This window comes from Alexandromys fortis, unplaced genomic scaffold (assembly GCF_014885135.2).
Source record: "Alexandromys fortis isolate MF-2015 unplaced genomic scaffold, M_Fortis_MF-2015_v1.1 scaffold_261, whole genome shotgun sequence".
Taxonomy (NCBI): Eukaryota; Metazoa; Chordata; class Mammalia; order Rodentia; family Cricetidae; genus Alexandromys; species Alexandromys fortis.
The window spans coordinates 148,854-205,235 of NW_026068144.1; the positions used below are offsets into that span (position 1 = coordinate 148,854).

Consider the following 56,382-nt stretch of genomic DNA (forward strand, 5'->3'; position numbering starts at 1 on the left):
CATCTTACACCTGTCAGAATGGCTAAAATCAAAAACACCAATGATAGCCTTTGCTGGAGAGGTTGTGGAGGAAGGGGTACACTCATCCATTGCTGGTGAGAATGCAAACTTGTGCAACCACTTTTGAAATCAGTGTGGCGGTTTCTCAGGAAATTCGGGATCAACCTACCCCAAGACCCAGTAATACCACTCTTGGGAATATACCCAAGAGATGCCCTACTATATGACAAAAGCATTTGTTCAACTATGTTTATGGCAGCATTATTTGTAATAGCCAGAACCTGGAAACAACCTAGATGCCCTTCAATGGAAGAATGGATGAAGAAAGTATGGAATATATACATATTAGAGTACTACTCAGCGGTAAAAAGCAATGACATCGTGAATTTTGCATGCAAATGGATGGAAATAGAAAACACTATCCCAGACCCAAAAACATGAACATGGGATGTACTCACTCATAATTGGTTTCTAGCCATAAATAAAGGACATTGAGCCTATAATTTGTGATCCTAGAGAAGCTAAATAAGAAGGTGAACCCAAAGAAAAACATATAGCCGTCCGCCTGGATATGGGAAGTAGACAAAATTGCCGGGCAAAAATTGGGAACTTGGGGGTGAGGTGGGATGGGGGTAAGGGGAAATAGGGTGAGAAAAGTGAGAAGGGGAGGATGGGGGGAGCTTGGGGGAATGGGATGGTTGTGATAAAGGAAGGGTGGATATGGGAGCAGGGAAGTATATATCCTAATTAAGGGAGCCATCTTAGGGTTGGCAAGACACTTGACTCTAGAGGGGCTTACAGGTGTCCAGGGAGATGTCCCCAGCTAGTACCTTGGGAAACTGAGGAGAGGGAACCTGAAATGACCCTATCCTATCACCATACTGATGAATATCTTGCATATCACCTTAGAACCTCCATCTGGCGATGGATGGAGATAGAGACAGAGACCCACACTGGAGCACTGGACTGAGCTCCCAAGGTCCAAATGAGGAGTAGAAGGAGGGAGAACATGAGCAAGGAAGTCAGGTCCACGAGGGGTGCACCCACCCGCTGTGACAGTGGGGCTGACCTATTGGGAGCTCACCAAGGCCAGCTGGACTGGGACTGAATAAGCATGGGATGAAACCGGACTCTCTGAACATGGCGGACAAGGAAGGCTGATGAGAAGCCAAGGACAATGGTACTAGGTTTCCATCATACTGCATGAACTGGCTTTGTGGGAGCCTAGCCTGTTTGGATGCTTACCTTCCTGGACCTGGATGGAGGAGGGAGGACCTTGGACCTCCCACAGGGCAGGGAATTGGAACTGCTCTTCAGACTTGAGAGGGAGGGGAATGGGGTTGGGGGAGGGGGAGAGGAGTGGGAGAGAAATGAGAGGTGGGGAGGAGGCAGAAATATTTTTCAACAAAATAAATAAATAAAATATTAAGAATATAATTATGCTCCTTCCCATATTACCTTCCCTCCTACCAAACCCTAGACTCCAAGTCCTCAATATGATACTTTCCAACAGTATACAGACATTCATCAAAAAGACTATCTGCCATGACCAAGAAGACATTAAGTAGCATTTATCCCTAAAGTGCAGGGATGATTCAATTTAAGCAAGCCTTAAGTTAAACCACATAATTGAACTAAAAGACAAAAAAAATCACATGTTCATTTCAATAGGTGAAGGATAAGCCTTTAAGAATATCCAGCATGGCTTAATGATATATGTACTAGGCAATGTACAGATAGAGAAAAAACATACCTCAACATACTAAAGGTCTATTTGAAAATGCAGCCAACAGCTTCCTAAACAAAGAGAATCTTGAAGAAATCCAGCAGAAGTCAGAAATAAGACATGATACCCTTTATACCCACTAATTTATAATGTTCTAAGCTCTAAATACTAGCTGGAGGAATAAGAAAGAGAAGGAAATTAAAGCAATATGAGTAGAGAAATAATTCAAACTATCCCCATTTGCAGATAACACGGGGTATCCCAAAAGTTCCACAGAAAACTTCTTGCACGAACAATAGCTTTTCCACACATAAACAACATACAAAAAAAGCGATGATGAACAAAATCCCATTTACAATAGCCTCAAAGAAATCTAAGTAGCAAGAGAGAACCTAATCAAGGATGTGAAGGACAGCAGCAGTATGAGAGAGTCACTAGAGAACGGAACAGTACCCGACCCTCACACACTGGTAGATTTATAACGTGAAAATGAGCCGGGCGGTGGTGGCGCACGCCTTTAATCCCAGCACTTGGGAGGCAGAGGCAGGCGGATCTCCGTGAGTTCTAGACCAGCCTGGTCTACAAGAGCTAGTTCCAGGACAGGCTCCAACACTACTGAGAAACCCTGTCTTGAAAAACCAAAAATAAAATAAAATAATAAAAAATAAAATAAAATGACCATTGTACATAAAGCTATTAGTACAATCTGATGGTGGCCTTGGAGTCCACCTCTGCCAGGCCACCTCCAGGGTTCACGTCAGAAGCTATAGAGAAGCGAAAGGAATTTAGGATATTTCTAATCTGAGAGGTATGAAATAACACACGCAGGCTGTTTGGGTCATGCTCTTTATTATTCTGCTTCAGCTTTTTCTTCATAGCTTGTATACACAGTTCACAGCAACTTTAGGCAGAAAAGAAAGGTTATAGAAAATTCATTCTTATCAGGGTCAGAAAGCATTCCTCGTTTCCACCTCGTTTCCACAATAAGAGACACAGGCGGCGTAAGCTTGCCAGCTCCTGATAGCGGGCGGTGGCCCCTATGGTTGTAAAAAGAGGTGGGTGTTTGACTGTACACGACCTTTCTAAGGAGATTAGCCTAAGGGCTTACAAGGGGAGGAGGCTGAACTATTGAGAGATCTAAAGATACAGTAAGGAAATCGTGTACTACTCTACATTTCTTAAGTATATTTAATTTATAGGCTAACATTAGGTTGCAAAGCTCTCTTGTCTCTTCTGCGCTTCTAGGAGAGAACAGCTGCTGCTGAGCCCTAAGCAAACAACCAATAGGTGGAGTGGCGTCTATGGGTAACCATGGTGACCCGGGAAAGGGAACAGCATTGAATTGCAACAGCACTTTCGCCAAACAGCAAAAAAAAAAAAAAAAAAAAAAAAAAAAAGGGGAGGGGAGGGGGGGGGAGGGGGGGGGGGGGGGGGGGGGGGGGGGGGNGGAGGAGGAGGAGGAGGAGGAGGAGGAGGAGGAGGAGGAGGAGGAGGAGGAGGAGGAGAAGGAGAAGGAGAAGGAGAAGGAGAAGGAGAAGAAGAAGAAGAAGAAGAAGACGACTGAGACCTAAAAATACATTTTCTGTCTTGTAGCGAAGGACCCTTGTAACTTTTTTGTTCAAGGCTAGGAAGATAGGCGTCTCCCTGTAGTTCTGGCCATCTGTGTGGCATTTCTCACTGCAACTAGGCAAACAAACAAACAAACAAACAAAAAACCCACAGTCATTTCTAGACTAGGTTAGATTGGTTAGCTGGTTAATTGTTATTCACATAAAATCCAGTACTCATAGATATTGGTTAGCAAACTGAACATAAAATCTAGAACCATAAACTAAGGTCTGAATGTTTGTACAGGTGTTGATTATTATAGGATCAGAGCTAGTGGATGCTGGGTCCCTTTATCAGTTCCATCATGGGAAGCACAGGGTATATTAGGTAGCCCTATTATCTGAAGGACTTTAATTCAACAAAGCTTCATAATTTCGTCCTTGAGTTTAATCTATGAGTCCCACATGTGCTCTAACCGCAGAGACACTTTCTGTCCTTGTATGCCCTACGAGCTTAGTTAATTATGGAGAACAGGCTTCTAAGTCTCTCACCATAATGTGGAAAAATGGATGAACTACGAGAGATTGTTTTATTTACCAGAATATCACAATATGAGGCGAATTCATCCTTCTTTCAGTACACAAGAAGGACAGGGCCCAAAGAATGAGAAATACCCTGACAAGTTCCACATCTATTGTAGAGATTCCTCTCTACATCACACGAGAAAATCACAGACTGAAACAGTCAGAATTTACAGGCAATATTCTTCATAGACCCTTTCTATGAGTTTCCTCCATCATATAGGTTGGACATCTGGTGGGTTGGCCTTATAAATGTTAGCTCTATCTACTACATCTCCTTGAAGATCCACCCCATCAGCAATCCCAATGAAAATTTCCTTATAATTCTTCACAGAAATAGAAACATCTATTCTAAAATCTATACAGAACCACAAAAGGTGCCAGGAAGGCAAAAAAAAAAATTCCTGAATAAAATGAGCAGTTCTGGAGAGATTAACATTCTGTACCTCAACTTATATTACAAACAAACATTGAGAAAAACAATATGGCACTGGCAGAAAAACATTCATGAAAACCAATGGAAGTAAAGTGAACACCAAAACATGAGTACATGAAGCTACAGTTATTTAACATCTGATAAAAACACCAAAAGCATAACCTGGGGAAAAGTATCTTTAACAAATGATCCTGGAAAAGCTGGATGTCCACATTTGAGAGACTAAACACGTTTTTAAATATTAATGTAAAAATGCTTAATAGAAGAGGATATTATAAATATTAAATGTCTTGTGTGTGTAGCTAAAGCAACCTATTTATCTATCTGGTAGAGATGTAATAAAGAAAGATATTCATTAATTAATTGTACATCTCATAACCTAGCTTGATGTGCTATGGATGCATATATTATTTGATGCTTTGTATATTCGTGATCCATTTTTTCATCCATTTAACACTTCATCTTGAAGTATTATATCCTAGAGATGCCTCATAATATAAGGACAATGAGATCTATTTTTAAAGGAACAATTCTGCTCTGTGTGTGTGTGTGTGTGCGCGCGTGCGCACGCGCGAGCGCGTGCAATGTAATTATGGCTGTATAGGCCATGACAGATATGTGGAGATAAGAATCAAACTTTGGGCGATTGTTGTGGCCCATTTTATATGGTGATCAATATCATCTTTCCAGGCTTGAACACCAGAGACATATTTTTCCCAGTGAGACATCTCACTACTGCTCAAAGATTGGTTGAAACATTACATTGGTAAAATATTGTCTCCTATTCAGATTGCAAAACCTAAGGAAGGAGGAACACAGGACAATTTTAATAATAAATTTTACTTAAAATAAAAACAATTTTCATAATGCTATTTAATTATTTATGAATATGTTTATTCTGAGGATCAAGCACTTGTTCATAACACTTTCTTTTGTGTGTTTTAAGATGCCTGGCATGGTGAAGGCCTTGTTTAAAAAGGCACTTTTTAAGATTTATTATTTTCTTTGACTGATGTATCTATTTTTCTATCAAATCTTATTACCTGAGTTTCTCTCTTCTATCTCTTGAATTCTGTTAATGATACTTCTATCTGTAGTTCCTGTTCACTTACCTAGACTTTTCATTTCAAGAATTTCTTCTGTGTGTGTTTTCTTTGATGATTCTATTTTCACTTTCTGGTCTTAAACTGTTTCATCCTTTTCCTTCTACTGTTTGCTTGTTTTTTTTTCTTGGCTTTCTTGGATTTTTTTTTTCCCTTAAGGAGTCTATTCATTTCCTTTTCAAGACCCTTTATTATCTTCATAAAATTGGGTTGGGGGTTATTTTCTTATGCTTCGGCTGTGTTAGAATATTCAGGGTTTGCTATAGTAGTGTAGCTGGACTATTTTAGTGATATTTCCTTGACTCTTGTTGATTATGTTCTTATGCTGAGTTTAGGCATCTGGTTTGGACTAATGACAGGTCTGGGTTTTGATTTCTGAATTTGATTTTGTTGGGTGAGTGTTTTGTTCCTCTGTTCCTTTGTTTCTGTTTCCTCTCTGGTCTCCTGACTATTGTGGCCTATGGTCTATCTGAGTTAGGGGTTAGGGCACAGCAGTGAAAGGGGTGGGAGGTTGAGGGTAGGATGGGGGAGAACCAAGAATGTGAGGGGAATCCCTGGGCGGGCTGACCCTCTGGAGTTCTGGTGACCTGTGGTAGAGGAGGGTGCCTCTGATGGAGTTTGAGGTAAGGACACAATGACAAGAAGGAGTGGGTGATTGAGGATAGGGTGGAGAGCAGGCACTGACAGACTGGGGAAGGTCTCCTACTTGAAGTTCTGGTGACTGATGTTGTTTCTATTTTTTGAGGCTGGTACCTAGACTCATTTTTTTTTCAAAGTCAAGATGAATGTTTCAAATTTGATCAGTGTAGAGCTCCTTGGCTTACTAGAAAGACCTTTCTATTCACAAACAAGTCAAAGAAAGTGGACAGAGACTACTGAACTCAGTACTTAAACTACAGATGATTTATTCCTGCGAGCTACACGATATGGATATGGAGGGTGATCACAATCTCTATTATCATACTATCTTCATGTTCATCCATGACACCCATGGATAGACTAACATTGTTATGAAATTAATGTAAAGTTTGCAATAGAGATTTCCCCACTTTGACGTAGCACACACATATAATGCTTATGATTATATAATATATTTTAAATACTCTTATTCAAACATAATATCCTTGTTCTGTTAGTATAGATAAAATTATTAAGTTATTATATAGGAACATGAAGTTTGTGTTAATTTAATATGTGTTATAAGACCCTGGACACAATTAATAGGTTCTATACGATTGGTTGTCAAACTGTAGGTTAGGTTCCCCTTGTGGTTCTAATGACCCTTGTACAAGGATGCCATATCAAATATCCTGCATATCAAATATTTCAATTATGATTCATAACAGTAGCAAAATTACAGTTATAAAGTAGCAACAAAATAATTTTATGGTATGGGTCAACATAATATTAGGAACTGTATTAAAGGGTCAAAGCAGAAAGAAAGTTGAAAACTGCTGGTCTATAACTAACTGTTCCATGTTGAATGTGAAATATCCTCCCCAAATTTGATGTTTGGAATGGTGGATCCCAAGCTGCTAATGCTCCTTTGCAGGTTGTAGTAGCTTCAGGAAATGAAACCTCCTTGGAGGAAATTAATTTCTGTATAATACTCAAGATTTTATAACTGTTAGAAATTTCTATTTGCTCTGATTACTGATCTCAGACCTAATTTTCTATGCTCCCAACACTGCTACCATGTCTTTCCCTCTATAATGGAATCTTTTCCCTAGAGTATAACATAGAATATACCTTTCATTTCTTATATCGTATGTTGTCAGGGGTTTATTTGCTCCAAAGAGGCAGTAGCTTTTAAACAACTTCCGCATGTTCTCCTTGGGAATAGAAGTATATTTTTGTATAACTAATTTTCTTTTTACTTTTACTTTTCTTTTTTTTTAAACAATCTTTTTATTTTACACACCGATACCAGTTCCCTCTCCCTTCCCTCCTCCCACCTCCCTCACCTTCCTCCAACCCCACTCCCATCCATTTCTCAGAGGGTGAGGCCTCCCATGGGGAATCAACAAAGTCTGTGTATGACTAATTTTTAAATCTAATTGTCAATGTCAAGATTCATAGAAAAGAGTCTCATAAGTGCAAGTCAGAGCCAGATATTAGCTTATGCCCAGCTATTTAGCCTTGTGGTTTTTGTGGAACTGCAGTTACAGATAGTTGTAAACTCTCCTGTAGATGTTGGGATCCAAATAGGTGTCCTCTTGATGCGGTAACAGTGCTGTTAACCACTAAATAATCTTTCCAACCTCTCTTTTAATAAAGCAAAATACAATACAGGAGATTGGAGAAAGGAGGACCATGACCATTCTTTGAGAAAGGAGTAGGCTTGTACTAGAGCTAGCCTAAAGGAGATCATATGTGCCACAGAGGAGATGGAGGGGTGGGAATACCTAAGTTCTCTGCACTCCAGTCAATTTCACCGTGAGCTGAAGATATACATAGAATTGGCAGATTTGATGTTTGGTCTGTTGGATTTTGGTCATGCTTTGTGTCTGTCTTTTACTTTCTGTGCTCTGATTCTTTCATTGTGGAATGGAAATGTTTATTTTGTGGCAATAAATGTTGAAAACATCAGTCTCACTTAAGGATATGGTAGAGTTTGTTTAGATAAAAAGTAGGTGTAACTAAGAAGAAATGTATGTTGATTGGAATGAAAATGATTCTCATATACTCATACAGTTGAATACTTGCTTACCATTTGGTGGAGTATTTAGAAAGCATTAGAGCTATTGCCGTTTTTAAGGTGTGTTACAGGAGTGGGTTTTGAACCTTTAAATCCTCCTACCACCCCAAGTATGCTCCCTGTCAGTTTGGGAGGTGAATTCTCAGCTGTTCTTGCTGCCATTACCTTACTCAATCTTCATAAACTAACCCTCTCGAACCATTTAATGTTTTCTTTTAAAAGTTGCCTTGATTACGGTGTTTTATCAGAGCAATAGAACAGTAACAAATATAGAAATATTCTGTGGGAGATTTCTTCCAACTACATTTCTTCAAACTACAGAAACCAAGGAGTAGTTTTCTCTGACGTTAGCTCTACACCAGATAACATAAGCTCTATGTCTTTTAGACTAGGCATGAACTCAAGATTCACAAATCTATATTGCCTTGAAGGAGCAACAGTATTAAGAACATTTTCCTTTACTTCTACCAGGACCAACATCAAATTGCTTGGAAATTGTTCTATAGAAGATTGTCATGCTAGTAATCATGGGCCAAAGGCACAAAATTAAATATATATCAGTATTTATTTTCAGATACTCACTATATATTATACATTATAGTGAACACATGAAGCAAGGTAAGCTGCAGTTTTCAATGAGACCATATCTCAAACAAAGGAAAACTGTGGTGATTTGAATAAGATAGTCCACCTTATGCTCATATATTTGAATGCTTAGGAAATTGGTACATTTGAAAGGGTTGTTGGTGTGGCTTTATTGGAGGAAATATTACTGGTGGTGATGGCCGTATCAGAGGTGCAGCAGATGACGATTGAAATTCAGGTGTCCACCAAGAGGAGAATCTCCGATAAATCAATCTCATTTTAAGGCAAGGCTATCAGACTCCAGACTCTAGAATGTATTTTGCTTCTGTTGCGTCCTTGCATGCTTACTGCTACTATGTACTTGGTATGGGAGTCTCCCACTGCCTATATTTTAATGTGTTCATCTCATAAGTATATTCCATCTATTAGGCACATTTACATCTGTGGATTGTCAGGAAGATGATTTCTTCTTAATCTGTGTAATTTCGATGAAAAATATTTTCATAAAAAAGATACATTTTTATAACTAGGCCTATTGTTCCATGAGGACTGTGAGATATGTAGGGCCTGTTTTATATTATAGCTTAAACTGGCATTGGAAAATTATTGTATCCACCCCAGCTCTAAGACAACTGTATACCAGAAGTTGAATTACTGCTTCAAAGTAACTTTAGATTAAGACCAGGTGCCTTGCTAGTGGTATTTTAAGATAAGAATTACCTATCTTAGTTAACAAGGACATACTGACATAACTGGTTAGGTTATAGATACAAAAGCCCAATCATTGCTAGATGGAAAGTGATTTAGTCTTTGCACCCATTCCTGACCTTAATTTGTGAAAATATATTCTTACTAGTCAAGATTATATAAAATAACTTGACTCTGAGGCCACCAATGGGGGCTGCAGATGTTTTTAGATAATTAGAAGTTACACACAGAGCAGGAAAAATGTATTTCAAGATTTTAAATAGTTTAAATGTCACTGTGCCTTGGAACATGACAAGTTATATTAGGAGATTTACGATACAGCTGAATTCCAACCAAAGCATTTATGACAGAGAGTCTGCAAAAGCCCGGCATTCCTGTTAATTACAAAATGTTAGTTAAAAGTGTTTATTAAACTCAGAAATAAAGAATATAATACACAATTTCCTTAATTTTCTTAGACTCCTCAGTAGTTTAGTTTTATTTTTTATTTTATTTATTTATTTATTTATTTATTTATTTATTTATTTATTTATTTTTGGATTTTCGAGACAGGGTTTCTCTGTAGCTTTTTTTTTGTTTGTTTGTTTCCTGTCCTGGAACTAGCTCTTCTAGACCAGGCTGGCCTCGAACTCACAGAGATCCGCCTGCCTCTGCCTCCCGAGTGCTGGGATTAAAGGCGTGCGCCACTACCGCCCAGCAGTAGTTTAGTTTTATAAAGCTATCTTTCTAAATAGATAGCAATGACTGGTTCTTTCTTTGAAGCTACAGCTGTGAGCTTACAGCCCACCAATTAGGAAGCTAAGATTTATTGCATATAAATTGTCAGGATGACTCTTTTTCCTATCAAATAAAATGTGACCTTAAATGTAGCTCCTATATTCAACATGAAAGTTCCATAGCTATAAGAACAAAGAGAAACAGAGGAACCAATGTGAGAAAATAAAGACAAGTAACCACCTAGAGTAATGTGTGAGTTTTTTCCCTATCCCCTAAATTCCCTAAGATATAAAAAAGTCTTAGTTTCATAACACCATGGACTCCTGCAAGCCCTGTGTGCAGCATTGGGGATGGTTCTCTAAGATTGCAGTAAAATACATCACAGGGAGTAAGATTACAGGTTTTGGAAATCTAGACAATGTCCAGAGTCTCCTTTTTTTTTTTCTAACACCTATGTGAAGCCATAATCCCTGCTGTGATAATATTGGAATTAACCTCTGAAACAATAAGCAAGCCTCAATTAAACGCTTTCTTTAGAAAAGTTTCTGTAGTCAAGGTATGTCTTCAAACAATAGAACACTGACTAAGACAAAAGTTTTTACCAGGGCCTAGGGTATTGCTATGATCGGCTTTACTAAGGTTTGGTTTCGAGGAATATGAACCACTTTGAGACTTTGGACTAGAAAAGATAATAGACACTTTAAGGTGGCCATAAAGGTCATCCTAGAGGGATGGAGGCGGGTGGTCCTTGGACTTCCCACAGGTCAGGGAACCCTGATTGCTCTTCGGGCTGATGAGGGAGGGGGACTTGATAGGGGAGGGGGAGGGAAATGGGAGGCGGTGGCGGGGAGGAGGCAGAAATCTTTAATAAATAAATAAATAAATATAAAAAAAGAAAAAAAACATCAAAGCCAAAGCAAAAAAAAAAAAAAAAAGGTCATCCTGGAGGAAGCATGGAAGCCAGTGGTGCTGAGAGTGATCTGAACTGGGGAGAACAGCTCAAGAAGCTTCAGAGGGGAAGAATATTAGTATATATACTAGAGTCCATTCTGATATTTTGGCAAAAAATGTGACTGCATTTTGTCTTTGTCTGAGAAATCTATCTAAGCCTAAAGTGAAAGGTTTTGGATTAATGTCATTGATACATAAGATTTTAAAATGGCCCAGTATTGACTATATTGCATGGCTGCTATTAGCAAGTCTTATACATAGCTGTAAGGAATGAACCTGTGTTCAAGGATATAAACAGATGAAAGAAAACCCTGATGCTAAATGGATTAAAGGGAGTGAAGACCTCAGGGCAAGAAGCTTCCAATTTGTGAAAGGAGTTAAAGTTTGAGCAGGGAAGGAAATTACCAAAAATATAAAGCTGATGTAGTTGCTATTGAACAAGGAGGGTCATGTTCCAGCCCTATTGAGAACTTGGCAGCTTTGGCCATGTAGTTCTGTCTTTAGGGTCAAGGATTCAACAAAACAGTTATGGAATTTTTCTCCACAGTTAAGGAAGTCACTGAGTCCAGGTGTGTGTCAAGGTTATCACCACACAGAGGTCCAGAGAGGCCTTTGAAGCTATAAAAGGTGAAGCCTGCATTGCCTGGGAGACTACAAGATGCTTGAAATTCCAGAGTGATATGGGACTCCCCTTTGTATGCTGTGAATATGTTTTATTGCTATTCGTTAATAAAGAAGTTTCTTTGACCTATGGCAGGGAAGAATATAGCCAAGTGGGAAATCTGAACAGAGATAGAAAGAAAGAGTAGGAGGAGTCAAGGACACATCATGTAGCTGCCAAAGGAGAAAGATGCTGGAAATTTACTGGTAGGCTACAGCCATGTGGTGATACATTGATGAATAGAAATGGGTTAATTTAAGATCTAAGAGCTAGCTAGAAATATGCCTGAGTCATCAGCCAAACAGTGTTGTAATTAATATAGCTTTTGTATGATTATTTGGGTCTGGGGTGGCCGGGAAATGAACAAGTAGTCTCCACTTATAAAATAGCACCCAGTGTTTGGCAATGCCTAAGGAAGCTTAAAAAGGAGCATCTAGACCACAAAAACAGGAGTCAATTGGAGCTTTTTGGTAGCCACATGTTTTCAGATAGGCTGTTTGCTGGAGGTGAGCAGAGGCACAGCTCCTTTAAGAGATGGCTTCCTGGTTCATGCTGGTGGCAGGAACAGCTCTAGCTCTTTGAGGAAGTCCTGCTACAGAGCACTGGGTTTGTGAGCAGCATGCAGAAAGTTGCTTAATGGCTAATGGCAGTGGCATAGACCCACTGCATCCCCGGAGCTATGGCGGTGCACATGGCTCACAGAACTGGCGTAAACATATCTCTGCCATATTGAAAGGCTGAGAGATGTGGATCTGGCATCCAGGGTTGCTGTGACCACACCACTTATCTTTAAAAAGAACACTCCTTGTCAGAAGTTGATTACAGATACACAAGACAGATTCAGATAAAAAAGATGTCTGAATGGGTCACAGTGTTGGATAAATGTACATGGGCTTAAGAGAGAGAGAGAGAGAGAGAGAGAGAGAGAGAGAGAGAGAGAGAGAGACAGAGAGAGACAGAGAGAGACAGAGAGAGAGACAAAGAGAGACAGAGGAAGAGTACTGACAGTCATAAAGGAATAAAGATAATAAAATAAATATTAGAAGTAATAGAGTAAAAAAGACACATACATATCGGATAAACACAGAGAGTCTGGATTATACACATTATTGTGTTTTCTTTGAAATTTTTGACTGAAGAGAGACATTTGATTGTGGGAGCTGCTAAGATAAAACAACATAAAGGTATCTTGACTTAAAAATTTGAGTCTAAGGAAATGTTACTTTGAAAAAGAGGTTCTGCTTTTGTTTCCACAGAAGATGAAAACTGTGGATTTCTTCAAGGATAATGTGGTTTGATGGAACAAGAGGCCCTGAAAGGTATCCATGAACCCTAAAAATACTTTGCTCAACAAACAGCAGGAAGCAGTTTGGAAAAAATGACACCCAATTTCCCCAAAATGATTGTTTATAAATGTTTGCTTTCATTTAAATGGGATTGATTATAAGTGGTTAATGATCACAGCCAATTTATTTTAAAAAGGGGGGATATCATATAGAAATGAATACTTTATATTGGTATGGATTTTAGTTTGTTGATAAAAAATTAAGGTCAGTTTTGTTATATGTACATTTTTACTTTTATTTAAGGCATTATGATTATACAGCTCATATGAAATATAATGTATAATTAAAAATTATAGATTATACATAGTCATTTATAATAAAGTTGTAGTCATGTTAGGTTTTCTAGATATACAGAGATGTATTTAATTTATATATATATATATATAATATATATATATATAAAAGCTTCAACATTTCAGAGAACTACAGAATATGGCATTTAAAAGATTTTAAGAACTAAGACTTTTCTCAACAGTGAGACATGCCTGCTTCTTGCTGCACCAATTACTTCAGAGAAGTTGATGGGCATTGAAGAAACTTTTTATGGAATTTGCCTTCAATGTGACAAGACTAGCCATTTGGGCAAGAAACTGCTCTTGCCTGTACTTCTAGATAGTATGCTGTATAAACTGGACATGCAGAGCCCATAGAAAAATGACTGCTGAGCTTGCCTAAAATAGGGTTCCTGTTTCATGAGTCATCCAGACATTCTTCAGGACATAGAAGAAAGTGACTGACAAACTGTCAATATAGGTAAAACAGTCTTTCAAATATCCTGCTTCTTGAAAAGTTCTGCCAGATACTATGGGTCTGTAGGCTGAAGATGGATGCCCCAACATTACAGAAGAACTTTGGGTGACTGTCCAGGCAGTCTCTGTCAATACTAGAGTTTCAGAAGTCCCTTACAATGCACTTCCTGTTTCTTAGATAATATTATATCCTTCTGGGGTCTTTGATGGAATTGAAGACAGTTATAGTTTTCTTTAGTTAGGATAAAAGATAAATTAGATATGGAAGTTTAGACTTTTAAAGAAATACTGTAACAGTAATTCTTGCTTGATACCTGTTTTGTTATATGTAATTTTACTATGTTAAAGTTAAAACCTTCCTTTTTATTTAGACAGAAAGGTGGAGATGATGTGGGATTCCCTTCTGTATGCTGTGAATATGTTTTATTTATTTACGTCCTTGGTTAATAAAGAAATTTATTTGGCTTATGACAGGGCAGAATATAGCCAGACAGAAAATCCAAACAGAGATAGAAAGAAAGAGTAGGCTGAGTTGAGGAGACACGATGAACCTGCTGAAGGAGAAAGATGCTGGAACCTCATCAGTAGGCCACAGCCTCATTGCAAAACAGATGAATAGAAATGGGTTAATTTAAGATGTAAAAGCTAGCTAGAAATATGCCTGAGCCATTGGTCAAACAGTGTTGTGATTAATATAGTTTTTGTGTGATTATTTGTGTCTTGGTGACTGGGAAATGCACATGCAGTCTCCATTTACACCAGAACCATGGGAAACCTTCTAAGAGAAGCAGCAGACTGGGCACAGACCAACTCAAGAGAGAGTAGTATGTTACAGACAACTGAGAGGAATTGGAAATTTAAAGGGCCCTTTGATATTAGACACAAAGATACAAAGTTTGAAGACTTCCCTGCTGGTTTTATGTGTTCCTTTGGTCCAGTATTTTCCCACTCTGCTCCCTTTCCTCCATTTTGGAATGGCAATGTTTTTCCTGTGATGTTGTATGTCAGAAGTATATGATCTGCTTTTATATTTTTATTTTACAGGGAGTACAGGTAAGAGAATGCCTTTAATCTCAGAAGACCTTTGAATATTGGAACTTTAACCACTTTTGAGCTTATTATGGATGACAGAGACTTTTGAAGTTGGACTGAATACATTTTTTGCATTATGGTATGGCCATAAGCCTATGTGGGCCAGGGAATGGAATGTAGTAGTTTTTAATAAGAATGGTCCCCATAGTTTCATAGACACTATTTGGAAGGATTACTAGGTTTGATCTTGCTGGAGGAAGTATGTTACTGGAGATGGGGTTTGAGGTTTCAGAAGCCCAAGCCAGGTCAAAAGTCTCTCTGTGGTCTTTGATCTGTGGATCCAGGTGCAGAACTCTCGGTTATTCATGAGCACCATGTCTGCCTTCAGGCTGCCAGGATCACTGCCATGTTTGTATGGGCTGGGACTTGACACAAGCTAGATTCATCAGAGAGAAAGAAGCTTCAGTTTTTTTTTTTTAAAAAAAAAATGACTCCATGAAATCCACTTGTAAGGCATTTTCTCAATTTGTGATCACTTGGGGAGGACCCAGCATATTGTGGGTGGTCTGAGCAAGCAATGTGAAGAAAGCCAGGGAGCTGCCCTCTTCCAGAGCCTCTGTAATAGCTCCTGCCTCCAGGGTCCAGACCTACTTGGTTTCCTGTCCTGATTTCTTCCAATGATGGCCTATGATCTGCAAGTGTAAATAAACCCTTTCCTTCCCAACTTGTTTTTGGTCATGGTGTTTTTCTCACAGCAATAGGAACACTAAGACAATGATAATGGACTAAACTTCAAACTGTAAGAAAGCCCCAGTTAAATGCTTTCATTTGTAAGTTTCTGTGGTTATTGTGCCTCTGCACCACAACAGAACACTGTTTGACACACAATAAATATATTTCCTTTCCAGCGTTTGTTTTTCACAATGGGTCTTACTATAGAACAGACTGTTTAGACAAGTCTGGCCTGGAGCTCATCATGATTAGCCTAACTCTGTCTCCCAGGTCCTGGAATTAATAACATGTGCTAATTTGCTGGATAATTTTGTTTTTGAAAATGATGGATTATATGGGGATGAGTGGTTTACAATTGATAAGACTTTAGGAGATATCTTACCATTTCCCCAAGGCTCCTCTTCCTCTGTTATTCAATTTTCTTCTTCTTTTCATGTGTGTGTGTGTGTTGATGTAGTACCAATTTTCCTCAAACTGATAATGATCTTTAGCCTCTGAATCCTTTGTGCTATAGTTTAAGGCATACACCACCATGCCTGGCTAGAAAAAAAGTTTTATTCTGCAGTTCTCTTTAATTTTTTAAGTTATTATTTAATGTGTATGGATGTTTCACCTGTATCTCTGTACCCAGTTCATGCCTGGTAGTGAGGGAAGCAAAAAGAGTGTCAGATTTCTTGGAAGTGGATTTATAGATAGTTTGAACCACCATATGTATAATGAAGTGTACCCTGCATGCTCTGAGAGAGTCTTTAATACTATTAACTGCTGAGCTATTTCTTCAGCCCATGTTCTCTTTTCTTGACTATGCTTTCTGTTCAAGACATGTTATGCCACTAATTTATGTTGGCCATGGTGGCCTCTAACTCAGAGAGAATGGCCTTCCACCATCTTCTAAGTACTGAGATTACAGGCTTGCACCACTAAGACCAGCTGAAATTTTTAAAAATGACTTATCTTTTGTAGAGATAGGAGCGGCGGGGCTGCGTCCCCGGCACCCAGCTGCCCACATGGCTAGTTTATGCCCGAAATAATTACATGGAAACTGTATTCTTTAAACACTGCCTGACCCGTTATCTGTAGCCTCTTACTGGCTAGCTCTTACATATTAATCTAACCCATTTCTAATAATCTGTGTAGCCCACGAGGTGGCTTACCAGAGAAGATCTTAACCTGCGTCTGTCTGGGGTGGGAGAATCATGGCGACTCCTGACTCAGCTTCTTTCTCCCAGCATCCTGTTCTGTTTTCTCCGCCTACCTAAGGGTTGGCCTATCAAATGGGCCTAGGCAGTTGCTTTATTAGTAAGAAATCACTCCCACATCAATCTTTGAATAATGAAAGAATAAAATGAGGTTTACAAAGGAACCATTATTGTTTTGATGGACAGTAATACTCCTTGAAATTCTATAATAATAATGATAATGATAATAATAAATTGAAACTTGAAAATGATTTCATACATTCCCAATAATTGGGTTATTTTCATTGCTTTTTTAAATTTCAGTCACTTAAAAATGCTTGAACTGTGTGTGTATATACCCATGCCATGATGTGCATGTAACAGTGAGAGGTAATTTACAGGTGTCAGCTATCCACTTCCCCTACGTGATTTATCCACGTCTCCTCTGTGAGGTCTAGAGATGAAATCTAGGGAGTCAGGTTTGGCTAAAAGCAACCTCATTAGCCCTTGTTTGGATTTAAAAATTACTTATGTATGTGCTGGCATTGGAGTGTGCACAGTCCAAGTGTAGATATAAGAGGAAAACTTGTAGGAGTAATATGGGTCTCACAGCGATTTAACTGAGGTCACCAGACTTAGCAGCAATCGATTTTACCCATTGAGATTTCTGGCATTCATTTGTGGTTCTGATGAAATATTATGAACAATTGTTTAATCCTCAGAGTAAACTAACAGAATCAAAAGAGAGAGAAAGAACAAAGAAAAAAGAAAGATAGCAATATATCATTTTCATTTGCAAATATAATTTATTATTCAAACTCTCCTGTTTTTATCCATCCTTAGATGGCAATGTTTACAATCTGAAAAGACAATATTTTATTGATGTAATGTTTCAACTAATCTTTTTTGAGAATCAGTGAGGGAGCTCACTGGGAAATATCTATGGTGTGCAAGGCTTGAACCTGTCCTTGATATACATATAAAGATGGTAATAGTAGACCCCACAAAATTGTCTTTAGTCTCTACATATCTGTCTTGACCTAAAAACTAATAATTACATTGGTTTTTACACACACACAAGCATTAACATATGCACATACACACACACATACAAACATATATGCCAGGCTTTTTTTTTTAAGTAATTCCATTGCTGTTGTGTTATCTGGCATATTTAGATAAATTCCATAGAAGGCAGTACTTCAAGTTGAAGTGCCAAATAGATAATTACTTGGGACATGAAGACACATGGAACATCAAATAATATAACCATATCCATATCAAATACAGCTATGTTGTGTGACATATATGTGCTGATTATCTTACTTTATCATATCTCAACCAGAGAGAAGAAAATGCTGCTTTGGATATATGCATGAGGCATTTATTTTTTTGTGTGTGTGTGTTTTCTTTTTTTATTTATTGTTTTTTATGTTCTTTTCTATTAAGCATTTTAACATTAACATTGTTAAAATGTGTACAAAAATCAGCACACATTAGGGATATATCTTCTGTCTTGGACTTGTATTCAAGATACTGACACATGGATCAAGAGTTGAAATGTATCCCTGACTACTTGTAGATATCCAAGTCAGGCTACAAGGGCCCACAGATGTGAGTCCATTTCACCTTGACTAAATGTTAGAGAGTTTGAGCTTATTCTTGCTCTCTCAAAGTGTTGACAACAGGTGTGGCTCCAAACAAGAGATCCTGACCTAGGATGTGATGAATTAGTATTTTGAGTATAAAGGTGGATCTGCTGTACCTTGACCAAAGATCAGAAAATACAAGTCTATTCCTGTTTCTTTAAGGAGATTTTCAGGAAGTTCCAGGGAGTGGCTGCCTGCAGGTACTTGATCTAAGGATGGATTGCTATGTGTCCTGTCTAAACAACAGGGTGCTTGACTGAAGATGCTGTGTTTATTCCTTCTATTCCTTCTATCATGTTAATGAAGTATGTTGCCTCCCCACTCCCTTTTTGGAGTAATATATATATGTAGGAAATAAACACAGGTGATTTCAGTATTTACTGAATTTCCCTCCCGGTTCTTCTGTATTTTGTTTCTCTCATATCTCTATTTCTTTTGTTTGATAATTCTAATCCTCCTGCTCCTACCCTGGAATGTGTGAACCCCTTCGAGGCTAGACCCCAACACCAGGCTAGGTAACAAAAAACAACATCTCAAGGGAATTTGTGAGTACGTGAAAAACAAAACCAGAAACAAAATCCCAACACCCTTTCACAGACGCCCTTACTTGAAAAGTGTGATCACACACTGCCTGATGTTTAAATAAACAATGGCTCACTTAGAAGATGGGCATCACATTCTATATATTGCAACAAAAAAATTTATACCAACCAAGTGAAAGTGCAAAAGAAAAACAATAGCCACACAAGGGATAGCAGAACCACAAAATAAACTTCACTAAGTGGATTTGCTACATGTACTGTAAATTTCATACCTACTTCAAATGTTTCAAAACACAAAGCACAACCACAATTGTTGTCTTCACCACTATACTTGCATGAACATGAAAAATAATTTACATCTTTCAGGATATGATGAAAAAGAGATGAAACAACATTTTTTTTCCTTGAAAGTGAAGACAACTTTGATTTTTAAAATCTTTGTGAAATCATTTACATGAATAGGTTTTACCTTGTATGAATCTTTCGTATTATCTAACATTAAGTTAACATATAAAGTTTTAAAAACATTTACAGGGTAGGAGACACGGCCACAGAGTTAAGACAGGCTCATTCCCAGGGACAAGGTCAGGTTTTTGACAACATCCTGAAATTCCTCCTGCTACAAGACTACAGGGTCCAAAGAAGCAGGCCTGGCCCTCATGTTACACTTGGGAATGAGCACAAACATGCACGTACCCACACAGAGACATACTGATATCACAACATGAAAATGAAATCAAATCATTAAAAAAATTTTCCCTCATGAATGGTTTTTCCCGAGCATTCATTACTGTAACACAGGTGCTGAGGCATCTGAAGGTCTGCTTACGGAGTTTACCTTCATCATGAATTGGTTCATGTAACAGAAAGCAAGCATGCCGACTTGAAGTCGGAGAAACTAATCCTCAGTTGGTGGTGTCACTTGGGAAGATTTAGAGAATGCTGTCCTGTCAGAAGAAATGTCACTGAGGGTGGATGCGCCTTAGAGTTTATGTCCACACGCTATTTTCAGATCCCGCTCTGTATTTCATGGTGCAGGTTGAGGATGTGAGTTCTTAGCTGTCTGCTGTGCCTACCACACCTGACAAATTCTGTCATGCCATTGTCATAGTGATTCTGCAACCAAGGGCCAAATTAAACTCTTCTGTCAGCTGACTTAGCCATGCTTATCAAAGCAACAGAAAAAGCACTAATACACATCCATAGTTTGATACCTGGATGAATTAGTTCATGTAATGGAAGAGAAGTGTGAAATCTAAATGGGTTACCTCTTCATATAAATTCATAGCGTCATCCTAATGCTTGAACAGATTGTTGGCATCCGTCAGATCTTTTAAGATCTCTTCTCCAGAATAATCTTGTTTAACTGAATGTAAGTGTGTTGGCTAAAGATCTTACCGAATCCCTTATAGTCAGATTCCCTTCTGTACGAGTATTTTTCAGGTCCTCAAAGATTGCTGTGATATACAAAAGCTTGAACAGACCAACTACACACTAAAAGTTTTACTCATGTCAAAAGACTACCATGAAGGGCAAAGTTTCTAACAATGACTATATTTATGGGGTTTTTCCGCAGTAGGATTTTCTTTTCTCATGAATTCGAAGATTACTGCTACATGCAAAGGCTTTACCACATTTAGGACATTTGTAGGGTTTCTCTCCAGTATGTGTTCTCTTATGTAGTTGAAGATGACTTTGACGTGCAAAGTCTTTACCACATTGACTACATTTGTAGGGTTTTTCTCCGGTATGTGTTCTTTTATGTATTCGGAGACTACTGTGACATACAAAGGCTTTACCACATTCATTACATTCATAGGGTTTTTCTCCGGTATGTATTCTTTTATGTATTCGGAGACTACTGTGACATGAAAAGGCTTTACCACATTCATTACATCCATAGGGTTTCTCTCCAGTATGTGTTCCTTTATGTACTCGGAGACTGCTATGATGTGCAAAAACTTTACCACATTGATTACATTCATAGGGTTTCTCTCCAGTATGTGTTCCTTTATGCATTCGGAGACGACTGTAACATGCAAAGGCTTCACCACATTGATTGCATTCATATGGTTTCTCTCCAGTATGTGTTCTTTTATGAATTTGGAGACTACTGTTTTGTGAAAAGGCTTTCCCACACTGATCACATTCATAGGGTCTCTCTCCCGTATGTGTTCTTTTATGCATTCGGAGACTACTGTTTTGTGAAAAGGCTTTCCCACATTGATCACATTTATAGGGTCTCTCTCCAGTATGTATTCTTTTGTGTACTTGAAGGTGAGTGTGATCTGCAAAATCTTTGCCACATTGATGACATTTGTAGGGTTTTTCTCCAGTATGTGTTCTTTTATGTTTTTGAAGATAGTGACGTGCAAAGGCTTTACCACATTGATTACAAACATAAGGTTTCTCTCCAGTATGTATTCTTTTATGTACTCGGAGACTACTTTGATGTGCAAAAGATTTATTACATTGATTACATCCATAGGGTTTCTCTTCAGGATGTATTCTTCGGAGACTACTGTGATGTACAAAGGTTTTACCATACTGGATACTTTCATAGGATTTCTCTTCGGCATGAATTCTTTCTTGTCTTTGAAGATGCTTGTGATATGCAAAGTCTTTGCTACAATGAGGATATTCAAAAGTTTTCTCTCCAATATGGTTACTTTCATACCTGCAAAGATAATTGGCAAATGAAAAAAAAACTTTACCATATTTATTACACTGATGAACCATTATAACTGTATGAATTTTACAATTTGATCTAATTGTATAAAGGAATTAGAACTTAAGGTTTATAGGTATGGTGTTCCCCTTCATTAAGGGTTGTTTTACATATTTGAAGATGTCTGTGATGGTAACAACCTTTATTATATGCCCCACATTTATAGCATTATTTTTTCCTAAATGAGATTTTTCACATATTTAATGAGAACTAAAGGAATTCAGAACTTTACCACACTTTTGCACCCACAAGTATTTCTATATTGTGAGTCATACTATGTAGTGATATTTTGTTTTTGTTTTAACAAATAAAGCTTGCTTAAAGATCAGAGTGCAGAGTTATGCAATCGAGGCCAGGCACTGGTGGCACACACCTTTAATCCCAGGACTTGGGAGACAGAGGCAGAGGGATCTCTGTGAGTTCAAGGCCACCCTTATTGAATTTGTCTAAAAGAGAAACAAAGCTCACACAAAGGTGATCCCAGCACTTGGGATCCCATACCTTTAATCCCAGCCCTAGGGAAGTAAAGAGAGGAATGATATCTCTCGATGGAAAGAGGACTATAAGGCAGGAGATGGGAACTCAGTGCAATCTGAGGTTTGGTGGAGACAGATGGAGTCTGGAGATGCAGTCTGAGGACAGGCTTACCCGTTCAGTCTGAGCACTGGTATAGTAAGAGAACTCTCTAGTGGCTGACCTCTCTGCTTCTCTGAGTTTGGGGTACAGATTTATGAAAAAGACATTTGTCTGTGGCTCTGCAGCCACTGGCTTTGGCTGGAGCTACACGTGGATGAAATCACTTCCCTACTGGCTAGGTTTTCCTTTCTTCTTTCTTGATGGGCTTTCCCTGAATCCCCTTCTTGGACTGTTTCCAAACTAGGCAGCTGTCTTGAAATCTGGTCAGACTTTTACTGTTCTACACAACAGCAGTAAACCTCACATTATCATCATCATTGTTGGCAGATTTGGGAAGAAAAATAGGAAATTATTAAAGGGAGGAATTACTTAAAAGAGAGTTTTTTCCCATGTTAAAAAATGGAAAACAGTTATGAAGAAAGTTAGGTCTCTGTATAATTATATAAAGCATGATTTAAAGTGGAAAAATTAAATGAAGGGATAATCAACTTGGCTGGGATTAACATACTTTTAATTATCATTTTGATAATCCTTATTGTAATTTTGATAACTCATGGTTTATCTCTTAAAATGTTGTTTGATATGAACACTGAGATACAGGCCTTAGAAAAACTTAATAGAGATATTCAAATCCAGACAGAGGAATTTAATGGAGAACCAATTTTAGTGTTACATTATAAGGTTAGAGAGGAACAGACTACCTTAATATAATCAGTATTATAAACAACCAACCTTAATATAATCAGTAACCTTTCAGAAACTGCCAAATGATAGAGGCTCTGTAAGAACTGAATGGACTCCTTTGCCAGTGCTAGATTTAAGGAGATTCAAGGAAATGATAGTCTCATATGGCATGGTTTCACCGTATGTGAAGCAGGTGTTAAACTCATGGTCTTCTTGTAATAGAACTATCCCTAAAGACTGGAAAGACTTGGTTAAAGTAGTATTGGAGGCTGGTCCACAATTACCATGGAAGACCTGGTTGAAAGAAGAGGCTAAGATGATTGAATAACAGTGTAGAACTACAGGTACGGAAATCTCTCAAGATTAATTTCTTGGAGAAGGAGATTATGTGAATATAGAAAGGCAATCCCCATATGATGGCCACATCCTGGCTTTATGCAATGCAGCAGCTTTCAATGCTTGGGAGGTAATAGAAAATGTAGGAAAGAAGATTGCCTCACTTACTAAAGTCATACAGGCCCGAAAGAAACCTTCACTACTACAATCTTTGATTTCTTACAAAGATGGGCATCAGCAGTAAATAGAATAATATCAAATTTAAAAGGCAGACAAAAATAATTGAATCTCTGGATTTTGAAAATGTTAATTCTCAATGTAAAATGATAATTAGGCCTTTAAAGGCAAGACCAGAGTCCTTGGAGGAATGGATCCAAGATGCAATCGCATGACCATGATGATGCTTGGATAGGAGAGGTGATTTCCAGAAGTTTGAGGAAAACTGGAAATGTTAAGTGTTTTAATTATGGAAAACAGATTAACTTAAAGGGAACTATAAACAGGGCATTCCTAGAAAAATTTTTTTTCTAAGCATAATTCAAACAGAATGCCCCCCCCCTTTTGGGTTATGCAGAAAATATAGCATAGGTAAGTACTGGAGCAATAAATGTTAATTAATGAGGGACATTCAAGACAGCCCTTTGCCATTGGGAAACTCCGTGAGAGGCCTTTTGCAGGCCCCTAAACCAAATTTGGTACAGTTGTTTCCTGTTATTGTAAAGGAAACTCCTCCTCAGAGTAACTGAATAACCTAATGCATATTATAAGAAGTCATACTGTTCTGGATGATAAAACAGCTATAGAAAAGAGAACAAAAGTTCAGAAAAAACATAAAGTGGGTATTTTGTCAAACTTCAATAAATGAACAAAGACTAAAGTTAAAAATACATATAAATAGGGGCTGGAGATATGGCTCAGTGGTTAAGAGCACTGGCTGCTTTTCCAGAGGTCCTGAGTTCAATTCCCAGCAACCACATGGTAGCTCACAGCCATCTGTAATGAGATCTGGTGCCCTCTTCTGGCCTGCAGTCAGAACACTGTCTACATAATAAATAAATAAATCTTTAAAAAATAAAAATAAATGACATCATCATTGAAGATTTGGTAGACACAGGTGCCGATGTAACAATAAGTGCACCATAATCTTGGCAACCAAATTTGCCTCTTCAGTATGTATGTTCAGTTTTTAGGGATCAGAATTTTTCTCAGATAAAGCAGAGCATGAGATGGGACAAATGTATAGGATCAGAAGGACAGAGAGGGATATTAAAATCATATGTGACTAACAAAGCAATGAATTTGTGGGGATATGATTTGTTATAACAATGATATTCAGATCAACATTCCTCCAATCTTAGAAACAAATCATAAATTAATGTATGTTTCTGGTGAAAATATTACAAGATATTATAAAGAATTGTCACTGACCATTCAGGTTGTACAAGAAGAGGGCACAACAGCTGCTGATCATTCAAAGGTATTAACAGTTCTACCTTTAAAATATTTGGCAGACAAACCTGTATGGGCTGTGCATTGGCACTTAATAATAGAGAAGCTGCAGGAATTAGAACAGCTGGTAAAGGAGCAATTAAATGCTCAGCATATTGAAGGATCAAGCCCTTGAAATTCTCCTGTATTTGTTGTTAAAAAAAATAAATCTGGAAAATGAAGAATGGTAACAGATCTAAGAGCTGTTAATAGGTGATTCAGCCAATGGGCTCTCTACAGTCTAGCATTCCTTTGTCTTCCCTATTGCCTAAAGGATGGCCTCTTATAGTTACTGATTTCAAAGATTGTTTCTTCACTATGCCTTTATAAGAAAAAGACAGAAAAATTTGCCTACACAGTGTCTGCTTATTATAAAAATTCTCAGCCTGCTAAGATATATCAGTGGAAGATTCTCTCCCAGCAAATGTAAAATATTTTGTATGGCAGTCATTGGAAATGATACGTAAGCAATTTCCTGAATCTAAAGTTTATTATTACATGGACATTTTGCTGTCTGGTTCAAAGGCAGACACTTTAGAAAGAATGTTTGAAGAGGTAAAGAAAATCTTGCCTTGTTGTGAATTACAAATTGCTCCTGAAAAAAACACAAAGAAGAGATTCTATTAATTATTTAAGCTATAAAAATACATTTGCACTGGGCTGTGGTGGCACATGTCTTTAATCCCAGCATTTGGGAGGCAGAGATAGGTAAATCTCTGTGAGTTTGAGGTCAGTTTGGTCTACAAGAGCAAGTTCCAGAACAGGCTCCAAAACTAGAGGGACTCTGTCTCGAAAAACCAAAAAAAAAAAAAAAGGTTTACAAAAAAATTAGACCCCCAAAAGGGGCAAATTAGGAGAGATCAAAGTTTAGACTCTCAGTGACATTCACAGATTACAAAGATTACTAGGAGGCATTTCATATTTATGGCCCAATAGGATAGGCCCTGAGGATCTAAGTAATTGGTCAAAATCTTAGATTGTGACAAGAACTTAAATAGTCCCAACTGAACCTGAGACAGAATTGGCTTTGATGAAAGAGAAATTACAGAAGGTACATGCCAATTATGTGGACCCAAGACTTAACTGAATTCTGGCCATATTACTCTCCAATCATTCCCCTATAGGAATTTTTAATTCACATGGAAATATTATCTTAGAAAGGACCTTTTAACCAAGTAAAAATTTAAAAACTTATGTGTAAAATGTCTCTGAATAAATTCCAAGTGAAAAATTGATATTACTATCAATAAGCAGGAAGTGACCGAGCAGAAATTGTTGTACCATTCACTGAAGATAAAATTGACAAATTTTAGGCAGAAAGTGAACCCTGGCAAAGAGCTTGTAATAATTTTTTTGGTAAAGATTTACAACAAATAAAGCAAAAGCAAGGGAATCCAACATATTAAAAGAACTAGCTAAATCCTTCCTCACATTGTACAGGAAGCACCAATATCTGGAGCCCCTACATTCTATACTGATGCAAATCATTCAGGAAAGGCAGGTTATACATTAGAAAAATTAAGTAAAGTGGATCTAAGCCCTTATGATTCTGTCCAAAAGTAAGAGCTATATGCGATTCTCATGTCACCAATGTATTTTAAGGAATCTTTCAACACAGTTACTGGTTCACAATATGCGGAAAAAGTTGTTTTGCATATAGAAACTGCTGAATCTATACAAGATGATACAGAATCGACTTTATTATTTATTTAGTTACAAGAAATAATTAGGAATAAGAGTCATTCCATATATATAAAACACATATCTGATCCTATACTGGTCTGTCAAGTCCTCTAGCACAAGGTAATGCAGAAACTGATCAATTATTGATTGGAAAAGGAAATGTGCTGGAGGCCTCAGAACTTCATAAAAAGCATCATGTCAGTTGGATGGTAGTGGCACAGGCCTTTAATTCCAGCACTTGGGAGGCAGAGAACTCTCTGCGTTCAATACCAACCTGGTCTATAGAGCGAGTTCTAGGACAGGCTCCAAAGATACAGAGAAATACCATCTTGAAAAACCAAAAACTAAAAATTATGTCAATAGCAAGGTTTAAAAAAAAAACCTTTTAAAAAATTGGGCAACATGCCAAGGAAATTATAAGGAAATGTCTTACTTGCTCTTTGTATAACCAAACTCTACTACCTATAGGAAGTAACCCAAAGGGTACTAAAAGGGATAAATATGGAAGATAGATGTGTTTCATTTTGTAGAATTTGGAAGAACTAAAATATGTACACTGCACCATTGATACATATTCATGTTTTCAATGGGTAACTGCTTTAAGTTTGGAAAAGGCTCATTTGGTAATCACACATTTGCTAGAAGTTATGACCATTATGTGTATACCTGGACAAGTAAAAACAGACAATGCTCCAGTACATGTCTCTAAGAAAATGAAACAGTTTTTTTGCTTATTATAATATAAAGCATATTACAGGTATACCACACAACCCTACAGGGCAGAAAGTTAAAGAGCAATCAAATTCTAAAAGATATGTTGAATAAACAGAAAGGGATGATAAAAACTCCCAGAAATAGATTGCATAATTCTTTATTAACTTTGAATTATCTAAATGCTAATGAGAAAGGCACAACAGCTGTGGAGAGACACTGAATAGTAGAAAAAGCTATGGAATTAAATCAGTTGGTATACTTTAAAGTCATGTTGACCTCAGAATGAAAACCAGGATATGTTTTATGCTGGGGAAGAGGTTTTTGCTTTTCTTTCTGAGCTATGGATACCATCAAAATTGATAAAGATCTATTGAACAAGAGATATTTCTTAATTAGAAGAAATGATAGTTCATCAAGTAGCATGTCCATTTAATCTTTTTTTATGTATTTATTATGTATACAATATTCTGTCTGTGTATATGCCTGCAGGCCAGAAGAGGGCACCAGACTTCATTATAGATGGTTGTGAGCCACCATGTGGTTGCTGGGAATTGAACTCAGGACCTTTGGAAGAGCAGGCAATGCTCTTAACCTCTGAGCCATCTCTCCAGCCCTGTCTATTTAATCTTAACTAACCTATAAAACTAACAAATGCTTTTCATTTGATCAGATATAACTTGCCAAAAGGGAATCTTCTAAAAATTAGGGTTGGTAGCTGCCATGTCTTCCAGGGCCAGTGAAAGTGCCCTGCAGTGCCTGGTGGAGGAGCTCAAGTTGGAGGCTGGCACCAAAAGGATCAGGTCTCTCACAGGCAGCCACAGAGCTTCATCAGTACTACATGCAGAATGCCTGCAAGGATGTCCTGCAGCTTGGCATTCCAGTTGGAAGCATTCCCTTCTGGGAACCCAGATTCTGTGCTTTACTGTGAAGAACTCAAGGAAGAAGTTCACTGGACTGCAACCAGGTCCCAAGAAAACAGTTTCAACACCAAATCACTTTCTCTGTTGCATGGTCCTAGAGTCTACAGAAATTGTTTTTTTTAAAACCTCACCACCAAATTTACTAAGCTGCATCTCTTCTGTTGTTCTGTCTGGGAAATGGGCATGTTTTACTTACTGGGTATTTGCATTTTAGGAGGGAAATGCTTTATTTTCAAAAACTGAGTATTTGTAATCTTCCTAACATTTTATACTCTAATAAAATTTGTTCTTAAGAATTTATAATTACTAAATGAAGACAAAGTATAAAACTGGGGGAATAATTGATAGCATAATTTTTTTTAAAGGAGAACATTTTCATTTCTTAATGAGATAAGGTCTTACTTTGACAGTAAACTTGGCAGATTCCTTCGCCAACTGAAAAGATTGATGTAATATTAGGTTCTCCATCCTAGAGTGAGGTTGATTTGATCTTTCTTTAGTTCCTTTAGTTCACAATTTATGACTGTGTTTGTAGCTCTTAAAAAGTGCTTATGTCTTTTTAAAATGTGAACTATATTCAGAACATTGTAATTGGCTAAATAATGTACAAATAGTATAACCTAAAAGAATTAATGTCACAAGTATTTTATCGGAGTGATGTGCCTTTGATTTAACTTTTAGAAGAAAAGTTTGTGTTTATAATGATCTTTGAAGAACTTGGATATAAAATTTTTCCATAGTTAAAAAAAATTGTATGGGAAAGGGTTTTGTTTCTGTTTTTTCAAGAGTATATAAGACATTTAAGGAATCTGAAGAACACTGGACAAATGAAACATCTGAAGAAACAGGAAAATATCTAGAAAAAAAAATTGCAAGAAAAAGAGTAAGTTGGCTTATTGGTATGTCATATTTCCAAACAGATAGAATTTTCATAAATCTTCCAAAATGTTTGTTTCTGTTGTTCTCTACAGACATATAATGCAAATGGTCTTTTTGTACTCCTAGTCCAATTAAAGATTAAAATTGGCTTTGAAGTTGGGTTGTGGCTTTCTCCTTCTCTAAACCCAAGCATGCATGTTAAAGTAATATCCAAAAATCTCTGTCTCATGTCAGAAGAACTACCTGATAAGGGACAGAAGAAAAAAATTAAGAACTATCTTATTTCCACTAATCTCATAATCCTTTGGTTCTATATTAACTCATTAACAGCTTTTCTTATGGCATAAATATTATCTCAAAATTTATAAGATTAATATATATGTATTTTAAAGTTTTGTCATGATATTAATATAGAGTACTAATTCTAGACAGAGCCTTCATCTACCTTGCTGCGCATGATTTTAGGTTTCAATCTATCAGTTTTCTACAGTGACCCACAACCATACCTAACAGTGATCTTTGAAGTCTCCAAAAGGAGGAGGGGGCTCCACAAGGATTATTCCATCAGGACTATGATAACACCACCAAGCTGAAAAGCACCATCTAAAGATTGGCTTTGCACTACAAATGACTCAGAGCAATTTCAAGGTAGTTAGTTGAGACGAACCAACCTCATAGACTACTCTAGCCAGGACTTGAGACAAGCCCTATACTTTCCCGTTACACAGAGAGTAGACAACAAATGATACAGCCATCTCTCCCAGGACTTGACAATTAACACAAATTTTTCTTTTCAGGATCTCGTAAAGATGCTCTTGCCCCCAGACAGCAGTAAGTAAATTAAGAACATGTCCACATTCCCAAGAGGTGGGGTTGGTGGTTTTAAATTATACTATGGATTATGGTTATTTGTCATTGTTTAGGGGAATTGGTTATAAGTTCTTATTGGTAATGGTCAGGAGAAAAACTAAACAAAGGAGATTAGATTCAGGATTCTTGTTTTGAAAAGGAAAAAAGGGGGATGCAGATATAATAGGATAAAAGGTTAGATTATTGAATCTACTTTGAAAATAAGAAAGGGAAGAGTATAGATAAGATAGAAATGTAGAATATTGAATCGACTTTTAAAAAGCAACTATCAGATTTAATTATTTCACATTGGTTTGGACTTTTGTATATTATATAAAAATTTTGTTTATTGATACAAATTTGAGACTAATGTGTTAGAACATACTGTACATGCATTTCTACTCTTGTTCAAGGTATTGTACCTATACAGCTCATTTAACAATGTAATGCAAATTTCTAGTTCCTGAAATTATTACCAACTATTTATTTAAGATAATAAGGAAATGCAAGTTAGCAATTAGTCACCTATTCCAATTGAACTTGAGGTATGTTTTCAAGGTCAAGCAGATATATTTTAAATGATAGGTCATCTTCAAGTACTTCAGAGATCTACAGAATATGGCATTTAAGATGCTTTAATAACATAGGCTCTTTTTTTTTATGACAATGAGCCATGTCTGCTCCTTGTAGCATCAATCTACTTCAGAGAACATAATGGGCATCAAAGAAACTCTACATAGAGTTTACTTTCTTTGTGGCAAAAGCCAGTGGGTTAAAAAGTGCTTTTTCCTTGATTATTGATGGTATGCTGTCCTAATTGGACAAGCAGGATACAAAAGAGAATGACTACAAAACTTTGCCAAGTCAAGGAGGGATAGTCCTTCAAAAATTCTGCTTCATAGAAAAGTTTGTTGAATATTCTAGGCCTGTGGGCCAAAGATGGATGCCCCAGCATTGCTGAGGAACCTTGGGTGACTGTCCAGGCAGCCAATTGCTTTTTGTCATTTCTCAGATATTTTTGGAAGTCATTTGATCACACTTCCTGTTTACTCAGTTAATATTTCCTTCTGGGTCTCAGAGGGAATTAAATACTAGATAGTTACAGTTATAGTTTTTCTTGTTTGCCTGACTCAGAAAAGAAATTCACTAAAGAAGTGCAAGAGAGGCCGGGCAATGGTGGCGCACGCCTTTAATCCCAGCACTCAGGAGGCAGAGGCAAGCAGATCTCTGTGAGTTCGAGACCAGCCTGGTCTACAGAGCTAGTTCCAGGACAGGCTCCAAAGCCACAGAGAAACCCTGTCTCGAACCCCCCCCCCCCAAAAAAAAAGAAGTGCAAGAGATATCCAAAAATAGTTTTGCATGGTAATGCAAGTTAGAATACAAAGTGAATTATGTACAGCACTTTGGACTCAAGAAGATAGGATAGATATGTAGTATTTTCTCTAAATTTTTCAATTGCAAATGGATTAGACATTGTTGATGTATTTATTGTCTGTATATTGTATAGTTATATGTTTATTAAATACAGTTTTTCTTATATATTTCTTTTCTTATTTTAGACCAAAAAGGGTAAATGTAGCATCTCTTATAGCATCTTTTTTTTTCTAAATGAGGTTTTTCACATATTTAACTAGAACTGGAGAAATTTAGAACTTTACCACACTTTTGCACTCACAAGTATTCCAATAGTGTGAGTCATATATATGATATTTTGTTTATGGTTATATAAATAAAGCTTGCCTAAAGATTAGAGGTAAGCCACCACAGGTCAGAGAGTGTTGGCACACATCTTTAATCTTAGGACTTGGGAGACAGAGGCAGAGGCTACATGAGATTGAATTTGTCTAAAAGAGAAACAGAGTTCACACAAAGGTGATCCCAGCACTTGGGATCCCAAGCCTTTCATCCCAGCACTTGGCAGGTAAAGACAGGAGTGATATGGCTTGGTGGAGATAGGACTATAAAGCAGGAGACAGGAAATCAATGTGATTTCAGGTATGGTGGAGACAGTACAGTCTGAGGTTTGGTGGAGACAGATGGAGTCTGGAGATACAGTCTGAGCACTGATGGAGGTAAAAGAACTCTCTAGTGGCTGACCTCTCTGCTTCTCTGATCTTCACCATTCAATCCTGTATCTGACTCTGGGCTTTCATTATTAAGACCAACTAGAATTTTTGTGTTATAATACTACATTTGCAAAGTGAATCAGGACAAACAAAAGTATTTATATATTCCTATATTCATAGGGCTTTCTTCTGGTATGAGTTTATTGATGTATTCCCAATAAAGTTGGAAAACCAATTAATTGTAAACTTGTATCACATTCTACAAGTCTATTCAAAGTGGGGATTACTACATATTTCTAACTGCTGGAGAGAAAGAGAGGGGTAAGCTTTCCATATTCCTATATTTACATGGCTTGTATACAGAGTGACATATGAAATACTTAGTAAACTAAGAATAACAAATAAAGGGTTTCCACATTGCATTCACAAAGTTTAACTTTTGGTCCTTCATAGACATGTGGTGTAGGGATTAAAGTTTCTCCACAACAACCTTATTGATTCTCATAAACTACCCCTCTCACTAGACTGAGCAGTTATAATAACTATATGAGTAACACTAGCTTTACTGTGTACCTTTTGCTTATTAGCAGGCTTTGAATAAACACTTATCACCTATTCAACATTCTTATGTTTTGTAATATCTGAGTGGTATAAAACTAAATGGACTGGCAGTTCTATAATATGGCTCTCACAGGGCTATGATTCAAATGGTGATATGATTTAAGGCACTGTTTCTTTGTCTTCTTTCTTAGATAATTGCCTTGCAAACACATTTTGGCTACTTGACATTGAGGTATATGGACTTTTTTGGGAGGATTTAATAATCATCAATACAACTTAAGCTATGCTTATTTATAGTGTTGCTTTTCTTTAAAACTTTCAGAACACATTAACTTTTCTCCATAGGCACATTTGTATTACCTTTCACATGAAAATTACCTTTTATGTCTTCTAGAACTTTGACAATGTTCTTCAATAATATGGTCTTCCCAACTGTAGCCTAAAATATAGTATCAGAAAATGTATAATAAATTATAAGAAATTGTGTAATATTTAAGTTGCTATCTTCAGTGAATCTTAGAACCATGCCTGATATATTCACCTCATTCTTCCTCTTTCTCAACCAAAATTACAGAAGATTATCAATAACCAAGAAAGAGTTGTTCCCTTATTTTAAAACATGAAGGAAAATTCACAGTCTTACCTATAGCAGTGAGGTTCCTGTAGGTTTCCAGCATCACATCTTTGTAGAGATTCTTCTGTAAAGGATCCAGCAAAGCCCATTCTTCCCCAGTGAAGTTAACATGCACATCATCATAGGTCACTGCACCCTAAAATATCCCATACATGTGTGTAACAGAAAGCATGATAGTGACAATATTGTACATGTATACTTCCTTGATAATATATAATTCTGGTGCTCCCCACACTTATTCCATGATACAGAATTTCTAATGTAATCACTAAGTCATTTTAGAAAGAAACCGAATATTGAGGTTCACACCTGCCGTTTCTTCACTTTGACTAGAAGAAGCCTTGAGAAAGAAATGCGAATTAATAGACATAAGTAGAGAGACAGCAATCAGAGCAAAGGTGCTGAGTACATTTCAGAGAAATTGTATGAAAACTTACTAACTAGAAAAAAGATAGCCAAGCTGGATGCTGTTGCTCAAGATTTTTATCTTAGCTTTCAGGAGGCAGAGGCAGGTGAATTTAATTGAGTTGGATGCCAGCTTGGCCTATGCAGTGAGTTCCAGGACAGAGAGAGTTACATACTAGTAAGACCCTGTCTCCCCCATAAAAATCAACTTAAAAAATGGTAGAAAGAACCCAGAGATATGTACTAAAGTTCCTACGAAGACTTACGCATTTATTCCAGTTCCAGAAAATTGAAGTGTCCCGGTTTAAAGTGTATCAATAATATTACTAAAAGGGAGTGAATGTTTAAACAGTTACGAATGAAAACATCAGCAATGTAAATGCTGATCATAAACAACACAAGACAGGAGAATGGGCTCAGCAGTTAAGAGTCTTGCTGGTCTTTCTTGCAGATAGGTGAGCTCAACTTACAGTATTTACCCAGGGGCTCACAGCAATCCGTTACTCCATGTTCAGGCATTTTGAGGCCATCTTCTGATTACTCTGAGGGCCAGTTACACATGTGGTGCATACCCATGCATACAGGCAAAAACCTCATATTTGTTCAAAAGAATTCAAAACAAACACAATAGGTAGAAAGAATGTGACACACTTGCAATCCAGTGACTCAGCACACTACAGCAGTATTCACAACATCCTGGGAAAGAGAATGAGACCCTCTGCCAAATTTCAAAATTCAAGATGTGGGTGAAACTCAGCACAACAGCATATGCTTGACATGTATAAAAACCTATCTCCCAGGCTCATCGGTCACTAATATAAAAACAAAACAAATCAAAAACAAAACAAAACAACAAACAAACAAATAAAAAAATCCAGGCATAATGGCCCACCTTTAATCCCAGCATGTATGATCCAGAATCATTGGGATCTCTGAGGTGAGGCCAGTCAGTCTGGTTTTCGGGACAGCCAGGGCTATACAGTGAAAGTTTGTCCTCAAAACAAAAAGAAAAATAATAAAAAAATTAGGTCTGCAAAATGGCTTTGAATAAGCAAGTGTTTCAACTGTATCTTATGTGCTTTAGTGATACCGTCTACAGTGGTGGTGAAGCCATGGCAGCAGGACACAAAGAACAGGAAATTGATTAAGGATGTAGACACTCAAATCCCATCCCCAGTGAAGAATTTTATCCAGAAAGGCTCCTCCTACTAAAGATTCCACAAGTACCCAAAAGAAAGCCACCAAGGAGAGACCAGTGCTCAAATACATTATACTATCTCATGGGTTTTTCATTCAGTTAACTAGATTCTGACCCAGGTCACTACAGGCTTATAGTCAACCCATGATGAAATGTGTTCAACATCAATGTCCATAGTTTTCAACAGTTCCTACACTGTTCAAATGTCCAAAGTCTCTTCTGACACTAAAGGCAATTACTTGACTGTGACATTTTGTGAAATCAGAAAAACAAGTTACATCTTCCCAACCCACACTGGCACAGAATACCCTTTTCCATTCCAAAAGAGAAACGGGGACTAACGAGGAAGACTGGACTATAGCAAGACTGAAACGCCAGCGGGGCAAACACCAAATCTGGTAGCTCTGTCTCAGATACATGGGGCTCAGTTTCAAAGGCCTCTGATGCCGCATTTCCCCCGCAGCTTTTCCTACATCTCTCTCTTTGGTTACTTCCACGTCCTCTGTGCAGCTCTGCATGGCAGATGTCTCATTACTTCGGTATCTCAGCATCTTTTCATCTGAAAAGGCAACCCAGGCGTCATCCTCACAGCTTTCTGCAATGAACTGTTGTAGTCTCTCTGCACTGGGGCTCTGACTCTGCCAAACATAGATGCCCACAACAGGGCTCAACTGAAACCAGACACTAAGGATGCATGACCTAAAATTTTTATTCTTTTTTCCAGAACCAGCACAAGTTTGGTTTCTAAATTGGGATGAACCCTGCTAAGCTTGGACCACAGCTTGTAGCAGGTTTTGTATGAAACTGTTTCCTGGGACTAGGAATCACTTGGCCTAATCCTTCCATTAACTGCAGACTTAATAGAATGGAGTCTTACACTTAGGGCATCTTGCTAGGCTTCCACTGTAGAGCAATGGCCTTCTCTTTAATGGTGATAATCTCTTTGAAAATCCCTGCCTCTGTTTCAGTACTTGACTGCCATTGGACCTACCTCTTTATATTCATTTATTTAGGCCCCAATTGTTACTATCATTAGCAGGCATCCAGCAGATCCAATATGCTATAATAAATACACCCATAAATTTTTAATTTGGCCATACTCAATTTCTCTGGGCATGGGGAAAATTAGAAAAAAAAATTGGACCAAAATACCACTCAAGGGACCTCTAGCTTAATTTTTCATGAATCAATTTCCAACTGAAACCCTATCATCTCGATCTCCACTGTCTGTATTACTCTCAATTCCCAACCTCCTGGCCAATAGACACACTAATATAGGTTTGTGTGTCTCTGTGTGTGTGCAATCTAATGAGACCTCAGCCCTAGACAAAGTACTACAGAAAACTAATGACTGTTGAGAGGGAGATTTATGTTTTCCCAGGGATGAGCTTCCTAGTTGGCTATCTAAAACAAAGTGGTCTGTTCTGAAATCACATGAATACAAGAAACTCCAAATGGACTCAGCAACTTATATTTAAATATTTATGTGCACAGAAGTATAAATATATATGCAATGGTAATAACAAAAGAAGAAAGAAAACTAATTTGATGCAGAATCATTAGGAGGCATGAAGTGATTGAAGAGAGCAAGAGGAAGGGAGTTGTAATGTATTTATATTTTAAATAGGACTTTAAATATTAATCATGGGACACAGTTAAATGGAGAAATCTCAAAAAATGAAATACAAATGGCTGACAGACATTTAAAATGTTAAATATACTTAGCTATTAGGGAAATGTACATTATATCTTCTCTCTGATTTCATCTCATCCCAGTGAAAAAGTCTAAGATAAATAAACAAACAAAAAATGACAAGTGTTGGCACTGATTTGCAGGAAATGGAACTTCATTTTAGTACTTTAGGATATGGGAACTGGTGCAACCATTTTAAAAATCAGCATGGAGCTAACTCTAGAAGTACCTACCATATGAACCAGCAGTATCACTCATATATATACAAATTACATATATATGTACATTTATGTGTGTGTTGTGTGTATATATACACACACATATATATGTACATGTACATACATATAAATGTATACATACATACACAAAAGGGAGTCCATATCCTGTTCTAGAGACTTTTGCTTATCCATGTTTATTATGATTATATATACAATAGACAGGAAATGGAAACAACCTAGATTTGCACCAACTGTTGAATAAAAATTGTTAGAGTCATACTGGGTAATGCTACTCAGAGATATGGAGAAAAAGAAACTATGAAATCCACAGCTAAACAGAAGGAGCTGGAAAAAGGTATTTTGAGAAAGGCAACCCAGAATAATGAAGATAAACATCACATATTCTCTGTCACTGTGAAGGTTGGTGTTAAATTTTCATATATGTGTTTCAATTGTAATACCAACATGGTTCATGAAATTACTAAAATGCCATGGGGGTGGCTATGAAAAGAGGGGAGATAGAATGTACAGATATATGGTGAAGAATGGACCAAGGAGGGTTAAACTGGGATGGGGGAGTGGAGGTAGGGGACAGGAAAGAGAAGGGAAAAAGATGAATAAAACAGAAGACCTTTGAAAAAGACATGGAAATTTGCTTTAACATCACTAACACACACTCACATAGAAAGATACAAACATGATACATAGGAAAAGAAATGTAGAGAGAGGAGAAAGAGAATTAAAATGGAGTGACTCTGAAACCGAGCAATAATGCCCCTACTGGAAACCAGAGGGTAACAAATAAATCTATGCCATGTATAAGTTGCTTCTTTTGGAGTTCTTGCTAATTAGGTACCAAAGACCCCTCAAACATTACATTGTATTGCTACTGCTTTTGGCTATCAAGAACTTGATGATAAGATCCTATTGCTGAAGGCACTATATGTTTGGGTCAAGTTCATGGCAAAATCAAAGTGGTAAAGAAGCAGACTCTTTATCCCTACTGACTTGTTTTCATGGTGGTGGAAAGGGTCTATGCAAGCTACTAGAGGAGACAAGTAATCATCAGTCATGCCCAACTACAGACACGTCAAGCTACAGTAAAGACTGGCATGGCAAGACCAGCCCACTGGTGCAATAGTAGCACAAATACTGTGGGAGTAAGTACCACTTCCTGCCTGTATCTAAGTCCTTCACAGGATCAAACGCATTACTGACACCATTATCAGACTAAGAACCTAATAGGCAGGTCACTGGCCTTAGGAAAGAATATTATGCTGCTAAGTGGACCTAGATTTCAACTGACTCAAAATAACTTACCATTATATCCAGAGAGGAGATATGGGCAGGGAAAAGGGTGGCTTCAGCTGGCGATCTGTTGCAGAACTAGGTATGAGCTGCAGGGGATTAGATCTGGGGGAAGAGAGCACACCTCTGCCTTTTACACTCTTCCTGCCACAGCCTCCACAATGATCCCTGAGAATTAGGCGGGGATTGAGTTATATATGTGCTTTAAGTCTGAGCCTTCCCTAATCACTTCTTCTCTTTACACTGGCCAGTCACGTAGCACCACGTTGATCATAATCTAACTCAGTTAGAAGCAGGTAAGTGGAGAGATGTGAGTTCCATTGGTCTACGGATACAATGGTAAGTCATCTTCCTGGCCATCTATGGATGTGCCCAATAGATGGAATAAATGCATGAGATAAACACATAAGCAGTGTGTGTGAATAGCACAATGGATGTGAACAATGTCTTTGTTATACAACTCTCTTCGGCTGGTCCACTTTCCTTTCGAACTCCACACGGAGCAGCATACCTGGCGCTTTGGATCTGACACTAGCTTTTAACTCTGCACAGTGCATGGATATAACCTCAGCACTCACTAAACTGTATAATTCTGATTTGTAGGAAATTTACTAGGCTATGCTTCATAATTAGATCTATTGTCCTTTGGGGACTGTAAGATGTGTATAAGCCGACTTTGTTCTTTTTACTCAACCAAGACAAGAAAATATCATATTCTCCTCAGTCTAAGACAAGCTGCATACAATTAGCTCACTTTTACCTCAGAGCAAGTTCAAATTATACTAAAAGTTTTGTAATGGGTTTAATACTTTACAATTATGTACAAGTCAGAATTGCAGGTGTCTGGCCTTGTTAGATCTAAGTCCTTTAAAGATTTATGATGAAATAGGGCAATATTGCAGGTGTATAACCATAGTTATGCACACAAAGCATCCTACAAAAAGCATACCAGTTCTCCGCTTGCCAAGTCTGCTGATAAAAAACAATGTTTCAAAGTTTGTTGCAGCAGGCACTGTGCCCCCTCCCTCTGGTCACAGTCTTACTCCTGAAACCTTAGAACTTTGTGTTGTCAGAAATGGCTTTGCCCTTATTGTTCACCCACTGAGGTGTAACTCTTGTCATTGCTTCAAGTCTCTGGGGGAAAAAAAAGTGTATTTAAACTATATGAACAAGAAACAAAAAGGAATTAGAACTGGGATGGAGTATTAGTGCTAAAAATTATAAGACAAGAGAATAAAAATAGGGCAGAACAATAAAGAGTCATGATGGGAACAGCATTGTATGAGATTTTTCCATAACCCATCAGATTAGGAATATCCTAACTTCCTTTTGCAGCTCTGTGGCTTCTAACCTTAACCCTGGATGGTGATCTTGGAGGGCAAGTCTCCCAAACTACTCATACCCTCAAAAATATGTGAATGCAATTTTTAAAAAGAAGAATTAAAGAGGCTGAGGCAGGAGGATTAAGACTGGGTAAGGCTACAACAATAAAACCCCATGTCAACAATACCTAAAGCAAACAAAAAATTAGACTGCTTATACTTCAGTCTTAGACTGTTGATCACAAAATATTCCCCGTGTTGTTTTTAGCTCACCTGAGAAAATTTATTGAATGCATTTCTTTCTGTTGTTTTAAAGCACTAGACTATTCTATTTTCACTAGACTAAAAATACTTATTAATCAAATTATTGAAAAACAAATATTAGTATTTCAAATTCTATAACAAATTTTAAACTTCCTTTGATAAAGGTGTAATAAGCTTTATCCTAAGAACAGGGAGGTGGCTTCTTCCTAGAGAAACTTTTGGTATGATTTAAAGTTTAGCTATCTTTTTAGATTGACAACAACTTGACCTAGAGCTATGATAATGTCCGCAGTCCTTACCTTGACATTACAAATTAGTTAGGAAAACAAAACAAAACAAAACAAAAAACACAAAAACTAACCACTGAGGAAAGTTTAATGAATGTATTATGAGGATCAAAGCCAAGTTGTTCTCAGGACATTGCCAGATCATCCAAAATTGATTACCTCACTGCTCATTGCTACTGCCAACTACTGTCAAATCAGGAAAGCTTTACCCTCCTTCTTGCCCATCCTGTGTTTTGACTACGCCTACTTTACAGCTGGTCTGCGAATGCAGTTCTTACACACATCCCACTTCGTGTGGGAATTTGCAGTGTAATCTAGAGAAGTTGGAGGATACTCATTCACTGGTCTATTTTCCTTCTCACAAACCAATAAAGGTCCAGCCTGGAAGGAGTGGCAGGACTGTCCTCCCAGCACTGGGCAGCAGAGGCAGGATTAAATGTTCAAAGCAATCCTCAGTTACATAGTGTGAGGCAAGCATGAGCTACAGGAGACACTGATCTAAACCAGAGGTTCTCAACCTTCCTAGTGCTGTGACCCTTTAATACAGTTCCTCATGCTGTAGTGCCCCCCTCCAACTATAAAATTATTTTTAATGCTACCTCATAACTATAATTTTGCTACTGTTATGAGTTGTTTTCCAGTGGTCTGAGGCCACTGCTATGACAGGGTCATTTGATACCCCAAAGGGAGCCCTGACCTTCCCAGGATGAGAACTGCTGCTCTAATTTGATATAAATCAATCAATCAATCAATCAATAAATCATAAGAAATAAGTGGAATGGAATTCTTAATGCCACAAACATTGGCAAATAGAAACAAATAGATATTATAGCAGTAATGCATTTAAAGAAAATGAAATTTTAAAAATGATACTGATACTTAAATAACTTTTTTTAAATGATTAGAAATAATTGGAGGGATACTTAAGTATACTGACTTTGAAACAGAGTAGACACTTCCCTGGTAGAGAGAAGGCCATTAATAAGACACTGTTTGATTTTGTCCCATGTAAAATGTTAGCTGCTGAGTGCTGTAAGCTGACACAGATTTACAGTCAATGACTGGCCTGTGTCTCAACCCTCTGAGCTGGCCTGTGTTATCAAGGACTGCACATATCTGCATAGAAGAGAACCCTAACTGGAAACTGAATAATCAGTAGTTCAAGCTACAACTCCCTAAATTGTGCACGCACCCATCCACCAATTCTGTCTGTCTTTATTCACATGGAAGAAATTAATACATGCTGGAAAGCTGCCCAGAAGGTCACTCGCCCTGCCCTATCAGATCCTTAATATGATGGAGACCCTGCAGCTCACTGACTTAAACCTCAGCCTGGGATCTAGCTATTGTCTGGTCTGTTTCACCCTGCAGTGCGAACGGACCACTGTTTTTCCTCGTCTGATCTGAAGGGAGAAGCCATGCTCCCTATGCAAAATCCATTTCTTGTTACTGCGATGGACACTGCACTATGTGACTCAAGATGGTCATTTTAGGACTCTGTGGTGCAACAAACCTTTAATCCCAGGATGAAGAATAGTTAGTCAGGGTGATAGTAAAGGCAATGCTACCGACAGGATTCAAGTTCACTTCAATCAACACGTGAGAACTTGACTCAAAACCATTTTCCAAAAGGACTGGAGATGCAGCTGTTTTAGAATTAATGTACCTTTATAGCACAGCAGGACTTAATGTTGCTTGTGACCCCGCAATGGCCCCTTGCAAACCATCAACTCTTCTACATGGCAGTTTAGCAGTGGAATGCTGCTCTACACAGGAGACACCGTTTACAAGCTCCACAGAATTATTCCAGACGGATCCTACAGTCAAACGCTAAATGTGCAGAACTTATGGAAGATACTAGAGAGACCAGAGCTCTCTGAGTTTGACAACTCTGCTTTCCATAGCAGCAATACAAGCACTACCGGCGCCAGAATTTCACAGTGACGTCAACAACTGAAGCACCATTGCCCTGCACAGATGCAGCCGGCAGAATGAAGGTATTCAGAGGCTGCTGCCCAGCCCAGGGAGTTGCAAGGCCCACACAGGACCACAGAAGGGCCACACAGGGCACACAGGCCCTGGCCTATTCTGTTTGGCCGCTGGTTCCTACCCAGCCAGGGGAAGACCCACTTCACCGACTCCCAAGGATCAGCCCGCCACGCCTCCCCATCTGAGGACAGCAGCCCCTTGCTCACTTTGCCCCGCCGCTCCTCTCTGTCTGGGAACCGAAGCCGCTCACTCACCATGGCGCCGCTCCTTACATCGCTACTGCTCTCTCCACAAGCAAACGTCCTACTCTCTCAGCACAGGCGCTCAGCTAGCAGCCTGGCAACCGGAAGAACCCTCCCATCCTACTGGCGGGTCTGCTGGTGGCTCTGATTGGCTGGTGAGGTCTGAGACAGGACTGAGTGAGCTGAAAGGCTCCGACACAATGATTCCCAGCCCTGGCATTCATCACAAGCACAGATTGACTGGAGATTTGCAGCAAACTGAACAGCAAATCTCTTGTTAATATATACCAATTGGTAAGAGACTAATCCGGCAACGTTACACAAGAGGAACACAGGATATCTCAAAAACATTATAAACAAAGTCCACAGTGCCATTGGGACGATAATCACAGCCTCATGGATACAAAGAGTTGGGTTCTCAGGATCTGAAGCCACCCCTTCCCACAGACCCTGAGTCCAGATATTTACCAGCTCTCCCAAGCTTATCCCAGGTTTTAGAGAAGGAATTCTGTTTCTTTCTCTAAATATCAGAGCCTTAGAGGAACCGCCCAGGGCCTAGACAGGTTGTCAAACTTGGAGAGGCTTAGTTAGTTTCTCAAGGATCTGCTAGAAGCTCTGCACTTCCAGCTGGACGCTTAGCTAATGGAGGGCTGCCTCTAAAATAGAAAGATTAGTATGTTAACTAGAGATTAGGATGCTAAAATGTAAATGTTTATTCACCTTTTATGTATATTGTTACTGGTCATACGTCCGTAGTAAAAACAGCTAATGGGATGCTTATCTATGTGTTTGGGTGGAAGCTTCACCTCAGCCCCTGACATCCATATATCCAAAGAGTCTGGGATGTTTGGGTGAAAATTCCATCCCAAGCCCCCTCCCCCAGGAGTTGCCTCAATCCAGATTCCACTTCCTAGAAAGCCTGACAAGTGATGACCCCCTCCCTAGAGATGCTCAAGATCACTCCCACAGGGTATTTAAACTGCTCCCCAGATAACAAGCATGTGGTTTTTCAGTCTTCCTTCCCAGTCTCCTCTCTGGGGAGCTGAAAGGCCACCCGGGAGCATTGATATTCATTAAACCTGGGCTTTTTCTAATTCAGTTTGATTTGATCTGATTTGGATTCTTGCGTCGGCAGAGAGCTTTAACGGGGTGCAAAAACTTATCACTATGGAGAGGATAAAGAGAGCCTCTGTGTAAAAATCTCACTATAGTAAGCTGGAACATCAGAGTTTCAAGAGGGATTTTTTTTTTTATTTCTGTTGTACTGGATGCTGTAAACATCAATATGATGATGTTTTGTTAGGTATTCGTTTTTTCTTTGTATTGCCTATATAGACCCATTATAAAACAAAAGCATGGTTATAATAGTGATGCCATGTATTACATGGAGACTGTCTTGTGTTTTCTCTAAGGTTTAGTTTAACAGATTGCACCTAGAAAAAAGTAACTTATTACATTATCTTTTACACAGTTTCTATTCAGCTGTCTTTTAGTTAGTTGTTGCTGCTCAGTACTATCTTAAGACAAACATCATCACTTCCTGTGATCAGCTGTCCCTGCTTACAAAGAATGACCACCACCAGGTTTGCTGACTGTTGATATTCCATCATGAAATGAGGTCTTCTCTCCATCTGAGTATACAGCTCTTTCCCAGGCACCTATATACAATTCAGTCCTAATGACATGTGACCTTGTGGTTTGGGAAGGAGCTATAGACATAGCCTGGGAGAGACTTGGGTATGGCGTGGATTCTGCAAAAGCACCTATGAGAAAGCCGTCTTAAAAGTGGAAACACACTTTGAGTGCTATCAGGCTTAGCTCCTATGTACACTGAGAAATGTAGTATAATGCTAAATAGTGGGCAGTGAGAGACTAGAGAGAAGCTGAGCTCCACACACGCAGGTGTGAGAGAGCCATTGTATATATTGGGTGGAGACCTCCCTGCGTGGCTGATTTTGGGTGTCTGTCTTAGTTACAGTTTCTATTGCTGTGGAGAGACACCATGATTATGACAACTCTTATAAAGGACGACATTTCATTGGGGCTGGCTTACACTTTCAGAGAGTTTAGTCCATTATCATCATGGAGGGAAGCATGGTGCTATGCAGGCAGACATGGTGCTGGAAAAATAGCTGAGAGTCCTACATCCAGATCAGCAGACAGCAGGAAGTGACTTTGACACTCTTTCTCCAACAAGACCATAACTATTACAACAAGGCTACACCTCCTAATAGTGCCACTCCCTATTGGACTATGGAAGCCGTTGTGATTCAAAGCAACACAGTGCCCAAACTCCTGTAAATTTCTCCTTAAAATATCCAATAATTAATTCTAATAAACTCATTGGTTCCCCCAGGGTTGACTTTAGTGAATTTGTACTTTGCAATGCCATTGGGACTTATGGGGAATGGAATAGGCATTGTTTTGTCTCTCTCCACTGGAGAGAAAAGTCTCACAAAGGATCATAAATATATTTGTTAATGTGTCTATATCTCATGGTATTAGGAAAAGGAAGCAGTAAATAAAGGCACATGTACAAAATTTTAAATATGAAAATGGCCTTAGTAAAGGAAGACTTAGATATAAAACGGTGGTAATGACTAGATGATTCCAGAATGAAAAAATCTAGAAAGCATTGGCAAGTTATGAAGGCTTGAGTAAGTTGTTCAAGGTATATAAAGGATGAGATTTAGAGATCATATATTGTATTAAAGTTGACAAGGTGAGATATCAACTATTTCAAGGACTGGCTAAAATGTACATCAAACAAAAGTTTATTGAGTTATGTCTGGCTATTGAAATAATATACACTTATCAAAAGGACCAAACTGCTGTAGAACTGATCTTCTGCATGTTTCATAATCATTTTTGGAGGTTATTCTAATGTGGCTAGAGGGGCTAAAAGGAAGAATATCTATCCCCTTTCCCTAGAACGTCTATAAGATTCCCTGGGGTTGAAAGATATCTATCACTTGTCATGTTCATGGAAGCTATGGAGACCCCACTCAATGAATTTGAAACATTGTCTAGTCTACAAAAAGGAAGGTCAGTGTGGAATATTTTCTTCAGTGTTTCAAAGGAAACCATAGTAATAAAGCAAAGCCTTTGACTTATTCTTACACTGGTGGATAACTGATAAAAGAAAGGCTAGAAGAGCCTGAGAGTCCTCTCAAGCCCAAGTGACTCCTGAGGATGGGTTGCTCAACAGCACAGAAAGAAAAATTAATTTTGGCCACCTGCATGGCCTTCAGCATCAACAGGAATGTTTAACCAAATACTAAGAGAATTCGTAACAACCCAAGGGGTCACAATACAGACATTAGACTTAAGATTGTATAAGATATAATTTAGACAACCAATCTCACTAATATTTTCTTCACAAAAAGATGTTACCAGGATGTGAGACATCAGACCTCAGTTCACTGTGAAGAAAGACAGGCCCATGACTGTTTTAACCCCGAAATGAAAGGATAGCTAAATATGTCTTCTCTCCCTATCCAAAGGCCACATGGGATGGGTATCATGCTGACTTTCTCCTGATGAAACAGCCATGGAAGGGTGTGAAAGCTAATTGTGTGTTCATCATTCTGAAGACCAATCATAGAGGTCAAAGGGAAATATTTAATAGATGGAAGCTATTGTAAGCCTATTAAATGTTATGAAATATTATTTTAAAATGTGTTGCAAGTGTTTATTCTGTGGAATAATTGTTTAATGATGCAAAGACATGTTGCATTTGTTTAACTCTCCAGAGGTGTGTTACTGTGCCTGTCGAAAACACCTGCTCGGTCTAATAAAGAGCTGAATGGCCAATTGCTAGGCAGGAGGAAGAAATAGGTGGGGCTGTCAGGCAAAGAGAATAAATAGGAGAAAAAAGAAGTGGGAGAAGAGAAAAGGGGGAGAGAGGACACCACCAAGCTACACAGCAATATGGTGATATCTTGTTTGTACAAATAAAGCTTGCCTGAAGATCAGATGGCAGAGTTAGCCTCTAGCTAACTGTAGAGGTCTGGAGGTCTATACAGACAGACAGGAAGTGATACGGCTGGGTGGTGAGAGGAAGTGATAAGGTGGGAGGAGACAGGAGCTCATTCTCTTTTTGGCTGGGAAGTTGAGTAGGAAAGGTTTTGCTCCTTCATCTCTCTGCATTTTCCCCAATATCTGACTCCAGGGTGTTATTATTAATACCTATTATAACTCATGCTACAAAGCAAGGCACAGAGTAAGAAGCAAAGAAAGGTATATAGAAAGGCGAAAGCCCAGAGGCAAAAGTTAGATGTGAAAATTTAAGTTACGAAAAGCTGTCTAGAAACAAGCCAAACTAAGACTGGGCATTCATAAACAAGAATAAGACTGTGTGTATTTATTTGGGAGTTAGGTTGTAGCCACCCAAAGAGCCAAAGAGTAAAAGAAAGTACCAACTACATTTGTAGTAGGAGCTGCGGGCTGCGTTCCTGCCACCCAGCTCTTGCATGGTTAGCTTTACACCCGAAATAACAACACACAAACTGTATTCATATAAACACTGCTTGGCCCATTAGCTCTAGTCTCTTACTGGCTAACTCTCATATCTTGCTTTAACCCATATCTAATAATCTGTGTAGCACTACGAGGTGGTGGCTTACCAGGAAGATTCTAGTGTACGTCCATCTTGGGTTGGAGCTTCATCGCATCTGACCTGGAGAGGAGGGGCATGGCATCTGGCTCACTTCCCTTCTTCCCAGCATTCTGTTCTGTCTACTCCACCCACCTACCTAATTTTCTGACCTATCGGACCAAGCAGTTTTCTTTATTGATTAACCAATGAAACAAAAGATTGGCAAATGACCTTCCCACATCATACATTTTTGCATACAAACATGAGACTCAAATATCCACCTAGAGCCCAAGAAAGCTGGGGGGAAAAAAGGACACTGCTATTCAGCTGGCAAAACTAAATAAAAAGGGAAAGCTACGTATACATGCCTACAGTAACATACACACCAACTTTCTAGAGCTAGGAAGGTGGGATGCAGATCCTAGTCAAACACACTTCCAGGCTGGGCTCTAAGCTTAATGCTTGGCTTTCAGAACCCATGAAACTGACAGGGGAAGCCACTAAGGGAGAGGTCCTAGCCATGCTGCTTAGCAGTAGTTTGCTCATTTAGAGAAAAAAAAAGAGAGGTATTGAAGGTATGGACCAGGGACAAGAAGATAAAGATAGAAATTGCCAAGCAAGTTTCAGAAGTACAGCATCTAATATACTATTTTCAGGAGGATATGTGGAAGAGATAGAAGAAAGCTAATAAATTCTATATATTTACTTTTTAAGAAAGCAGCTAAGGGTGAAAGCCCTCTGTAATCTCTGTACTAAGCACACAGACCCAAGAGTATCCCCATAAGGATTAGGCAAGCTTGGCCATTTCTCCAAAAGCAAATGACAGCATATGCACAAGACCTCCCGCCACCCCAGCTATAAGGGACAGTGGAGTCATTCTTGGGGAGGGATATGGTTTGCTCTCCTATTCTTCTTGGATACCAAACAGGAAGGTAGTGTATGAATATACTTTTCCTGTCTGTTTTATATCACCTTGACACAAGCTAGAGTCATCAGAGAGGAGGGAGCCTTAGTTAAGAAATGCCTGCATAAGATTGGGCTATAGACAAACTTGTAAGGCATTTTCTTAACTAGTGATTGATGTGGATGGGACCACAATTGAGCAAGGAGCCCTTGGTACTACAAGAAAGCAGGCTGAATAAGCAACGGGGAGAAAGCCAGTAAGCAGCAGCCCTCCATGGCCTCTGCATGGGATCCTGCTTCTAGGTTCCAGTTTGGTTTGAGTTCCTGTAAAAGTGTAGCCAAATCAACCCTTTCCTCCCTGAGTCACATTGGTCATGGTTTCATCTCAGCAATGGTAATCCCAACTAAAATAAATTGGTAACATAAGTGGGTATTCTAGGGAATCAACCTGGCCAAGTTGGGGGAATGTGGCAGAAGGACTTTGGGACCTTGAGCAAGAAAAGCCATTGGGTGTTGAGAGTTCAGTGAGCTATTCTGTGGAGCTTGGGGGATGAGAATGCTGAGAGCAGTGCAGAGATGATGGAGGCCTGGCTTGTGAAGTTTCAGAGGGAAGCAGACTCTAGCAGGACTTTTGTGTGTACAAGCTGTGGTATCTGATAGCTGGAGCTGTGTTAGGGTCTCTGAGTAGGCATGGGTCAGTTGAAGAAAGAAGGCTCCCCAAGATGAAATTTTAAGGCCTACATGGCAGCAGGAAGGTCAAGCCTATCTGCTGGACTGAACACCCAAGACAGTCAGACAAAGCTGTATTTACTGATTATTACACAAAATATTTCCTCATACCAAGGTCCCTAATCTAACTCAGATGTCTTACTAAAGGAAAACATCACACGCCCTCATGACTTTATTAGCCCTTTATTATGTATCGTTTGCAATACACAATAATACAGGATCCTCAGTGTACCTGAGTTGTCTTGTGACCAAAGTCACGATATGGCTGCAATGCCCCTGCAGTAAGAGAATTCTACAAATAATGGAAAACAATCACTGTGTTCTGCAAGGATTCGTCAAGGTCAAAGTCCTTCTAGAAAACAGCTGCTCATTCCAATGTCTACCTCATATACAGCAACTCTGCTAATTTCCTACAATATTTCCCCTTCTGTTTAAGCCCTATTAATTGTGGTGAAGATTATACAGCCACACAGTGAAGACAGCTCTTTTCTATTTTGTACTGTCTCATAGTCTTATGTACCTAAGTCAGAATACATTTGAAAACCAATAAAATTGCTATAGCAAAAACAAGTATAACAATTGCTAGGATAAAAAAAAAACTGTCAAAATGATTCATAGGCTTAAATGAAACTATGGTATCTGCAAGGCTTTCCATAATATCCATTCCAGATACGTTATGTACTTACCTGAAAAGGTCTCTACAATTTCTTATAAATCATAAATTATTTGAGAAGAATTAGGGTGACTCAAAAAATTTAACCTTTTCTCAATTATACTTGCTTTCATTAATCTTTAAAAATGTAATACAAAAAGTTGTAACATTCCAATCACATTTCAATTTAATCTGTTCCATTAAAGTCTCTAATTGATCTCCTAAAAGTAGCAGAGCTTGCCTCAAGTCAACTATTTCATTAACTATCTCATTATCTATTTGATTCTCTTGAGTCCAAAGTTCTGCAAAATGTGGATGCCAGTTTCTAACAAATTTAGTAGTTTGAATTTCTTTATGAAAGGTCACTTTGGCATTTACAGCAGTAGTAGTCAATGCAGTAATACCCATAACTGTGACAATAATCAACCCAATCATTCAACATGTTCTATTAATATTCTCTCAGTGAATTTCTGGACTAGAATCAGCACAGGTGAGTCTTGCCATGACATGGACAGCTTCACTGGTCTACAAACTGCTGGACTTGCTCCAAGAATATATAAACTTTTAGAAGTGACAGTCAATAATATACTAGCATTAATGCAGGTATGAAGAGTACAATGTTCACAAGTGACATTAGGGTGCCTATTTTTGCTTCAACTGTTAAATGCCTTGGACTATTTAAATCTGAGTCATCTTGCAAAATCTGAAACAAATTACTTAATTATTGAGTAGACAAATCAATAGTATGCTGCAACCAATTCATATCTCCAGTACTTTCTGGAAATCATAGAGAAGGTATAATTGATTTTTTTTTCTAATCTGTACCTTTTGTGGCTGAATTCTTAATTTACTCAATTTAAATCTTAAATAATTAAGAAAAACTCCTTTTTGAATTGTTTTGGAAGGAATTTGCAATCTCCATTGATTTAAGATCTGTTGTACCTCACCAAATATCTTTTCAAGGATATTAATATCAAAAGCTGCTATCAAGATATCATCCATATAATGATAAATAATAGACTGAGGAAATTGTTTATGTCCCACTTCCAGTGTTTGATTTATAAAATATTGACACAGGGTGGGGTAATTTAACATTTCCTGGGGAAGAATATTCAAATGACATCATTTTGCTAACTGAGCATTTTTATAAGTTAGAAGTATAAAAGCAATTTTTCTCTATCATGTTCTTTTAAAGGAATAATAAAGAAAAAATTTAAATCAGCAACTATTATAGGCCACACCTTAGGTGATAAAGAAGGTAAAGGAATTCCAGAATGTAAAGGACCCATGGATTGAATTACTCTGCTTACAGCTCTCAAATCAGTTTATGTTCACAATTTTAGAGATGACTTTTTTATTACAAATATAGGAGCATTCCAAGGACTTGTAGTTTCCTCAACAGCATCTAACTGTACCTGTGCTAGTTGCTCAAGATCCTGCATTTTTTTTCTTTAGTTAAGGGTCATTGCTCCATCCATACAGACTTATTAGTTAACCACTTTAAGAGCAGAACTGTTGGGTTGCCTGCATTGGCCCTTACTCCAAATTTGGATAGACAATTATTGTCCTGTCTTGTTTTTGGACAACCTACATAGCCTGTGACTTTCCCTTATAAATCTTTTCAATGCCTTTTCCAGGTACATATCCCTTTTTTTTTTCTTTTTTATTGGATTTTCAAGCAGGGTTTCTCCGTAGCTTTTGGTTCCTATCCTGGAACTAGCTCTTGTAGACCAGGCTGGCCTCGAACTCACAGAGATTCACCTGGCTCTGCCTCCCGAGTGCTGGGATTAAAGGCGTGTGCCACCACCACCTGGCACATATCCCATTTTAAATATCATTTTATGAGTTGCTTCTGAAATTATAGGAAGATTAATTTGAGCTCCTCATTGTTGATGCAAATCTCTCCCCTCTAAATTCATAGCTATATCAGCTACATAAAGCTTTAATATCCCTTCCTGTTCTTTGGGTTCTATATATTTAATCCATTTTATACTTGGTTTTATATGAGATAACATTCCTGAAAATTGAGTAGAAACTTCTTGGAAAGGCCAGTTGGAATTCCATGATTCCTGAGAAATTATAGATACATCATCTCCAGAATCCAATAATCCTTTCATCTCAATCCCATTTAGTTTTATTTTTAATTTAGGTTTTTCACATTGATGCTCTTTGGCAAAATACCTTTTCTCCAGTACTTCCAAAGCCTCCTGTTCTAGACACTGGAGTTGTTTTATCTTTACTATGTGGAAGCAATAGTCATTGGGCAATTCTATAACCAGCTTTTATTTGCATAGTCTGTAATGGTTTAGAGAAAGTGGTGCAGTTCCCCAAAAGCCAGCAGCAGGCCACAAAGGGTAATGGGTCCCAGGTGGGGAGCCACAGTGCACATGGGGCCACTGTGTGTGGTTTAGGGCAGCAGCAGGTGGAAAAACACAGTGGGCCATGAGATTGGTATAGCTTACTTTAGTGGGTTCTGGAGGGGAAAGGGAAGTGGGAGAGAAAGAGAGACAGAGGAAGAGAGAGGAGCAAGAGAGGGAGAGAGAGAGAGAGGGGGGGGGAGGGGAGAAGAGGCAGCAATGACCTCTTCAGAAGAGGGAGAGNAAGAGAGGGAGAGAGAGAGAGAGGGGGGGGGAGGGGAGAAGAGGCAGCAATGACCTCTTCAGAAGAGGGAGAGAGAGAGAGAGAGAGAGAGAGAGAGAGAGAGAGAGAGAGAACAGGAGAACAGGAGAACAGGCTGGAAGTGGAAAGAAGATTCCCTTGCCTTGGCAGAAGGGGGGAGTGGGTGGGGCTTATCTCTTAAAGGGACAGAACAAGTCAGTAGCATGTCATTAACAGTTTCATCTCTTTTTATAATAAAAAAGCAGGAAGTTAGGCACAACGGGTTAAAGGAATTTGGACAGTGGATTCTCTAGACTGCTTCCTGATTATTTGTGGGCACTGTCTTGGGGGGAACCTAAGAAAGCTGGGTGCTGATCACATCCTTGGGTAGCTGGTCTCTTTACTCCTGTCCAGGGTTTATGATATGGAAATGTCCAGTGTCTCTTAGACCTGCTTAAGGTATTCGCAGAACAGAGGACAAAGTTAAGTTTAGGGAAAAAAAAATTAAGACTAGGGAGTTGAGGGGGTGTATCTGACCTGTTTAAGGTGGATCTTTTAATTCGGCTTCCTGGAACTCACAAGAATGTTTTAGGTTTGGAAAAACATAAGTTTTAAACAGCAGCATGTTTATATCAGAATTACTGTGGCAAATATTTTTGCATAATGTAAAGTATCTTTAAGACTGAAAGGCAGCACAAGAGAGAATTTTGTTAACTTGTAGCTTATTGAGATTTGTTTGGTGAGGCTGTCCTTTTAAACCAACAAAACCTCTCAGCTGTCAAACTGCCTCAGAGATCTTTGAGAATGATAAAAGATTATTAGAGTTATTGATTTAAAAATAAGAGAGAACTTAATTGGTTGGCACCCAGAGCTACTCCTCAGGGTCCTCCATGGTGGCTGAGGGTCGTATTTGCCTTTTGCTGTTTAGCACAGGGCCTACCAGGCTCCAGAAGATTTTGTGGGCTAAGAAACCTGTAGGAAGACAAGCCTACCTTGAGCTTAGCAGGTAGACTGTTGATTCCAGTGAGTCTGTTCACTGACTGGAGATCTTCAGTTTAGATGAAAGGCAGTTTTGCCCTGTGGTTAGCACTTGGAAGTTGAAGCAAATTGTGGGTGTACGTTGTTTTGTGCCCATCTGTCTTCTGTCTTCTTTGGGAAAGCAGAGTGTTGTAGCTAGGAGCCAACCTATCTCTTTTTACTATGTAAAGTCTTTTAATAATTAAATATTTAAATTCCATATTCCCCAGATCTCTGAGCAGCTGAGGGCTGTTTACTGGGTATAGATGAGTTATAACTATAGTATAGAATCTGCCTGGAGATTTGGGTCCAAGCTTAACTGGACTGGCTCTCAACTTAGAAGAAAAAACTGTTTGCAATAGAAGCTTAACAGTAGACCTGACAATAGTAGAGAACAACCTAGCATATTTTAAAGCAGGGTTGGATTAAATATACATACCAGTTTTAACAGTAAACATATGTGCATTTAAGTCACATGTATGCACACAGATACACACATACATTAAATAGGAACTGGGCAAAGTGGATGCTTTTGGTGGGCCCTACAAAAGGCATGCCACTGTGAAAAATACACATGTAACAGAGACAGCACCAGGGGACCAGGCAGGAAATACCTCAGTAAGATGGCAGGACTTGGTCACCTGACCTGGCCCACAGTTACGATGTTGGTGAGGTCACCTGACCTCAGTTTAAGATGGCAGTAAGGTCACCTGACCTAAGTCAAAATGGTGGCAATCACATGTTATATGGAGAAGCATTGATTTTTGAGCCACAGGAGTTTTAAATATAATAACAAGAGAGACATGGAAGCTGTGTAGAACATACATTTAAAACAGACTTTCATCCGTGTGGCCACATCATTCACACATTCTTTCATATGTGAAGTATAGAGGAAAATTACTCAATACCGTGAGCTACCTTGTCACAGAGCCACCAGCTGCAGTGGGGAACAAGGGCTTGAACTAGAAACAGTTGCCTTGTGGATCTGACTAATCTTGTTCCTACGGGACCAGTGGTAGTGGTGGCCAGGATAGAATAGAAGAAATGGGAGCTAGAGGAAAGGAGCGTTTTCAGATGGGTGGGGAAGGGGCTGCCCAACGAAAGGAAAAGTGGAGCCTGCAGGACACTGGCAGAGCGTGTACAGGTGCGTAGCTGATAGTTTGAGGGTTTATTTTTCCATAGTTAAAAATGTTAAAACCCACAAAAAACAGCAAACACCTCAAGGCCTGTAGGAGAACTTCTCTCTATAGGTAGGGTGTTAATGAAGCCTTTCTGAGCAACTTGGAAGTCAGAGGCTAGAGGCTACCCCCAACAGTCTCCCACAGTAGAAACCACTTACAAGTGGTCCAAAACAAAACAAACAAAAAAAATCTGAGGGACCCTGAGTCCCAAAGCAAACACACCACTCAGTATGTGCAGTGCTAGTGTAAGAGGACCACCCCAGGTGGTCTGGTCATGGTTTTGGATGGGAAGCAACCAGAGATGAATGTCAGTGAAGGGCTCAACTGTAGCCATGAAGGCTGTGGTTGGGGGCTTTCCACTCATTTCTAGGAACACCAGAGTGTTGCCCTGAGCTCAACAGTCAAGGTCTCAGGTTCAGAGACATGGTTAGGCTGACTGGAAGGGGAAAACTCACCAATCGAAGCACTGAGGTGCATGGGGGTCGGCATCCAGGCAGATAGAATGCGGGGCTATTGTGAAGAAACCTGGTTCCTGAGCCCAGGATTCCACATTGTCCTCAGCCGGCCTGCCCACATTTGGGAGGGAATGTGGAGAGAGCCTGGCCCAGTCACAGCGCACCAAAAATGTAACAGTTTAGATAAAATGGCACAGTTCCCTAGAGGCGCGGTGGGCCATGAGGGGTGGCCAATCCCACTACCTGAAGCCTCTGTGGGTCCCTGGCAAGTGGGAGATGGTGGGTGAAAGACCTCGGTGAGTTGGTGGAGCAACTGGTTCCAAGAGGAGCCACGACAGGTAAGAGATGGACAGGCATGCCATGCAAAAGCTGTGGGTATAGTTTATTTAGTGGGTTATGGAAGGAAAGGGGAGGGGAGGGGCGGAAAGGGGAGGGAAGGGAAAAGGGAAGGGAAGGGAAAAGGGAGAGAAAAGGGAAGGAAAGGAAGGGAAGGGAAGAAAGGGAAGGGAAGGGGGAAAGGGAGAGGGAAAGAGGAGAGAGAGCCCACTCAAGAGAAGATCTGCTTGCCTCAGTGGAAGGGGGAGTGGGTGGGGCTTGTCTCTTAAAGGGGACAGAACAGACCAATACATTCCCATCTCTATTTTTAAAATAAGAAGGCAGGAAGTTAGGCACAACATCTTAAAGGAATTGGGATGGCGAATTCTCAAGGCTGTTTCTTGCTTATTTGTGGGCATCATCTTGGTAGGAGGGAATCCAAGAAAGCTGGGTTCAAGTCACTTCCTGGGATAGCTGGTTGTTTTACTCCTGTCCAGGGTTTGTGGTATGAAACTGTCTGGTGTTTCTTGGACATTGCCCTAATTTTAATTTCTCTCTGGTAGTCTTCTTCTATAATTCCTAGGTGTACAATAAATCTTTGAGACATTAAACTAACTCTTCATATACCTATTCTTACTGTCCCTGGGGGAAGAGAACCATAGACTCCAGTGGCTATTTTATATCAAGAAATTTGTGGAGATAATTTCAAATGTTTACCCCCTGCTAAATAGAAAGCAGTACTTTCTGAAGTAGCAAGCATTAACTCTCCAATTCTGAGCCTAAATTCCCCTGATTGCTCTGTTGATGAGCCACAGCATTGAAGACAGGCTATTGTTGGCTCCTGTTGTTTATTCCTGGACCTCCCCCAAGGGAGCTAAGCCCTTTTCACTGTTTATTCCTGCCCCACCCAGCTAAGCCCCTTATCTGGTTTCCTGATAGTAAAAGATTGTCTTGTACATCTCTGACTCATCTACCTTTATTAATTCAATGTCTGTCTTTCTTTCCCATGCCTCTTACAAACTCCTAGAGGTTGAGAAACTTTGATTACATTCAAGAGAAACATTTCTTTTTGATATTGCTGGCTGAAAATCCTTCTAATGCCCGGATTTCCCACAGTTAAAACATTGAGTGTTGTGAGATAAAAGCCCTTTAGCCAAGGTCTGCCCAATAATATTGGCATCGTAAAAGGTGGGTTCAATGTCAGCAGAGGCCCTAATCTCCACCAGAGGAGCTTCCTTAGCTTTCAAAGGCCTTATGGCTTTCTGACACTCTTTTTTTTCCCCTTTTTTTTTATTGAGAAAAGGAAAAAACATGTTTCCGCCTCCTCCCAGCCTCCCATTTCCCTTCCCCTCCCCCATCTTTCTCCCCTCCCCCCACTCCTCTCCCCCTCTCTCTCCAATCCAAAGAGCAGTCAGGGTTCCCTGCCCTGTGGAAAGTCCAAGGTCCTCCCCCCTCCGTCCATGTCTAGGAAGGTAAACATCCAAACTGGCTAGGCTCCCACCAAGCCGGAACATGAAGTAGGATCAAAACCCCGTGCCATTGTCCTTGGCTTCTCATCAGCCCTCATTGTTCACCATGATCAGAGTCCGGTTTTATCCCACGCTTTTTCAGTCACAGTCCAGCTGGCCTTGGTGAGCTCCCAATAGATCAGCCCCACTGTCTCAGTGGGTGGGTGCACCTCTCGTGGTCCTGACATCCTTGCTCGTGTTCTCCCTCCATCTGCTCCTCATTGGGACCTTGGGAGCTCAGTCCAGTGCTCCAGTGTGGGTCTCTGTCTCTATCTCCATCCATCACCAGATGAAGGTTCTATGGTGATATGGAAGATTAGTATTGCTATAGGATAGGGTCATTTCAGGTTCCCTATCCTCAGCTTCCCAAGGGACTAACTG

At 38.9% G+C, this 56,382-nt stretch overlaps 2 pseudogenes; one reads left to right on the plus strand and one right to left on the minus strand.

Annotated features, from left to right (window-relative positions):
- Positions 1 to 17,563: 17,563 nt before the first annotated feature.
- Positions 17,564 to 42,112, minus strand: LOC126491331 (zinc finger protein 120-like; annotated as a pseudogene).
- LOC126491339 (guanine nucleotide-binding protein G(I)/G(S)/G(O) subunit gamma-10-like) lies at positions 25,658 to 29,004 on the plus strand (annotated as a pseudogene).
- Positions 42,113 to 56,382: the final 14,270 nt, after the last annotated feature.